At 46.3% G+C, this 72,089-nt stretch overlaps 1 protein-coding gene and 1 long non-coding RNA gene across 2 annotated transcripts in view; both read left to right on the top strand.

Moving 5' to 3' along the window:
* The window catches only part of fbxl17 (F-box and leucine-rich repeat protein 17), a 212,708-nt gene extending 199,721 nt beyond the window's left edge, over positions 1-12,987 (top strand). The window contains exon 10 of the mRNA XM_048982228.1: positions 10,732-12,987. Within this exon, the coding sequence (XP_048838185.1) occupies positions 10,732-10,869 (138 nt within the window). The 3' untranslated portion in view covers positions 10,870-12,987. The remainder of the gene's footprint in view (positions 1-10,731) is intronic.
* Positions 12,988-27,404: 14,417 nt separating this feature from the next.
* Positions 27,405-49,123, top strand: LOC125728325 (uncharacterized). The gene is made up of 5 exons (XR_007389029.1): positions 27,405-27,509; positions 31,786-32,245; positions 47,541-47,670; positions 48,811-48,872; positions 48,965-49,123. It is a non-coding gene; the product is annotated as an uncharacterized LOC125728325 (long non-coding RNA).
* Positions 49,124-72,089: the final 22,966 nt, after the last annotated feature.

Here is a 72,089-nt window from a genome sequence, read left to right as displayed (position 1 = left end):
ATGGGTCTTGCAGATTCTGCGTCAATATTGCTGTGGAAACTGGCCCCCGCCCCCCAAAATAGGTGTAACTCTGGTGGGAGTGGCTTTCCCACAAAGCCCATGTTAGGGGATCCTTTGTCGACCCCTCTGAATGCCTCAGGGGCAAGCCGCCCGACAGCATCTGGGCATGGTGACTGACCCCTCACAGAACTGCAGCGTGTGCGTGCTTTTGGGGGAGGGCTCAGGTATGCAGCATCTTATGGGATTTCCCCCTCTCCCCACTGTGGCCACAGTGTTAACTTTGATGGTGATATGGTAAATTTTAATTTAATTTTATGTTGACAAAACCTTGCAATGTCTTATATACACCTCATAAGCGACCATGCGTGTGTGTAGTTGTGTCCGACTTCGCCTGTGATGCCGAGACCAAGCGTCTGCTCCGTAAGTAACGCTCTTTGTCATGAGCCCCGCAGCACTTCTGCATGACGTTCTCCAGGCCGTCGCTCCGAATCCTGGCTTCATCCCGGGCCCCAGTGCCCGCTGTCTCTCTTGACCCCGTCTGTCCTAGCACTGTCATTTTCCCCCTGGAGGGCGGGTGGTTTGTAAGAAGTTTAACTTCCCTTGTGAGGAGAGGCCTGACCCTCTGTGAGGCAGAAACCCTCCTTTGCCGTACAGGGTCAGCTGTACTTACACAGTGACAGGCCCAGACGAATGATATTAGATTTCGAATCTCCTTACTCGTGGGGATTTCTCGCCCGAATTAAAATTCTCCTCCGAAGCCGAAGTGTCTTAGGTTCCGCTAGCTGATGTGGATTAGCTAAAGTCCTCGTTCTCAGGGTCTTCTGCACCATGTACCTCAGAGAGTAATTTTCTGATATCGGAAGTTGTTTTCTAAATGGTCATACCCCCAGACCCACCTTTTAACGTGTGTTTTGCTGAGTAAGTTGTATTATTAGTATTATTTTTGCGCATTACCCTGATTCTTAGGAGCAGTGTATAGCGCACAGCATAAGCTTTAGAGCTCATAATCCCTCTCTCGTCCAGAAATGTCTCCGTCCGCGGTTTAGTCTCACTTGGCTTCATTGTTGGTTTATTTTCAGGCTGAATAACATTGGAAATCACATCGCGGTGCCAAAGTTCATTGCAGTGAGCAGGACTGACTTAAAACATTTAACATCACCCCTCCTTGCATTTAGTTAACAAACAAACCTCTGTTTTCCAAGCAGGCCTGAACGGCGGGGTGAAAATGTAACGCGATTTTCCAACAGGATCAAGATGTTTAAGTTGAGCAGTGCTCTTTGTGCAAATGTCAGTCATTTCCACGTTTCAGAAAAGCGCTTTATTTGCCTCCTTTCTTGGTGTCGATGAAAAGTGAAGTGCGAATCAGGGGGAATAATTACTTGTTTAGTTTATTCGGCCCTCCTTTTTCTGCAGGCCCACTGCCACTTAATCAGAGTCAGATTTACGTGTCAAGGTTTTTTTTTTTTTTTTTTTTTTTTTGAAGTTTCTGACACGTTGAGAATTTACGATCAGTCACTCACCTTGACGTGCCGTGAGTAATTCCTGGGGCATGTTGCTCTGGCAGGCCTCCCTTTGAGCGCTGGTGTGCTCATGTCAAAAAGCGCAGGATTTAACGCAACGGCCTCAGAATGCGACGCCTCTAACTTGTTCCATATGGACGGCATGTGTGACGGCTGGACTTCCTCCCTCGCCGCATTCTCTCCTCAGGCCGCTTTCTTGAATTGTCAGCCTGAAGTTTAAGCCTTTATTTTTTTTTGTTAAATTCCACACTGAATAGGTGAAAATAAACCCACCAGTGTGTAAATGGCTTCCATTTCTGGGCTCCCTCTGATATCGCTTAGCTCTGATGTAAACACGCGGCTCATCCATAGACGCTTCTTTTCGCCGCGTTTATCTCAGAAGACAACGATGTCGGCTGACCTTTGTCTGCCCCTGAAGCTGACGCTAGGCACCGACAAACTTAATGTATTGCCTGTCATGGCTAAAAGCCTGTAACGTATCGCTAAATTCTTGTCAGCTTTACCTGATACAATTACATTTGTGGCTTGGTCCTGTTGTTACAGAGTATAGTAATAAGAATTCAATTAGTGGAATAAATGACTTTTTGTGTCCGTGTAGGTATTTGGGTGGTGTGGTGGTTTTTTCATCAGTTGAGTTGAAGTGTGCTTGATGTAATTACCTTAAAAAGAGCTTAGCCTGCGCCATCTTGCTGGTGTGTGGGTTTGTGTGTACACGTGTGCACCATGTTTGGGGGTTTCGTGATAATAAAGGGCGGGGGGATTCGTTTACGAGCATTTCTGTGAAGCACGAGTAATTTGGTGTAAAAGCCTCGCGCAAAACAGTTTAGTGACATCACACAATGAAGGCAGGAGATGAGAGAGAGACCCCAACAGAGCATCGCCGCTGTCTGTTGATCACATGGTCTGACACAGCTGAGCCCTGCAGCTCTTCGGATGCCTTAAATCGTCAGACCGGTCGCTTAAATGAGGAATATTACTCAGCATTGTTGTCAGGTTCATTCTGTTAATCAGCAGAAGATGTCATGTGCCTCCAAGTGGTGGTTTTGTTTGCCGCGGATGTCTGATGTCACCAGGCAAGCTTTGTGACTCTGCACTGAAAGCCCGCTATGTGTCAGGATCGGTGTGATGTCAGCTTTAGCTCCGGCTGCATGCATTTCCTGGTTCTCCCCATAGCGTGGCTCATAATGCTTCGAAGCATCACTTCTTTTCCGTTTCTAATCTTCAGGCTAGCCCTGGAGTCTCACTATTCTGAAACAGCATGGAGTATCCCAGGAACAGGAGCAGGCATTCCTGTGAAGCTGGAGGCTGCCACCTGTGGTCTGCAAGCCAGGCAGCAAAACCGGGAGGCGCTAAATATGTCTCCATCGGAATGACAGGAGTGTCAGTGGGCACGCGCTTGCGTTAGAGTGTGTGTAGAATGATCCGGGCTTGGTCATGACCCTCTTGAGGGTCTGCCGCTTAGCTTGGATGGCCGTCCTGACATTAGTGGGTCACAGAGACGGCCTTTTGCGGTGGGAGGGGCTCAGTGTATCAGCCAGTGGACTTACAACGCAGAGGTCGTGGGTTCAAATCCCCAGGTGCACTCAAAAATTGTAATTGTTCCCTCTGCTGTAAGTTGCTTTGGATGAAAGTATCAGATAAATGAGTTAAAAACAAACAGTACTAAGTATTTGGTGTAGCTGCAAAGACAGACCCACACGACTGGCGTGGGCTTTTGCTTCGCTTTTCCACTTGCCGTGGTTCCTCTCTCGCCGTGGTACCTCCCTCGCCGTGGTACCTCCCTCACCGTGGTGCCTGCCTCACCGTGGTCCCTCTCTCGCCGTGGTCCCTCCCTCGCCGTGGTCCCTCTCTCGCCGTGGTCCCTCTCTCGCCGTGGTCCCTCCCTCGCCGTGGTCCCTCCCTCGCCGTGGTGCCTCCCTCGCCATGGTACCTTCCTCACCATATTGCTGTTTGTTATTGCTGTCTGCGCAGCAACAGAACGCATTTAATTCTGACCCCAGATGTTTCTTATTGGGATGTTCTGCTAGTATCGGAGGCGTCTCCGCATCTCAGACCAACCTACATGTAATCGCTAGATGGAGGGGATGTAGGAGTGGTAGTGACCCAGGAACCGGCACACAGTGGATTGGCGCATATGAGTGGGCAGGGAGGGACATTACGATGTCAGCAGAGCCCGTGTACGGAGCAGAACACGGTGTTCCCGAGGGATACCGGTCTGCCGTAAGTAAGGCCCAGACGAGCCTTTGTAAAACAGAGTATACTGCAATTCAGCTGTACTATGCATTGGCGCTAGGTGCCCTGACAGTACCAGAATGTTCCGTGCTTGAATCACGGAGGTGTGCAGGACTCACAAAGCGGCATGTCGGAACGTCGCTAATCTGCAAATGATACGTTGCGATACATCACTCAGCTTTATTTTCAGTGAACATTGTATGGAGCGTTAAATCAGACATTAGTCATGTCGTATTAATGAGTGCTGAGATCCCCTCAACCACTCGATCAGCACAATTCATGTTGTTGACATCTGAAATTGTTTAATAGGAAATGTGTGGGTTGAATTAGGAAATAAAGCTATAAATTGAGAAACTATATAATGTGTATGTGTGTATTGTGAATATTGTGATTGTTTTGTGTTTTCATATATATATATATATATATATATATATATATATGTATGTGTGTGGATTATGTTTATATTATCATTTTTCTGGTCCCCACAAAGATCTGTGAATGTAATCAAAAAACTAAAAATGTTAAAAGTCTTGAATTTTGTTTGCTTGCTTATGGTTAAGGTTAGGGCTGGGTGGGGGTTAAGGTCATCATGTTGGGATTAGAGTTTTCCCCATAGAAATGAATGGAGAGTCTCCACAAAGATTTAATGACAAACCTGTGTGTGTGTGTGTGTGTGTTACGCCACCCACGTGCGTTAACACCCGGGTAAGTGTTGAGAGGGTGGAGGCCCGCATGGTTGTCTTTGGCATGTTGTGGCCCCTTGGCCATGGGCTGCCCCAGCAGTGCCTCACAGGCTTGTGCTCCATTTCATCAGACCCGTGGTGCCGCCCACTGATTTTTGCCTCCATTGTTTTCCTTCTCGCACGCAGGTCTGCCGGTGGCGCTGAGGGAGGCCGCCCACCCGCTCCTTTCCCTTTCTCACATGTATTGTCTTTAGCAGATCTTAGTGACTTTTCTCCCCCCAACCCCTCTCAAAACTCGCCGCTGCCGACCTCAGAGCCCCCCCCAGCATCGGTCTTAACACCGACATGATGACTGTGCATCTGTGCCTGTTTTCCTGTTTACATCAGCTTGGATCGCCCCCGTCCCCCTCCCCCCCAACCTCGGGAACACCATGACGGATGATGGAGCAATCTTGCAGAGTGCTGCTCCCTCTTAATTTTCATCCGGAGTTTGGAGATGGCACATCGATCCACGTTTTCAGAAGTGCCGTAATTGCTTCTTGATCACTCCCCCAGCAGGATTTTACGATTTTAAAAGTTGTTCTGACACCCTGCCCCCCCCCCCCATCCCACAGCACTATGAAAAGCATGGCAGTGCAGGACTGTGATTCCCGTGTGTTCAGACAGGATGGTGCCCTCCGAGGTCATGCGTGGTACCCGCTAACGCACTGGGTGTTTCAGCTCTGAGGGAGGTGCCCACTCTTCCCAGAGGAAGAGTGCCGCACGGTGGCTTGGGCACGTTGAGGAAACATGGCTGAGCCCTGGCTTTGCTCCTTTAATGTGGGGTACCGAGGGAGCGTCCATTCCTTTTGTACTTTTATATCCCAGAAGGGATGCTGTTGATTATGTCACACATCAAAAAACTGACTCGCAGTGCAAATTTGACCTGCAGGCTAAACGATTTGCGCAGATTACGAGAAACGTCAGTTCTGCTCGCCGTGCGGGCCGCAGTCGAGGCCTGTCATAGCTCTCATTCCCCGTCCCTAATGAAGTTAAACCCAGTCTGGGCATGGGGGGGTGTGTTTCCCGCACCCATCATCCCCCGGGAGAACAGGAATCCAGCCCCACGAAGAACTGCTTATTCTGGATTTCCACTTTCAGCAGACGGCGGCTGTATCCTTATTTAAATTGTCGCCCCCCCCCTGGGAAATGGGGGCACCCTGGATATTAAGCTTTGATGCTGGGAAGTTAAAAGAGAGTGAGAGAGGAAGGAGAATGGTGTTTCCCGACCAGACGCAAATTGCATGTTACCGCAGACCTAACCTGCTGTTGAGATTAGTGATATTCTGGTTTTGTAGCGAGAGAGCAGTTCACAGCAAAACCGCCTTTAATTCTTGCCCTTTTCTGATTTGGCTAATTATGCGGAATGTAAGTGGAGGAATTGGATATAAAGACGCAGCCTGCCGCTGGGAGGTGTCGCCTGGGCTGATGTCATCGCCGTTGTACGTGTTTTTCCGACAGCGGTAAACAGTGATAGTAAATGATTTTCGCCTGCAGTCCAGGCTGGAGTCGGCTCCCTCCGTCTGGTTGGACGTCTGCGATCCGGCTGGGCCTGAACCCTCCCAGTCATGCGGCCGCTGGCCTGAGCCTTCTTCCAAGAACGTGATTAGGAGGAGCTGCACTGCTCTGCTCAGTAGCACGGCCCACCCATCCCGTCGACCCCACCCTTGCTGATTATTTATCACACTTCAATTTGAATTCTTTTTGTTTTTTTTTTTCCTTTCCTGACTTTATCAAACTTAAGTCAAATTTTTCACGTTTTTTTTTTTTTTTTGGTTTTATTAATAAAGGTTGCCCTCTTCTCAGCTGGCCACGTTCTCTCTATCAAAGGCAGCTCCTGCTGCATGATTACATCGCCTGTCAGGTGACGTGTGAGCTGTGAAAAGTGTCCTTTCAGGTGCCTTTTCTCGTACCGCTGGTGAGGAGAACATTTGTCTCCTTGCTCCGACTCCCCGGGCCCCTACCCTCCCTCCCCCCGCCTGACAGGGCCGGCTTTGACAGGACGAGTGACGAATGAGAGCCGTCCAGCAAATCTCAGTTTGACTTTGCCGAGGTGGTGATGTAGCACAGACTCGGCAGACGGGCCCCACGTTGGCCGTGTCGAGTCGTGCTTAGGGAACCGGCACAATAAATCCGCCCGCAGTGGGACCACGCTCAGAATCGTCGGTCTAGGACCATGTATCTGTGCCTGAGGTGTGTGCTGGGGGCTCCTGCTGGGGGCTGCTTATCATGCTGGAGGAAATACTCGCGGTTATCAGCGTGGAACCTTTAAAGACGCTTTTTACGCTGTTTGCAGGGGGTCATAAATTTCCATTGTTTAACCCCAGGTTCTTTGATGCTTAATCCGACGTGTACTTTGTCCCAGCATTCCGATCCTCTCCAGGCTGGAGAGGGATACTGGGAAGGAAGCCTGGAGGTCTGCTCGGCCTTAGAGAGATCGCGGGGTTCATGTTCCTTGCGTGTTCCTGACGACGGGCCCTGCGCGATAAGCAGGCGCGGTGTTCTTCATTATGCTCTGGGGCTGTCTGTTTAGTTTAGGCTTTCCCGCAAACGCTGGCTTGACGCTTGACTTCGCAGAGCGTGCCGTGTTTCTCTAACCCCCCCTGGCAGACAGGCGGCTCTGTTGGAGGGCAGATCCGTTGAGGGCCGTGTTGTGAACTTCTGAACTGCCAGCCAGATGAAGCTCCTCTTGTGCGCCGTCTTGCACTAACGTCTCCGCTGTAATGTGTCAGATCACATTTTTGTTTATTTATTTTTCTGGTTCCCTGTGGATTCTTTATCCCACTTCTCTCTGCAGTGCTAGTACACAGGCGCACGCTGTAGACCACGTTTGTCTTTTTTTCATCCCGCGTCGCGTTCTGTGCGTTACGTCGTTGGGGCGCTAGTCTACGCTCGAAAGTCAGTCAGTCATCATGGCCCTGCGGATTTGCACACTCCAGGACCATACCCGGCTGCCATCTTGGTGTTAAGACCGACACCCCATTTTTGATATCACTCTTCTGTGTTCGCGGGGTGAGAGTCGGGGACGCGGCATTTCCTGCTGGAAACCGCGCAGCAGAACAGAGAGTCAGCGTGTAGCTGAAGCTGTGAGCAAAGCGAGTGTAGTCGCTCTGTTTTCTGTGACCCCTTGTATGGTACAGCTTGTATTTTCTCATGCTTTTACACGCTCCCTTTATCTCGATATGGCCCCCTCACTGCCAGCCGCCACCCCTTTGCTAAGCACAGCGTTTAGTTGTCAGGTGGTATTAAGGGGCCGTTGTGATCAGAAAAGCACATTTCTGCAAGATGAAAAGGGTGTGGATGGCACTGAAATCCTGCAAGATATCAGGAGAAGATTCATGTGGTTGGGAGATATATATTTAAAAGCTTTGCTGTTTCTGTTTTTGAGGCCTTACCCACTTGTCCGCCCTCTGCCGTGCTGCCACCGCTGTCTACGGTACCACTGAACGGCTGTATGGTTTCTCATGCTTTCCATGTAGGCTGTTTGCTTGAAGCACAGGCTGTCTTGGAGGCAGCGGTGTGGTCATACATGCAGGTATGGAGCCAGATTCCCAGCATGCACTCTGCTATTGTATGTCTGGGATATCTAATCCAGAACATCCATGTCTAATCGTTTAAAATGTTAGGTAAGTAATAAGAATAGTAATAGTCATTAGGGGTGTGAATTTTTGGTGCCACGGCAATTCAGTTCGATTACATTTACTGAAGGTATGATTCAATGCATTGGAAATTGCCATCATAATTTGATTATTTTGATAACCTAAATTAAACCCTTTTTTGAATTCACTGGGGAAAATAACCACAAAGATTACCATAAATACTTAATTGAACACTACTCACAGAATACAAAAACAGTCGAATTTTCTAACATTAATTTTTATTATTATTACACAGGGAGAACTTGCCAGTGTAAAAGTGTTAAAAGGTCAAATACTGATCTGTACAGAAAAAAATCTAACACAAGGTGGGGGGCGGGTGGACTAGATTAGCAGAATGACTTTGCATAGTTTTTAATTCTGTGGAAAATTTAAGATCAAACTGTGGACCAGATTAACTAATGAAATTTAAACTTGTTGTGGCCCAGTACTTGAGACCTCCTACAAGTGGTAAATATGCCGACACAATCGCTCAGTCTCCACTACGGATCATGGCTGATCGTCCAATGCAATCCTCTCCATTATTTTGGTAGTTGCATCTATAGCTACGGTGCTTCTGATTGAATACTGGTAAAGTTTAAATGTTGGTCTGCAATATTGGCAAAGAGTGACGCATGCAGATCTCCTGAGTGCTTTACAAAGATCAGCCGATATGTTCACCAGTAAACCTTGCAGCTCTAAGGCTAACATTACTTGACCATTACTGCTACTTTTTTTTGCGCTGCGAAACATGTATGTTTTCCAAAAGCACAAAGATTTTCTGTGAGAAAGCTGTGTGCTATGAAACAGGGGTGTTGTGGCTCAAAGATCACCAAGTAACTCTGTAGCGTTCACATGCCATGTCTACCTGCAGCACGTGAACGTCTGGCCGTGCAAACCTGGAAGTAGCACTATCTGTAAAAATCAATTCTGGCATTACAGATGGATGCATTGAGTCAACACCTTAATAATGTATTCATCACAATGAGCTGTTGCATCTTTACACCCCTAATAGTCATTATTTATTCAGACAGTGTTGGGTGAGGGGGTTTGTACCCATGTCCGGAAGGTCATGGGTTCGAATCCCACGACCAGCGGTGTAATCATGTCACCACTGGGCCCTTGAGCCATGCCATTAACCTCAGCCGCAGAGGTGTGCCGTATGCTGGCTGACCCTGCACTGTGACCCCTGGCCATTTCTCTCTTCGGACAGAAGTGTTTTCTAAATAAATCTATGTAAATGTATTCAGCTTTTGTGAACACTTGGACAATTTGAAATATGAACAGAGGGGAATTTCCTTGTGGGCACATATCAAGTGTTTAAAAAAAACAAAACAAAATATAGAGTCTTCCCGGCTGGATCCAGACAAATTTTCCATAAGCTGATGAGATCTATTTTATTTTTTTTAAAACTCGTTTTGCTTTTTGGAAGCCAATAACAGATTTAAACCAAATACATCAAGCCGTGTTTTATGAACTCCCTGTCAAATCATTTATTGTTCCTTCAACATGCAATTAGTGAGTGATTTAGAGCTTTGATTAAGGCCTGTTTTTATTGGACGTGTTTACTTGCTGCTCGAATAGCTAATGATCAAAGTAATGGTCTCTCAGCAGAACGACATCTTTCTTTAAACTTGATGTTAATTTGAAAATCGTTTTTAAATTTAGGCCTAATATCTGTTTTCAGGCCACTGTCAGGAGTAAGCGGAATATAATAGCCAGTTATTAATGCGAAATGCTGCTAGTTGGATTTACTCTCGTATTTATTCATATTTAAGTCAGCAACATGGCCTTTTTCCTGTGGGAAAATAGTGTAAATACCTTTAATGGTGGCCTTAATTATACTTGTTTTCTCACAGAGTTATCGTTCTGCTAATATGGTAGCGGCGGTAATGTTTGGGTCTCACGTTGTGGGGCTCCCAGGGCAGATAGTGGACTCGGGTGGCCATAGGCACAGAGTGAAGGTGAGGGTGCAGGTTCAGGAAACGGGGTGGGGGAAGGAGAGAGTCCTTACAGGAGTCAGACAGGAGCAGATCCAGTGGGATATACTGCGTCCTGTTGCCGATGGAGACGAGGGAAACTGTCAGCAGGCCTCCTATTGGACAGGCGTGGTTGTCTATCGCTGTTTGTGTTTCTCGCTGATTCCACAACGGGAGAAAGAGTGGGTCATGGTGTTCAGCATTCTACTGCACCTTAAATGCCACCCCAGGGAAAATGCTTGGTTGGCCACTTCATACCTTCACGTATTGGACTTATTTCTAAAGGCCGTTTGTGGGATTTAGGGAGGATTTTTGAAAAATGCAGTTAATTTCACGTTTGCTGTGCTCAGCCGTGAATCAGTTTAGATTATCCTGCCTCTCTCTGCCGAGCGCCGTTCATCCTGAAGGCTGATTGTTGTGTGAAAGTATCGACAGGAGGAATTTCAATCACGTCCCCCTCCGATGGGCTAATTATCCCTGAGAACGTCGCAGGCTCCAGTCCTCTCTCCCCCGGCAGTGCTGTCACGTCTCCCAGGCCGCAGACAACGGGGGCCGCTCGACACTTGACGTGCGACCATCTTGGGGTTAAGTCGCCCGCTGGTGAGACTAATTGGCCCCGTGTTGTTGGTCTTTGTCTCGGCAGGTGAACGAAGAGACAGTGGAGCGCTTGGTCCAGCAGTATCCACACATCGTCTTCAGCACGGTGATGCAGGACTGCAAGCGCACGTTGGAGAGGGCCTACCAGATGGGCTGGAACCCGAGCAGCTCCACTGCATCATAGCCACTGCCGCTGCTGCCCACACACACACAACACACACATCACACGCACAACACACATATGACATACACATCAGACACACATCACATACACATCAGACACACATCACACACACAACGCACACATCAGATAGACAGATACAAATACACACAGAAACACAGATATACAAAGAGACACAGATGCACACAAACACACACCCACACAGAGAGACACTGGTACAAAGACCCACACACAGGTACAAGCAAATACACGCAGACACACACAAATGCATATACACCAAATGGATGCACCTATCAACTGAGCATGCCTATAGATGTACTGAAGTGTGTATGTGGGTATACACACACACACACAGTAAGGTAAAGTGTAGACGTTAGCATAAAGACACACACACACACACGCAGGTGTCCCTTTGGACACACTGAGATGTAGGTGCTCTGAGACTCCTGCACACGCCCCGCCCCCCCCTTCCCAAGGCATCTATTCATCCTCAGCATCACTCACGCTTACTCTAGCCCTCCACAGACCACACAGGCATGCCATCAATCTTCCTTCTTATACACCCCAGGTTGCTCTTCATCTTTTGGTTTCCATTTTTATGTCCCCGCTTTAAATTCTACATCAGTTCCCACAAACGCACGCGGCACGGCGAGGGAATGCCGTGCCGTCCACCAGCAGAGGGGGCGCTGTCCGCCATCAGGGACGTGCCCTGGGCTGCAGTGCGCCTTCAGCTCCTCTGCGATACGGAACCCCGGATCCTCACGGACGGCCCCACTGCATGGCGAAGAAGCCCTGCGACAAGTCGTCACTGTGGCGACAGCAGCGGCAGCTAAACGGGGACGTTCTCAACAGAAACCTTCGTTAAATGAACACTTTGTGGAGCTACCTGACTAACTCAGGAGTTGCTGTTCTAGGATCAGTGAGGTCTACTGCTGTTTTTTCAATAGAGAAAATTGTCCACTATTAATTTTTACTATGATGACATATATGCATTTTCCCAGCCTGTTGTAGATATTTGTACTGTATTCAGTTTTAAATGACGCACCAGATATACACAACCTCACACACACGGATATGCACACATGCACAGTACAGGTTCACAGAGAAGCATTTATTTCTTTGTGGGCATATTTGGGGAGCATGCATTAAACACATTCTAGCAGTAAACATGGGGACACTGTTCAGGTGTTTGTTCAGGCGTTCCCCTGCTTCCCCCGTGCATTTGGCTGCCAGTCAGTGACACTCTTATGCAAATCACCAGGGTATTTTTCTATGGGGTGTGACTGCAAGGTGTCGTGCTGCTGTCCTGCAGAGGGGGCCAGTCGTCGCCATGCTTAGACCGCAGTCAGGTCAGGGCGCAGCTCTACCTGCCTCTTCCAGCTGCAGTACCTTTTTGTATTGTTACTTTAAAGATCTTGACATGCTTTGTCTTCTGTCTTTATATCCACACCACTGATCCCCAGTCTGCTCAGGCCCGCGGATGAGCCTGACTTTTTCATAAAGACGTGTTGAAATACCAAGACATACCGTCACAGCACAGTAGTTTGATATTAACTATTTGCGGTAGCTTGGTTAGATGATATATATATTTTTTTGTTTAGGAATCACTGCTCTGTGCTTCACCTGCTCATCAACCCCCCACCCTCGCGAAACTGACTCCCCCCCTCTACATAATTGTCCTCCTGCTGAACTCTGATGATATGTAGTATCGTGTGTAATTATGGAAATAAGAGTTCGATCAGCAGGCCGAACACTGAAGTCCTTATGTCAGTGACCCACACAGAAGAACACTAAGCAAAACAGTCTTTTTTTTTTTTTGCTTGTTTGTTTGTTTAACAGATAATTATGACTTTAAGGGCTATGGAAAAATCTATCAAATCTAAATATTATGTGGGGGTCATCCTTACATGGGCAGAGGTATTAAACCCAGTATGACCCTCCTTTGCTCAAATGTTAGACCCCAGGCACTTACCAGCCAAACAGCAGAATTTATTTTTACTGTATGTGTCTTCGCACGCACGCGTGCATGCTTGTGCGTGCTGCGTGCTGAGAGTAGCCATGCTGTCTTTGTTAAATTACATGTAAGATTAGCCTTCAATAAAAAAATCTGTGCTGATCTGTGCCACTGGTTTGCTGAGCATCACTGAGAGACTGACTACATGACCACCAGGGGAAAACACCCGGGAATGCACGGGGGTGTCATCTTTTAATCAAATGTTCCTCCGAGTTTGTGTGTCTGTCCCATTTGTCTGTCCTCACCCCCTGTATTCTGCATTGTTTTCTTTTTTCATGACAGTAGGTTTAGCAGATATAGAACTGACCCACAGTTATGTGCTTTGTACTGTTAAGGATCTATATAGATATACAGAGTAAGGGACTTTGCATTAAGCTCCCTGTCTGGGTATAGGCACACTGTGATGTCTGTGTGAATATACCAGCTTTATTTCTATAGATATACCCAGGGTAAGAGCCTTTGTATTAAGTTCTCTGTCTGTATATAGGCACACTGTCCTATATGTGTGTGTGAATATACCAGCTGTATTTATATAGATATACTCAGGGTAAGAGCCTTTGTCTTAGGCTCCCTGTCATAAATGTGTGTGTGAATATACCAGCTGTATTTATATAGATATACCCAGGGTAAGAGCCTTTGTATTAAGTTCCCTGTCTGGGTATAGGCACACTGTGATGTCTGTGTGAATATACCAGCTTTATTTCTATAGATATACCCAGGGTAAGAGCCTTTTTATTAAGTTCCCTGTCTGGGTATAGGCACACTGTGATGTCTGTGTGAATATACCAGCTTTATTTCTATAGATATACCCAGGGTAAGAGCCTTTGCATTAAGCTCCCTGTCTGGATATAGACACATTGTCATTTATGTGTGTAAATATACCAGCTATATTTATATAGATGTACACTGGGTAAGCGCCTTTGTATTAAGTTCCCTGTCTGGGTATAGGCACATTGTGATGTCTGTGTGAATATACCAGCTGTATTTCTATAGATACACCCAGGGTAAGAGCCTTTGTATTCAGCTCCCTGTCTGGGTATAGACACACTGTCATATATGTGTGTGTGAATATACCAGCTGTATTTTAATCACCTGAAAGGAAATGTTTCTGATGACTCACCACAATATCAAAACATTCCTCTTAGGAGTATCTGTAGAGAAATTGCATAGGGAATGTATGAGCATCAGCAGATATGCCTGACAGAAGGGTTTCGGGGTATTTCTATATGCTCTGGGTCTTCTCATTCGTTCTTTTCTTAACTGTTAGGGCCAGATTTGGAATAGTTGTCTGACACCCCTTCACAAACCCCTTTGATATATTCATGCTATAAAACAGCAGCTCTTCAGATCTGCTCTTAAAGGAAACAGTATGCTTTTCTTGATATTACTTTTTATTTGCATTGCTGTTATATTCGTTCTTTTAATTGTGTGATCATAATCACTAGGAAACTCATTTGGGGGGGGTGGGGGGTGGTCTGTTTCAAAATCCCTTTTAGATCTTTCGCTTAGTGGAAAACCGGTGTTGTGAAAACATGTGGTGGCTCTTCGATGTCTGAATAAAACCACAACTTGAATCGGAAGGAAGTTCTGGCTCTCAGATCGATATTTTTGAAGAGCACAGAGGAAGCTAATTTAAGAGAAATGTCAGCCTGCGTCCACGTGACCAGCCTTTCACAAAGCAGCAAAGGCTGTGATTTGATACAGTTGTGCAGTTAATGGTCGGAAGGTTGGCACGCTCACTTTTCTTTGTTGTTTACTCTTTTTGTCACATTGATCATGAAGTCTACAATTAAAACACTAAAAAGGAATTTTTATACAGAAATTTACAAGGGGGACTAACACTAGCCCTTATGCATATGAATGTGAATTCAGGTGCATAAAACAGCAGTTATGTATAAATACATAAAATGGCAGTATTTTACATATTATATAAATTCAGAAAAGTAAAATCAGGAATGTATGCAAACACGGCTCTCCAAAATTTGTGTGTGCGTGCGTGGGTGCCTGTGTGTGTGTGTGTGTGTGTGTGTGTGTGTGTGTGTGTGTGTGTGTGTGCGCGTGCGTGCGCACGTCCGCAGCCTGTGATTGGCTGGCATCTTTCGGTGCATCCTGGAATAGGCTCCAGGCTCACCAAGAGCGTCTGTTGGAAGCGGGCCGTGGTTAAGGAAAATGGATGGATGAAGCAGACGCAGACTGGAAGGTGCTGAAGGCAGTGCTGATCAATCATCAGCAGAACTGTGTTCAGGTCCAGTTTAATAACCTCCTCAAGAACATTATGAGCTGTGGTGGACATGCCTGGGATCAAATTCTCTGAAACTTTTACATTTGACCTATAAAAATATGTATGACCATATGAAACAAAGTGTGCAAATATATAATGTATGTATTATTTTATAGATGTATATTATATTTTACACATTTTACAACTTCTCTGACTTTCTTGGATGGTGAACCCAGCTGCAGTGTCCCAGATACGGCTGCAAGGAGCTGCTATACGGAGATGAAGCAGTACTGGCTTCGTACAGTAATTAATGGGGATAAGAATAGAAATGGGGTGTAATGAGTGGACTGCATTTATTACATTTGTTAATGTGATCCATTAGGAGGTGGCCTAAGTTCGCTCATTTTCTCAGCCATGGGCCCGCGGAGCTGCTGCAAGCCATCTCAGCCTCCCTGAGACGGCCGGGACAGATCCTGACAGCGGAGTGACACGTCCCAGCGCGGGCAAACAGCCCGTCTCTGTGCCAAACGGCCGACCCTCTCGTGGTAACATCCGGCTCCGCGTGCTGGAAGGATGCTGACAGCTGATGTTGTTCGTGGTGCTGATGCAGACCCACCTGCACCTGACAACTTTGCAAGGTAATAAAAAAAACATGGCAGATAAAATGGTTGTGGTAACAGTCAGGGTTGACAGTCAGCGGCCTCGTCAGGCATTCCTGGAGGATTCCTCACATAAATGTCAGCACAAATGCTAAACAGAGAAACAAAGCCACACGGTATCTTTGTCATGCGATAAAAAATTTTGATCATGAGTTTCTGCTGCCATCAAAAAAAAAAATAAACAAACGATCCAGTTTCCAGACCGTATTCCTTTTAAAGTTTCTGAATGGATGGTCAAATTGTCAATTATTATCTCAATAATAACGACAGTATATAAATGGAAGAAGCAGTTTCTCTTACATGGGTTTGTGCACCCCCCCCCCCCCCCCAAACTGCCAGGCTAAGATTGGTGATTCTAAACAGATAGCTCTGACATTCACTTGGAGGGTTAAGAGTGCGACGTCCAAACCATCATCCATCTTCCAGACTCATTCGGCATGGGGTTTCTGGGCTGTAGGAGGAAGCCCACACAACACGAGAGACACGCAAACTCCACACACACACACACACACACACACACACACACACACGGAATGGGGGCCAGCCCCCAGCCCTGGCAGTGCGAGCCCGTTGAGCTGCAGAGCATTCAGAACCAGCTTTCCCTCTGTAACTGCCGGCCTTATGTTTGCCTATGTCTACGTCCGGCCCACAGTGTTTTAATTTATATAGAATATATGGTGGGGACAGAAAGGAGATTTCTCCCAGAGATTTTACCGATGAGGTTTGTGCTGGGATTCCTGGTTTGGGGACTGCAGTAGCCTGTTGGCCACTGACTTACTATAGAGGAACTTTGCTTACAGGTGGGGGGGCACTCCTTGCGGCTATGGCGCACTCCTGACCCAGTTACCTGGTTACTCAGTGAACGCTCCCACACTGAGCTGTGCTGTGACTGCATCCAGCATGGCCCACACTGCATCGAGTACAGCCCATACTGCATTCAGCACGGCCCACACTGCATCTACCACAGCTCACATTCCATCCAGCACAGCTCACTCTGCATCCAGCACGGCCCACACTGCATCTACCACGGCCCACACTGCATCTACCACGGCCCACACTGCATCTACCACGGCCCACACTGCATCTACCACGGCCCACACTGCATCCAGCACGGCCCACTCTGCATCCAGCACGGCCCAAACTGTATCCAGCACGGCCCACTCTGCATCCAGCACAGCCCAAACTGTATCCAGCACGGCCCACTCTGGTCCCCCTCCACATGTAGGGCAGCACTCCTGCCTCGTGACGCCCGCGAAGGGCTCCAGCTGACACGCTGGGCCGCCCCGAGTGCTGCCCTTCTCCACGTCTTCGCCAACACCCATGGAGCCGCTCTCGGCACGGCCCACTCATTGCTTTTCCTGTCGGGGGAACGGTCTCACCCCATTATTCTGGTTTTAAAAAAGCTAATGGGTCCATTATGGAGCAGTAAGACCTCTACAAGCTGGGCCTGTAATTATCTCCAGCCTTCAGCGACCGTACACAGCACAGATGCACACACACACACACACACACTCTCACACTCTCATGCGAGGGCCATCTGTCTCTTTGTCCCGCCACTGTCCTATGCCAGGCCGCATCCATTTCACAAGCTTTAACCACACAGTCCCTGCTTTCCTGCAGTGCTGTCTGCCAGCCCCCCCCGCGTGTCACGCCCAGGGCTTGTCCTCCTTGCTGGGGGAGCACAGAGCTCGCACCTCAGTCAAAAAAAAACCCTCTTTCTCTAGTAAAACGCTTTATTTTTTTTTCTTACCATTTGGCTTCACTGATTATGATCACTGCCATTGTGTTTTCCCGCAGTCAGTGATGCTGGCTTTAGTGTAAAAATCCCACTGCAGGGTCACCCTGGGCCCTCTAGCAGTTCACGTCACTGCTGGTGTGTCCTGACCTTCCCTGCTCCATGGCCTCGGGACGTCAGGTGTGGCTCTACATGTGCGACTCCACGTGTGCAAATCTGAGGATGCAGCTCTGACTCGGCCCTGCCCTGACTCCCCTCCTGGCCACCCCCACTGTCCCCCTCGCAGCCCCATCTCCAAGCACTGTTAGTTTTAGTGATTAAGCCCGACAGCACTATGGCCAAAATCGCAAAGGTTAATTAATAATAGAACCAAATGGATATCAGATGTGTTGACATTTAATTTTTTTCTATAAAGTTTGAAATCTGATAGGACTGGAAAAAAGCCTACAAAAATCTCATTTTTATGCAAGATTTGATGTTAATATGTAGATTTGGAGGTGGGTGACATTTAAAAGTAGTTAATTGTGCAAATCTTTGTTTTAGATTGAAAAGGTCACCAGCTAGGAACTACTTTCATCATGTGACTCTAAATTAACTTAAAATGGTGGTGTGGATGTTGTGATTTAACATACCACAAAGCCTGAAGTGTCCCGTTAAGACAGATGATGAGTATTTACAGATAAACCAAACCCTAACCCTACACCGTGCAGAAAATTAGCCCTATTCTGCGTATTGACCTTTTTCCTTTCACCTGGCAGGATAAATCTGATAATCTTACAAAATAAAATGTCCCGTAGGTGTTAAACTTACATCGCGCTCAGAAATAAGAGTCATCCATTTTATTCTGTACTCTTTTAATAACCTTAAGCACTAAAAAGATCCAGTGAGACATTTTTAGTTTTTTTCGCCTTTTCTGTTTGGCTGGTATTCATTCTAATTTTGTTATGTGGAATAAACAAAGAGGGGACATTATTTTATTTGCATGTTATGGAGCAAGAGAAATAAATCTGAATTTTTTGGGGGGTTTATATTTATTCCCAAAAGATCTTATTTGCATATTCGACAAAAAACGCTTCCTGTTAAATTTCATTTTTTTTATATACTTATTGTAGTCCTGCAAATGTGTGATTTACTTGCTTAACCGGGTCAGCCTGCCCAAATTACATTTTTACACATTAAACCCATTTATGCATTTTCATGCTTACACAACAATTCAAAAGGGGGTGTATTACTCAGGGGTGCAAATGTAATATCTCACACCCAAACTCTAAATGTAGATTAACAAATAAGCAAGACTCTAACCTCAATTAGAGACTTATTAACTCCTGTGTGTAGGTGAACAATGTCTGTCTTCCCACTCAATAAGTTGCCGTAATGAAGTAATTATGAATGTCCCCCCACTCCCCCCATAACCATGATGTTCCGGAGCTCTCTGCCTTGTGAGGGGAGGGGTCGCAGGACACTCACATTTGGGACGGTTCTTCTTGGGGTCAGGGTGTTCCCGCATTCACGTTCTCATTTTCTTTGCTGTAAAGGCACAGTGGTGGCCTGCCAGCCTGCCAGTAGAGAATGGGTTCGAGTCTCCACCTGGGTTACATGTGTGGAGTTTGCATGTTCTCCCCATGTCGTCGTGGGGTTTCCTCCGGGTACTCCGGTTTCCCCCCACAGTCCAAAAACATGCTGAGGCTAATTGGAGTTACTAAATTGCCCGTAGGTGTGCATGTGTGAGTGAATGGTGTGTGAGTGTGCCCTGCGATGGGCTGGCCCCCCATCCTGGGTTGTTCCCTGCCTCGTGCCTATTGCTTCCGGGATAGGCTCCGGACCCCCCATGACCCAGTAGGATAAGAGGTTTGGAAGATGGATGAATGGATGGATGGATGGATATATATATATTAACTTCATAAAGCATTGATAATGCATAATACATGTAAATGTGTTATGCCTTTTGATAAATATATATAGCCATGTTTATAATTCTTTATAGATGCATTATTATATGTTATGAATGTGTTTATAAATTACTTAAGTGTTACCAGAGAATCTAACCGAACCTAAATACACTTCCTCAGCAGCATTGGTTAAGATTGACCCATTTCCCAATCACTCACTTAGTTGTGGGGTAGCATGAGGCCCAGGGTAGGGCTACACCGTAATACATCCCCCTTCCATTATTATGGAGACTGTAGATCCCATCCCAGGAAAGATAGGGCAGGAGACAACCAGGACAGCATGCCAGTCCAATGCAGAGCACACACCCTTATAGACATGGCCAGAACATGCAAACTTAACACCGTGAGGCCCTGTGCCACCCGCAATGCGGCGTAGAGCACATGCTCAGTATGACTAGCTGGGCAGTCAAGGGCAAACAGCAGCCATGTCTGTAAAACTCACTTGCGCCTATCGCCACAGAGGGCCTGTTCTCTCACCGCTTCCTGCCCTGCAGTCAGAGAGCCATGAGCACCACACGTCTGAAGGGGCCACTGGCACCTCCAGCTCAGGAAATTGATTCCTGTGGTGAAAGAAATAATCGTGATCCACCACTGGGGCGATGGCTGTTCTCCAGTGTCCCTCGCTGTTCTCCGGGGTGTTCTGTGGACCGGCTACTGGAGTGGACCCTCGCCTCCATCTCCCGGGCCTCTGTCTGGGATTCTTTGGCCCGTTGCAGACCAGAGAAGGCGGCTGACTCCCCCATGTCTGAAGTCACTGGTGGAGGAAAGCTGCCAGAAGTGGAGTGGAGGTTGGGGTCGAGGGTACGTGAAAGATGAGCCTGAAAGTAAAGGGGAAAAAAAGCAATTATGATGTTGGACAGGTTAGCCAAATAGCAAGCCAAGATAATTTATTCCTTAAATGTTTCCTTTATACCTTGTTGAAGGATGATAACAAATCGTTTTCATAAAGGGGACTTAATGCCTTTTGCCGATTCCAGCCCTTTCACTTACCTCCAAGAATTCCTGGGTGTAATTCCCCTATCTGTTGGCCACCCTGTTGCCTCTTTTTGGAAGTTGGAAGTCGCTTGACGGGCCTGTGTTTTCATTTGGTCTCCGGAGGACAGGCAGAGCTGAACACCAGGTGCGATGTGTTATGTTTTATCACTCAGATCATTTTATTTGCGTTGTTTGGCAAAAGCGTGCAGTTTGTTCCTGCCCCAGAATGTACTCGTCTAATGGTAAAATGATTTGCAGCGCGTGAGAGAATATGAACTCCTCTGAAGTCACTGTTTTTCTTTTCAAGAGATTAAAACTCTACACCTACAAATCAGTTTCTTTTATTATTCAGAGTTGGCCAGATATGTCTGTGCAAATTTTCATCCACGTGCAGAATGTAGAAACTGATGCTATCAGACGTAATGTTTCAGACCATTAAACCTCTACCATTACATCTGCAGATTAAGATCAATTTCTTACACAGCATGACATAAAGGAATCAAAAGAAGTGCTTATTATTTGTTGTAGTTGTAACTGTAATTATTAATAGCACGGCTAAAGAGGGAAGAAACAGGTCTGGGATCAGTTAAGCGTTAACCTGAGTCCTTTTGAAATGCATGTGCTGCGATTGCATTGATTGCAGGTTTCCCAGCAGTGAGAGGGATGTGATCTCTGAGATAGGAATAATGCAGAGTTTTTGGCGCATGGGTGATGGGGAGCGAGAGACGGACCTCTCCGTAAGGCCATCATTTTGGACAAAAGCGATGCGTCAACGCCTCTTCTGCTTATATGGAAGCTTGTCATCATAATAATATCAATTAGCAGACTCTTATCTGTGCCGATTTACACAATGCGTTACCGGGGACTTTCATCACGGTGAATAACTCCACTCAGAGCTGTTTATACGCTGATTTAATTTAAGCACTGTCTTGTAACTCGATCACAGCTGCCTTGAACAAAGTCCTTTAGTGCAGTATGGCCAGCAATCCCAGCCCTGTGAAAATAAGAGAAAATACATTTTGAAACCTAATAGTTAGTGATAAAAGCCGAATGATCTTTCTACACCTAGTCAAACTCTGCAAAGGTAAATGGTTCAAGTCGACGTGAGGACTTTTTGAGGAATTTGGTTACAGCGATTTACGTGTAAATAGGCATCAGAAAATAACTGATTGTAATCATAATGCCTGTTCCTGACTTATTAAATGGTTTTAGTATTCATCCAAATCCGTAGTGAACAAAAAAAAATAAATTTGCAAAATATGATCTTCAATAAGAGCAGAAAAGATGAGCTGAGATTATATTTCAGTGAAATATTTCCTTTTCTCTTTCTTTGTGGTTTCAGTGTCATTTTTTTGACTCTCCGTCAAGCGGGTCAGTTTTGCTCAACCGTAGTCCTTCCCAGCTAAAGTAAATGTTAAACATAATACTCAAACTGCCATTTATTCTTTTGGGAAGGGCAGAACAGGACTGGCTACATGTAAAGCAGAGATAAGTAAGACATCAGCCTGTACTTCATTATTTCTGACATTTCGGTCATTGCTGCAGGTTCGGATGATATCAGCTTATGTGTTATACAGGTCTACTGTGATACTCCTGGAAATGTCACACCATACAGATGAAACTATTAGGTATAGTTTAGCAGTTCAAGTATTTGGCCAATTATTTGTAAATTTCTTAATTATACATTTTTCCCAAGTGCCATTTTGTTGTGTTTACATCAAAGCATAATATCATTATAAGCTATATAACCGGCCTTCACAGGAAAAAATATGTAGTTATTCAGCAGACTGTACCAATGGGAAACACCGGACTTGTGGCCTGAGTCATTCAGAGGCATCACACAGTGATGGTTGGTAACGTTCTTCTTACAGAGCAAAAAGAGGACAAGCGGCTGTTCTGAAGAGCGGTAAGAGCTCAGTGTCCAAAACACCAAGTCACCGCCCCCCCCTCGACATGTGACCTCTGACCTTTAACTCTCAGCTTGTCACCTCAGGTGTTCAGAGTCGAGATGAACAGAAGAACTTTGACATCCTGAGGAACTGATAAAGGGGTCTTATTATCAGTTTGGTCCATTTTGAACAACCCCAAGATTCTGATGTGAATCAAGGATTTTACGCCAATAAGGAACGGGAAGCTTAACACACTTAGTCAGCTTATCACAGTCTGCATGAATCCTAAAATCATGCAATGTCGAGCGTTCATGTTCATGACGTCTGATGTAGGCTACAGGGGGCCTTGCAGTCGTCTATATTTAAGCAAGCTCACATCTCTTTCCCTTGTGTTTTTAATTGAAACACCTTTCCATGGATCTATATGGTCTTTGATCTCACACTTCCTTCTCTGTTCTTTTGTTGACTGCTTTTGTCTCCGTCTGGCTGTTTGCCCACTGTACTATAACCGTGATAAGATCAGGAGACGGGCAGGTGTCATCCATCAAACTGTGTGTGAGGACTCACTTGATTATCACTTTGTCAGACTAAAACCTTACAGCCTGCAAACAACACATCAAAGTGCTGCTGGGTCGAGATATCTTTGCACTGTGGTCTCTGCTCTTGTAGCGCACAGTGAATGATATGGCGTGGAAAGAATTGAGGAATCCCTTTGTTCCAAAAAGAGCTTTATTTGTTAGTAGTAAAGTTAAGTGCATTACGAGTATCTTGTCTTTACTGCATGTTAAATAAATTTACATCAGGCATTGACTGCAACATAGCAATCTTTTAAAATGGGGTTTTACTCTGATGTGAGGGCTGTTTGGCTCAGAAAGTTCTGGAATCCCCCCCCCCCCCCACACACACACACACACACACACATACAATCCTTCCTCACACTGGTGGCTTTCATCCATCCTAGTAATGCTGTCATTAACAAAGTCTTTGTTCCTGTGACAGGTGACAATAGTAACAATTATGGAAATGTGCAGTGATGCTTTATGTAGGTGAATGTATAAAATACTATAAGGCTTGTGGGACTTGAAAGAGAATTTCGAAAACTGTAAATTCATTTATATTTACATAAATTCATTGTGGATTTTAGCTGAAATCCTCCACTAAAATAAAAGTGGATTATTTTATACTGTCTGAATATTTCCTCCATGTTGTGGGCTTTTAAGGGGTTTAAATGCAAGCTACAGGTTAACAATGCATTATTTGCCCTGTCCTGCAATGTGTTAAACTGCTGGAGGTAAGAGGAGATCAATGCTCTTCATATTTTACAGAAGAGAGCTATTGATCGGGGCGCCCAGCTTTGCGTGGAGCGGAGTTTCATTGGCCCACAATAAAATCCACATTAGTTTAATCAGTAAGTTGCATCACCTGTCATATTGTTCATTTCCAACCTGATAACTCAAAAGCAAAATTCCCCTGGGGATTGTACTGTGCTCTGGGCCAGGCTGTCAGAGCAACTGTAGCTGCAAGAAGGCGCCGTCAGAAAAAAAAATGCAGCTGGAAGATGTATGGATGTAAGGAAGGCTTTCTAATATGACCACAAGATGTGGTACATGGCTGGTTGGCTCTGCCTCCTATAAGGGGTGTGGCCTGTTATTACCCTATTGCATTTGTCATTGTGGGCATTTACATAACTATTCAGGAAATACCTTACAGGAAATGGTGCTTCATGAAACACAACTCTGTGAAGAGTGCAGTTTGGACTCTCATTATATGATGTGGCTTCTTGTGCAGAATTAAATGAAAACATTTAAAAACATTTTATAAATGTAAAAACTAATAACTTTCTTTTACTCTGGATACAAAGTGCTGAAGAATAGATTATATAAATTACATAGTGACAGCAAAACCAAAATCTGAGGGAATGAAACCTACCACAAACTCTCATACTGTACAGTGTCTGTAGACCCATTATCAGATAAAACTCATTGTGTGTTATAAGGCCAATCATAAGTGCATTTTTATAATACTAGTGTGTGTGCGCTTTTTGTACACTTTGTGTACACATTGTGTACTATGGAGCCTCTTTACTAAAGAGGTTATGTGCACTATTACGTCTATGTTCATGTTCAAGTGATTAAACAATCACACAAACCCGTTGCCGAGCAACCATAAAATAATCCCGACGTGAAAACCTTTCCAGTAGTTTCTTTTTCTGTTTGCTTTCGCTTTCTCGCTCTTGGGCCTTTTCTTTCAACAGCATGGCCTCTGTTTTTATACTCTGGGAACCGTGTTAGCCAGGTCACCATCAGCCCTGTACATCTTCCAACATTCTCACCCCGATAGACTCGATCTGATTTCTGTCTGTAGATTCAGATTTTTCTAGTTCATCATTGGCTGGAAATTGATTTTTATCTTAGCAGTGCAATTAGAGGGCTGCAGGCCTGGCCATGCGTGGCTTGCAGTCACGTCTGCAGTATCGCTGATATTTCTTGGAAATGTGTTAGGTAATACAAGGCAGATGAGCAAGAAAATAGTCATTTCACTTGACTGCTTGAGTGGTTAAATTGCAGAATCAATGTCAATGGAGCTGTGTGGTTCTCTTTATAGTGTAAAATAGGTTAATTTTGGGGAAAAAAACTTTCTTTTTTATAATTCCTATTCTGTTTCCCTGTGAAATATATTCTGCTTTCAGGAACAGTGCTACACTTTTTGTCTTCCTTCCTGTACATCTGTGTGTTATTACTGCCTGCAATTTTCTCTGTTCCTGAGTCGGATGCTTGTCACGGTGCTGTAAAGGTTTATATTATTTCACAGACGAAGTCATCAAGAGCTGCATTCTTATTTTCTGTTTATTGATTAGCCTTTCCTGTTGTTCTGGCCCTACACCGTAGTGATGCTGATTGTAATACCCAGCCATCTCCCAAAAAAAAAAAATGGTCTTAGCAGTCTGGAGCTACTACCAGTTCATCAAACAAACACTATGGACAATTTTGAGGCGCCAGTTCACCAAACTGCGCATCCTTGTACTGTGGAGAGCAACCTGTACAATAGGGAGAACAGAGCAGAGAGTGGGAATGGGGTTCAAACACTCAACCTTGGAAAAGTGAGCCCCCCCCCCCCCCCCCCGACTGTCCCATAGTGCGTGGTGTATTCGCTCATTGCCTTTTTGGGGGAATGTCCTTCAGGGTTCCTTTATATATTTCTATTTGTAACATAAGTGGAACTGAAATGTTTCCTTAGTCCCACGTATGCTAACATAACGAGTTTGCTCTTTGCCCTGTGCGGTGCTGTAACTTCCTCACTGCAACACCGCAGTTATAAATCACCTTGGAAGCAGTTGCCAGCTAAATACAGACATAATAATAAAACCACTTAAAAATACTCGTAATAAGCGGCTATTGTGTTAATAAGAGAGAGGGGCCATTCAGCCTGCCCCGTAAAGTGGTGTCCCATTTTAAAAACACTTTAAGGATGTGGTTTTTATACTTGCCTAAAAGTGGTCCACATTAGTACACTTCGGTGAGTCTCAATATACTCAAAGAGTCCTATTAATAAGTGACCTTTTTAAATACCGTTTCATCCTGAATTGGGGAACAGTACAGAGCACAGAGGATCGTCATGCAGACTGCTTTTATTCTTAAGCGCTTAGAAGAAGGGCGGAATGATTATGAGAGTATAATCATTTGAGACCAGTCTTTTTTAAATTTAGTAGCAGAAATGATACAAATGGACCCTCTTGTAGGCTGTTCTCTGCTTTGTACAGGAGTAGAGTGGCTCAATCAGTAGTTGGAAACTGGATGGATGGATGGATGACATAAATAATATAAATTAAATTGTAACATTGGTTCCACAAATAAATGGTCTCAATTTTGTTTCTATTTTGTAAGGGGTGTGTCTTAGCAGTTTGCTAACCTATTGGAATGAAGTTTACAAGATTATTGACTTTCTTGAGTGGGCAAAATTTGAAAAAGGTAAGCTAGCAAAATGGTAGTACAGTTGTGTGCTGAGGTGGATCTGTCACAACAGGTGACTGTTTTTTTTTGCTGATCTGATCTATCAATATTCATTCATTCATCCGTTTTCTGTCGCTTATCCCGGGTCGGGTCACAGGGGCAGCAGTCTAAGCCGGGATGCCCAGACCTCCCGCTTCACCTCCTCCACCTCCTCCGGGGGAATACCTAGGCACTCCCAGGCTAGTCAAGAGATATAATCTCTTCAGTGTGTCCTGGGTCTGCACGGGCTCTCCTCCCAGCTGGATATGCCCAAAAAATGACTTTGGAAAATATTCATCTGTCTCTGCCTAATACTTTTTTTTTTGTAAAGTTCTCTGCATCGTTTCAATGGATTCTAGTCCGTTGGAGTCATCAACACCTGTCCTCCCCCCACCCTCCATGTTTTATCGACTTAGATGTTATCCATTGGCCACCATTGTTCTGGAGGAGATAATGTTTAACTCTGGAAAGGGTTAGCCATTTTTGTCTCTGTTAGACTAGCAATGCTTTGTTTTGCTGTTATCTGAACTCCCTGTAGTGGACCAAAACCATTTTTGAGTCATGTGACCAAAGATCTGCAGAGACCAAATAAGGTCTGTTAACACATGGTCCACACACTTTTGTAGTTGCATTCATTCATTTAGCTACGGTGGCCTAGAAAGCCCAACGCAATTCCAAATGAAAAAACGTACGTCTAATACAAACACCCTGCAAAGCGAAAAAGGATATTAAAGTTTATAAAGCACATGCTACGCAAATTCAGAAAACACATTCATCAAAATGACAGCACATGCGCCACATTTTACAAGCGTGCTGCAAATACCGAAAACACCTGTAACTACGGACAATGCAAATAGCCACAACAAAACTGAAGTGTTTCCAGAGGACACGTTTCTTGTACTTCTCAATGGAGCCAATGGCGATAAATTACAGGTGAAAAGTAAGTTTGCTAGATTGCTAGAAGAACTTTCTTATATTAGGAAATAGGCTGTGCGATATGAAGATATGTATCGGATGACGAAATAAAAATGTCTCGTTTCATATTATACCCTGTCGCTTATTTTGTGATGTCGCAAAATACATTGTTTACGGCAAGATTTTTTCATCATTCGAAAGACAAGGTTACGTGCCTAGTGAGATGTGGCACTTGTATGGAATTTTTTATTGGACTTTATTATTTGTAAGCCACAGAAGACAATCCACAAATACCAGGTACCATGATCTACAAATATTTAACTATCTACAAATATTTATTTAAAAATTTGTGTTGTGTAAAATCATCCACAAAAATACAGAGCGATTTTTAAATCGTAAATTGAAACGTGTTTTGCACATTTGTGGATCATTTCCGGTTTATTTGTGCGCCAGGTTACATTTGTACTTCCCTCCTATTTATTTACGGATTTTTGTCCAGTTCATTTCAGTACGGAGCCCCTAACAAGTTTGGGTGGGAAAAGAGTCTTTTGAAATAGTTTTATATTCACTCGCAGTAGTGTTGTGATCCCACTACACTTGCCCACTTTGCTATTTGCTGCAACGTGACGGCATGGATAAACCTAATAATACAGACATGTCCTGTAAAATGGGCTTTAAGCAATAAACTATGAGGAACAATGTATACAGCTGGTTAAACCATAACTAAGACTCACGGTAAAGTTACCTTTACATTCCTTTTTCCGGCTGTAATATCTTTCTACGAAAGCAAGCAACACCCCTTGGTTTTCCAGATTTCTTTACAGGCGAATTTGAATAAATATTTCAACATTGTGTGTGCACTTCACCTCCAGTAGTCTAGCTGTTTTGTTTACAGTCAGTGTCGGTGAATGGACATAGTGGAATTATTAATAAATATGATTAAAAACACATATATGAAAGTTGTATAGTGTGCGTTGTCCCCCATAGTTTAATGCTTAAAGTACATTTAACTGGACATGTCTGTATCGTTTAGGTTTATACTTATTAGTCAATTATATCTTTTGTACTTTAAACGGACACACTACAGTTTATTTATAGTATTGAAAATATTGCGAGGGAATTCAAAACTATTGCGAGAGAACTGAAAACTATTTAAGAAATATATTCTCACTCAGACCTCTTAGGGCTCCATATACCGCAGCTAATTTGTAGAAAAAAATCACAAATACATCACTATCTACAAATATGTATTTTTAAATTTGTGTTCTATAAAATCATATCAACAAAAATAGACTGATTTATACACGCAAAAGGGGCTTTGCACATTTCTGGATCACATCTCATCTATTTGTGGATCATGTTAGGTTTGTGACCTTTGTGGATTTTTGTCTAATTTCTTTCTTAGTCTGATCTGATCTGTAGAAAAAGTGCAGCCATGATATATATCATTATCGGAATATGAGATGACATATCGTGATATGCGATTTTGGACATATGGCACCAGCCCTATTACAAAATAATCAAGAAGCTGTGTGGTAAATGGTAGATGTGATGTGACTGATAACTCCTGTACTATAGCCTGTAACTGCTGAGAGAGCTATACAGGTTAATCATAAAAACAGCTGCCACTGATTATTTACTGTAACCCATCCATCCATTTTCCAAACCGCTTATCCTACTGGGTCGCGGGGGGTCCGGAGCCTATCCCGGAAGCAATGGGCACGAGGCAGGGAACAACCCAGGATGGGGGGCCAGCCCATCACAGGGCACACTCACACACCATTCACTCTCACATGCACACCTGTGGGCAATTTAGCATTTAGCCTCAGCATGTTTTTGGACTGTGGGGGGAAACCGGAGTACCTGGAGGAAAACCCACGACGACATGGGGAGAACATGCAAACTCCACACACATGTGACCCAGGTGGAGACTCGAACCCGGGTCCCAGAGGTGTGAGGCAACAGTGCAAACCACTGCACCACCATGCCGCCCCCATTTACTGTAACTTTTGCCAGATTAATAGCAAGGTTTTAACATTTACGTTAAAAACATTATTACCAGCATGTGACTGCCAGAAAAAAAGTGTCCTCCAAGTTGTGCCGTGGCTGTTTGCCGCGCGTTTCTGAAGTTGCAGGTGTTTTTCTGTATTTGCAGCGTGGCTGGGAATGTTCAGCGTGTTTGTAAAATGTGGCGTGTGTGTTGTCATTTTGATGAAAATGTTTTCTGAATTTGTGTAGCGTTTACGAATTTGCTGTGTGTTTGCATGTGCCTTATGAACTTGAATAATAAACTTTGTTGCTTTGCAGCTCTTTTTTCTGTTAGACGTGCATTTCTTTATATCGAATTGCATTGAACTTTCTCGGCCTCCGTATTTAGCAGTCCGAAGTGTCGAACATCCCTCCCTAACGGCTTTATTCAAGGGCTTTTGCCTGAAAGCACAGGGCATGAGGCAGCGGACAGCCTGATTGAACCACATGGTACTGGCAATTTGGAGACATGAATTAATCTAACTACATGTTCTTGGACTGGATCGGAAACCTGCGTAAACCTGTGCAGAACATCGGGGCTCTTCAACTCTCTCCCTTGATTCCAAATCCAGGCCTTGTTTTCAGTTCTCCCAAGCAGTTAGTTTAATAATTATTGATTCTGATTGGCTGGAGGCTTCACACCTGGCTCACAGTTAAACGAAAGCTGTAAAATCAGCCAGGGGTGGGACTCCAACCACTAAGGCCACCATTCCTTCTTGTGTTATTCTCAGCAGGTTAGCATGCTTTGCTTGTGATCAGAAGGTTATGGGTTCAAATTCCTGGGTCGGAAGTTCGACCTCTAGAGTAAGACCCTTAACCCCTTATAGCTTGAGGGACTGGCTGACTCTGAATTCTCAAAAAATGTTATATTATTTTGGATAAAAGCATTTGCCACATAAGTAAAATGTATGTATATGCTCTGTAACTGTACATCCTTTGATCTCCTGACAAGGCAACCTGTCACTATATTTAGCAGCATTTAAAAAGACTCTGAAACTGAATCCAATGTCCCATGTAATGGAATTTCTTTTCTTGGTCACTGCGAGCCACCCTCTGCATTTCTCCATCGAACACCATTGTCACACTTTCATACATACATTTTCAAATATGGCTGCCCACATCAAAGACTGTGTATGTCAGCGGTCATTCCATTTTTTTTTTCCTGCGTCAGTCTCCCTTGTTTCGTGGTGAGTCACCTCGGCCGTTTGCGGTAACTTTGAAAATGGGCAGAGGGGCGCTAGCCCCTGGCAGCCCTCGTTTGCTGTTATGGTTAGAACTGCGCACTTTACATGCAACATCCGCTTCAGAAAATGCAGTCTCTTCACAAAGGCCCCCCCATCAGCGGCTCTGTGGGGCACATTTTAACAAGCAGCAGGTATTTGACACGCGAAAAAGGACATGTTGTTACTCAGCGCGGTTGTGTGAGACGATTCGCACCCAGCCAAAGAAGTTTAGGATGAGTACTGCAGTTGATATTCTCAGTTCTTATCCTGGTTAACCTTGCTGGAGCTGCTTTTCGTCAAGCTCTTAAATAATATACCCTGACTGAGCTGTTGATTGGACTCTGCTGATGATTTTCTGTAACTTTTAACATATGGTTTTCTGAGAAGCAGTGCTACAGAGGAGGTTGTCAGCTACAATCTCCTGCTCTGTCAAAAAAACCTTGCTCTCCCGGGCGAGGAGACGTGCTGGCAGGATTGTCATAGACTCCCCCCCACCCCTCACCCAGTGTCCCAGTGACTCACTCCAGAAAAATGCTAAAGTTCCACCAAAACCAGATCCAATTGGCATTCGAATGTCATCTTTCCCAGAGCTGTCGTCCTGTTCAACAGGCAACCGTAGAATAATTACACCCCTCTGATGCTCATTCACTTCTCTCCTCTTGCCTGGACTGTCCTCATTCCTACATATATACAGATCATAGTCAATGTTTTTGGATTAATCTGCTGTTTTGTTACATGTCTATACTGTACTTGCATCTACTAATCTTTTAGAGGACGTTTCATGGGGGTTTAAACTATAAAATGTGCCAGGCTTTGATGTTAAGCAGCACCAAATGTATCACAGCGAATTCAGTGTTTATGGTAATGTACCGGTCCTTAAAATAATAATGCAGTTTCAAATGTAATTACAATATATTTGCATAATTAAGTAAGTAACCCATTCATCCATCTTCCATGACTACTTGTCCAGTAGAGAGTTGCAGTGATATAAATAATGTAATCATGATAAATTAATGGGAGGTACAGTGGCTCGATGGTTTGTGCTGCTGCCTCACACATCCTGTGTGGGGGTTGAATCCCACTTCCTGTGTGTGTGTGTTTGTAGAGATTACATGTACATGTACCTCAATTTCCTCCTATGGGCCAAACACTCGCATTCAGAGTGATTAGCATCTGTAAATGAATCTTGTACGAACCCTTTGATTGACTGGCATCCTGTTCAGGGTGTGTACCTGCCTTGGCTGTTTAGGGCAGGCTACTGGCTCCCAATTAAATAATTAGAGCCTGAGGATCTCTGCTGCGACCTGCCATCCTGTGTCCAGGGAACCTGAGGATCTCTGCTGCGGCCTGCCGCCCTGAGTCCAGGGAGCCTGAGGATCTCTGCTGCGGCCTGCCGCCCTGAGTCCAGGGAGCCTGAGGATCTCTGCTGCGGCCTGCCGCCCTGAGTCCAGGGAGCCTGAGGATCTCTGCTGCGTCCTGCCGCCCTGAGTCCAGGGAGCCTGAGGATCTCTGCTGCGGCCTGCGGCCCTGAGTCCAGGGAGCCTGAGGATCTCTGCTGCGGCCTGCCGCCCTGAGTCCAGGGAGCCTGAGGATCTCTGCTGCGGCCTGCCGCCCTGAGTCCAGGGAGCCTGAGGATCTCTGCTGCGGCCTGCCGCCCTGAGTCCAGGGAGCCTGAGGATCTCTGCTGCGGCCTGCCGCCCTGAGTCCAGGGAGCCTGAGGATCTCTGCTGCGGCCTGCCGCCCTGAGTCCAGGGAGCCTGAGGATCTCTGCTGCTGCCCTGGGTGAGCCATCGCTTTGCACCCCTTACACACATGGCTGTGTGATGGAGGGACCCGTTGGGTTTTCATGCTCCAGTGCTTGGGCGGAGTCCCTAGCAAGCGGCCGAGCCCGGCTGCAGCCACTGGCTGGCGCACTGGAGCGTTTCCTGTGCGGATATGAAAATGTCATTCGCTCTTACGATGTCATCGCGTTCCTCACAGCTTGATTTAGGGTGCTTCAGCGGACAAGTGGAGTGCCATGCTCGGGGACAGGGAGAAATGTTGTACCTTTGACAGCCTCAGGATGCCGACTCCTCTTACAGCTGCCTTTAAGGGCTCTCCTGTTTCCTCCAACCACATGAGGCAAATCCCGTATTTTAAGGAAACGTGAATCTAATGCATCTGCATTCATTAGACTTTTCCAGTGAGTTGCAAAGGTGATATTTTCACCAGAGGAAAACTTTCATGTCAGTGCTGTGCTGTTAGGAAATGGAACAACATTTTCAATTGCATTGTTTCAGATTTTTCTGTCAGTAGTCTCAGACATTATTCTTTTGTCCATCCATCCATCCATTCATCCATCCATCCATCCATCCACTTACCCTGGACAAGATCAAGGGGCCTGGAGCCCTTCCCAAACAGGACTGGGCACACATGACTGGAACATACCCTGAATGGGATGCCAGTCCCTGTATTCATGAAGTCAAGTAAATGGCATTTATTAAAGAACATACTTTCTAAGGACAAAAACAGAAAATTTCACTGCAGATCCAGCAGGGGCAGCTAGTGAGGAGACATGGGCAGGTACCAAATTCGATGAAAGTCCAGATATATCTAGCTAACGGAAAAAAAAAATCAGTGATGGTGTTTCAGGGCTGCAGCTGATTATCAGTGATAACTGTGAAAGTGTGTGAATCACTGTGGAGCAGAGATAGTGCTCTGGGGGAAACTGGCAGGGTTGGGCAGAGCAGAGGCCTCCTAGCCTGGATGTCCGACTTCTACACGAGGAAAGCAAACTGATGTATAGCTTCACGGAGCTCCTGTAAACCGTGGCTAATCCATGCATGCTTCTGGAAACACTTTCTGGGTGCTGCAGGACGTAGTAAGAGATATATTTGATGGAACCGCAATATAACGCCACAGATATGATGTAAAATGTGGAACTCAACATTTTCTGTGCCGCTGCACAAATTTCGATTGATGTTCACCCTAAATGTGTTCTGACCGTAGTCGTGTTACACATCCCCTATCCATTCACGATGTACATATGCATAATTGATGCGGTTTCTCCCTCAGGTTAATAATCTGGCAAACCTCGCTTCTCAGGGTGTGTTCAGGAGGAGTAGTGGGATGCCGCTGGCCGGTGACTCGGGAGGGGATGTGTGCTCAGGCTCGGGGCAGAAGGTTCTGGCAAGAAGCCGGGAGGAATGTCTCGCGAATGTCCTTGGGGCCTTGCTCTTTGACTCTGACAGCTGTATGTTTAACCAATGAGGGGCCTGCTTTTTCCTGCTCTGCTCATCTTTGCTGGATTCCGTGTGGTTTCGTGTTTGGCTGAGTAAAGGCCAAGAGATGTAACAGAGGAGTACAGTGGGGCATCGGAGATGTAATAGATGATCAAGGGCAAGCGCTTGTGCACTTATGGCCATCCATCCATCCATCCATTTTCTAACTACTAATCTTGGTCAGAATCATCTGGGCGGGCAGTAGCATCACTAGAGATTTATAAAAAAGGAGGGCCAAACCATTACTGGGGGACTGATTTTAAAAATGAATGAGAATTCACAATTTAGACTAATTAATGTGCATCTATTGAGCGGGGGGGCTGGAGCTGTTCCAGGCAGCATAATCCACAAGGCGGGGGTACACCCTGCACAGGTTATACAAGCAAATTTGAAAGAAATTTTGATCATCCACTTCATGGAGTGCTACAGGGGCCTTTGATTTTTGTCCTTTTAGTGAATTTAACCCCCTCCCCCCCCCGCAGTCAAACATGCAAAGGATTGTCCTATGCCACAGTGCCAGCAGAACAAACAGACTGTAAAACAAAGTGTGATCAGACTGTGTTTTGTCTTCCTGAAGCTTGATATGCTATCAATCTTGTCTTACCCATCTGAGGACTTTCTGCTGATTGACCTTTGCTTTGTCTTCTGCTCCTGCTCTGTGAAAATAAAAATGCTTGCCCTGTAGAAATGTATCCCACCGTACACCTTGGCTCCTGCCCAGCCATTAATTCAGGTCCGCAGCAGGGAGATGTCTGAGGTAGAATGACGATCGGTCTCCCTCACGCGTCCCGTTCAGCATTGTATCGTGGCAACATTCTTCCATGTCCATCTTTGTGTGTCAGTATGTCATTCAGGTTTGGTAAATGTTCAGCTTCTTGAGTCATGATTTGCCAAAGGCCGGCCCTTCAGAAACGCAGATGGCTGCATTTGCTGTCCATCTGCAGATCGGATGGAGCAATAAGCCCTAAGATCATTTGGTGACGGGCTGGGATCCAAGACAATCCAGAAAGCAGGAAGTTAATGGACTACAGAGTGTAATTTGATTTCTCTATGAATGTATCTGAAAGAGGGATTCACCCTTTATCTGTCACGATATGAGGGGGTGTCTTAATTAAAAACATGCAGTGTTCGTTTGAATGCGTAATTATAATATATTTATATATTTTTATTACCTATTCAGCCATCCTGTCATTTCAACATTTTTTTTTCAAATGAAATACCTGCCCTTGATAAGAATTCATTCATATAGATTTGCATACAAATATTTTATGGTTTTTGTATCATCCCGTGTAGTGCCGAGCCCTGACATCGAGCACTGGTTTAAACTAGAATATATGACCATATAAACACCTTTCCATTACCGCCATTATGTCTGCCTCAGTGTGTCTGGCCATCTCAGAGACCAGTATAAACATTTTTATATCTGTACATTGTAAAAGATTTTCTGGAATGCTTCGGGTAGACTGGCACTGGATAAAACAAGTTAGACCAGAGGTCCTGAGCCTCCAGCCCCGCTGATAAAGATCGTCAACACAGATCTGCCCTATTGTTTTTCACTTATGCTGGTGCAAATGCCAATCCTGTAACTGACCAGGATCTAGCCGAAAATGGGAACATTTCACTTTCAGTAGAAGTGTCTGCTTAGTGAGTAGACTATGGGTAGAAGTGAGTGTTTAGTGAATAGACTATGAGAAGTATCCTTAGTAAGTAGATTTTCAGTAGTAGTGTCTGCTTAGTGAGTAGACCTTGCACAGAAGTATCTGCTTAGTGAGTGGACTTTGAGTAGTAGTGTCTGCTTAGTAAGTAGACTTTGAGTAGAAGTGTCTCCTTAGTGAGTAAATTTTGAGTAGTAATGTCTGCTTAGTGAGTTGACTTGCAGTAGTACTGTCTGCTTAGTGATTAGCTCTTGAGTAGAAGTGTCTGCTTAGTTGACAATTGCAAGGATGCAGCTTGAGATTCCTGCTGCAGTAAAAATGGCCTAAATGGTCAGATTCTGAGGATGTTTCTGTTGTAGATTCTCCCTGCAGCCCTGCAGCCCTGCAGCGGTCGCATACACCGGTGTTTGTCATTCGATCCAGAGACTGTTACAGCCTCCGCCATCAACCACAGAAGCCCATCCTGCTTACTGCCACGCAGATCCCTCTGGCCTAGCTGGGGGTCGTCACCTGCGATTCGGTGTTTATCATGCACTGTGCTTTGTGTACTTTACCATGGCAAGTAGAGCATTTTTTCAATCCTGACAACATGACAATAATATAATTGCTCACGTGCTAATTAAATTTAAGATTAAGAAAAATGCTCAGTCTGTGTTAAGCCCTAAATATATTTATATTCTGAAGAAACAGCTCTGAGTTTCTGCTTCACAAAGAGATCATTGAGATCGCAGGCACAATTTTCACGTGAACCGTTTCCGAAGGGACAGTGAGACATTTGATATTATTACCGTTTTTTATTGGAACCGCAGGTAGTAAAACACAGCCAGGATATCATTTTATGGCAATTCCTTCCTCCGCTAATTTAAGGGCCAAACGCTCGGCGCTTAAGCAAACAACAGCTCATGTTTTCCTTTTTTTTTTTTTGCTTTGCAAATGAATAGACAAATGCTGTCCCACCTGCCTGCCTCAGTTACGCATTCCTGCGCGCTGATTTTTACTGCATTTTTCCAGCTCTAAAGTCACCGCCACTGGACCGACATGCCAGGGCTGACCGATCAGAATAACGCAAACTGACAAAGGTCTTGCAGAAATGCATAGCTTCTTTCCATAATACATTATTCAAGATATTCAAATGGAAATGGGGAGGAAGAGGTAGTTAGTTTACACACGTTACCCCACTTTGCCTGCTCGCCCAACACTCACACACTGTTCCATGGAAATGTGTAGCAGATAGACAGTCTGGAATGTGCTTACAAACCACACGCGGTGCTGGCTGCTCACGGACGCTCATGTGCTCTCTGCGAGAATGTATGCTAGCATGGAAAATCAATATCAAGCCTGAGGCTACATTGCTTAACACTGCTCCTGAGACAGGGGGCAAATCGGTCACTTAGGCAAAACTAACGTTATATCAGGGACTGATCTGCAAATACAGCTTATATATACGGGCCGTGTGTGCTGTCTGGTTACCACGGTAATTCACTACTGACAACCGGGATGATTGCAGTCAAGCAGGGACAGAAGGTCACATGACAAGTTTAGTTTACATTTAGCTACCCGACATGGTTTTACCCAAAGGATTGTCTGTTCTTTCGGTGTATAGCGGGATATTTTGCTTGATCATTTCATGTTAAGCACCTTGTTCAAGGGTAATGCAGAGGAGCTGGACCAGCAATATTCAAGGTAAAAGCTCGAGTGGTTAATAGCATACGCCTGCACGGCCCTTCATCTCGCTTCGGCATCCACCCCTGCACCTTTAAAGGCTCTCGGACTTAAAGGTATTTAAGAGATACACCTGACCTTCACTACCATGTGAGGACCCTTGAAGGAGACCAGTGAAGTGGGCGTTTGACAGCACCTGTCCTACTTGGACTTGACATTTTCAGTTTCCCCGACCTGATTAAAATAAGTCTGCTTTGGACTCATAGAGGGCAAAGTGAGGGACATGGGAAGGCCTGGCGCTGATTAGGTGACTGGGCCCGCGTTAGAATAAACACACAAAGGAGGGAGACGGGAAGCTTCAAATCCCAGAAAGTTTTTGCCGTAAATTCAGAAAGTCAAGCACGGGGACCACATCTTGGGCTGGTTTAATTGGTTGGGATAGGAGATCACCAGCCTATCGGTGCTTTTATTGATTATTTAAAAGACTCAAGAGTGGGTAGTTCACTCCGCCTCTCACACACTGACTCCAGGCATAGCAACAGTAAAGGGAATCGCCAGAAGACTCCTTCTGCTTCGCAGTCATGTAGACACCCCCAAGGATCCGCGGATTGACCAGGGGACTGTGTTTATGTTGCAGACCGTGGGGGCCCCAGGCTCTCCGCGTGTCTGTTTATCATCCGAAGTCGGACAGGGGCCGGTGGAGCGCTTCAGCCAGATGCTCAAACAGATGCTGGAGAAGACCGAGGAGGCAAACTGGGACAGTAAACCCAGGATGGGCTGCTCCTCTCTCTCCGTTTGGGACGTACTACATTACTCTGCCGGATTCTTCTTCTCAGTTCAGCAGACCCTTCCCCCCAACCCCTGCTGATGCCACAAATTAAGACCCTTTGTAATGCCATTGGGCTCAAAGCAAAGATGTGGACGCAATAACCGGCCTGTCTTTTAGTGAGATCATGAGCCAGGGAGCGAGGCAAAATGTGCGGAATGAACCACACGAGAAAATATGGGAAGAAAAAAATAGTCAGTCTCAGGAATATCAGGTGCTGGAGTTTTCAAAAAATTCTCAGAGAATAAGTTTCTTTCTCCACAGTGTGACTGTTCTGGAAGGGAAGGAGGGTCTCGCTCATTATAGACTTAAACCCACTGAGCTGCAAAACTAAGCAGTTGAATCAGTCGAATTTCTTTATTTTTTTTAAAACAACCTCCCTGGGAGAAACAATGGAAACAGTAAATGATTTTTAACTGCTAGACTCACTGCTAGACTAATTCACCCATTTCATTACCACCACAGAAAAGCATCATATCCTAAAAAGAAGCTGATGCCCCAGCGAACAGTGAGGGAGGAAACGGAGTCCTCGGGGCCCGAAGCCTGAGGCCCCTGATGCTGAGAGCCCATCACTGTGCTCATACGGCCGACCCAGAAACCGCAGTGCTGCCCGTTAGCATCGGCAGGGCCGGTCGGCACGCCTTTCTAGCGAGTGTCACAGATTATGCTTCCGGTGTTCCGAGTGCAAAGCTGTACTGTCACCTGGATGCTGCTTTGGTGATATGCTGAGGCCCTGAGACCCCTTCCGGTCCCGGCTGAGGTTTTGGGTGGTGGGGGGGGATGGGCTGGGCAGGTTCGGTACTGGGAACAGAGATAACAGTCAGGAAATGATGAAAAGGTAAGTGGAAGTCTGCTGCACTCACCTCCTGATGTGGGTTTAGGCTGCCAATGTGGGCAGCTGATAACCAGCCTGGTTGATGTATACAGATGCCTCAAGACTCTCAGGACGACAATGTAAAACAGAGACAAAGGCGGGGAGGTGCAGGAGGGAGCCTGTCCGGTGGGGCCTCAGCCTGTCATGTGACCTGGGGCCAACCAACCACAGCTCAGCTTCAGTATTTCTGTAGTCTAACCTGTAGTCTGCCATTTCATTTCATTCACTGAGTTCATAATGTCCCCAGCCTTGTGCCCTTTGCTTCCAGGTAGGATCCAGGCTCACTGTGATCCTGTACTGCAGTGTTTCCTAATCCGTTCCTCAGGGATCCGCAGCCGGTCCATGTTTTTGCTCCCTGCCAGACACGAGAGAGCTTCGATGGAGCAAAAATGTGGAACGTCTGTGGATCCCAGTGGACCAGATTGGGAATCACTGCTGTACTGGATAAGTGGGAATGGATGGATGGATGTGAGTTCTAGTAACGAGTATAACTGAAACTTATTTGCAAATCTGTCCGTGCCTGCTTGTTGACCCCCAACACACTAAAAGACTTGAAATACATGCAGAACATCTCAATGTCTGCTGAACTGCACACATACACACTCTCTGCCATCATACCCAAAGCCAGAGAACATATTACACAGATTTCAAGCAGAACATCCGCAATGTACCTGGGTCCCTTTAAAGAATATCTGCCTGTGTATCTCATTGTGTGTGACTCAATGAATGGACAACAGTGTTCCATTTGGGACCTGTGCTTTATTGAGCGTCTAGGATAAGACCAGGAGAACAATCTATCGCAGAAGAAAAAAAAACTCACCTGGATGTTTCCAGATGGGAGACAATGGCAGAGATGAGCACGTTATATCTCTGTCGCTTAAGCCAGCAGGCATCTAAGCTGACGAGAGCCTGATTGAGAGGACTTAGGAAGGGATGAAGGTCATCCAGGTGAGGAGTATCTGTGTGTCTGAAGGAGAGCATAGTGACTGAGATCATTGGACAGAGCGGTGGGATAAGATTGGTTTCTAGCACATTTTCACCAATGGGAATAGGCAGAGTGGAAGCAGAGGGACAGAGCATGTTGGTGATTGGCTCACACTTGACTGCGGGTGTGTGTGTGTGTGATATCGCGGTGCACAAGGACGTTCTTAGAAAACGGGCACGGTGTGAGGATGAAAGAAGAATGTATATCGGGAAAAGCAGGCAGAAAACAGGTGGGGGTGGAAAAAGCACAGGCATGTATAGGGGTGTAGGCAGCCTGCTTGTGGATGGGGTGGGTGTGTGGGGAGCATGTGCAGGGGGGGCACCAGGACTGTGGGCAGCTTGTAAGGTCACAAGTGAAAATTACAGAAGAATTAGAAGATGCAGACTAGTGGGTCATGTGTGGCAGGGAGAGTGGTAGCCTGGATAGAGGGGTCATGTTGGCAGGTGACGAGGAAGATCAGATGGGAAGGGAAGGAGAGATACACTATATGGACAAAAGTATTGGGACACGCCTCTTAATCACTGAATTCAGGTGTTTCATTCAGACCCATTGGCACAGGTGTATAAAATCAAGCACCTAACCATGCAGTCAGGTTTATGGATATTTGTGAAAGAAGGGGTCATTCTGAAAAGCTCAGGGAATTCAAACACGGTGCTGTCATAGGATGCCTCCTTTGCAATAAGGCAGTAAGAAATTTCTTCCCTGCTAGATATTCCAGGGTGAACTGTAAATGATATTATTGCAAAATAGAAGTTAGTAAGGACAGAAATTCAGCCACAAAGTGTCAGACCATGTAAAGTAACCGAGTCACCAAGTGCTGAGGCGCGTAGTGTGTAAAAGTCACCAACGCTCTGTCAGCCCAGTAACTGCAGAGTCCCAAACCTCCTCTGGCATTAACTCCAGCAAAAACTGAGCACAGGGAGCTTCATGGAACAGGCTTCCATGGCCGAGCAGCTGCATGCAAGCCTCACATCAGCGAGCGCAACGGCAAGCATCAGATGGGAATGGTGTAAAGCACGGTGCCACTAGACTCTGGAGCAGTGGAAATGTGTTCTGTGGAGTGATTTTTCATACTTCTCTGTCTGGCAGTTTGATGGACGACTCTGGGTTTGGCGGATGCCAGGAGAACAGTACCTGCCCGACTGTATCGTGCCAAATCTGGTAGAGGAGGGATAATGGTATGGGGCTGTTTTTCATGGGTTGCGCTGGGATTTTGCCCCTTGAATTTTGGACAATTCTATGTTTCCAACTTTGTGGGAACAGTCTGGGGGAGATCCATTTACTTTTCCAGCATGACTGTGTCCCATTGCACAAAACAAGGTCCATAAAGACATGGTTGGGTGAGTTTAGTGTGGAAGAACTTGCTTGGCCCACGCAGCCCTGATCACTGCCCCATCAAACACCCTTGAACTAGAACGGAGATTGTGGGCCAGGCTTTACATCCAACATCAGTGCCCGACCTCACAAATGCTCTTCTGGACGAATGGGCAAAAATTCCCACAGACACACTCCATGAACTTGTGGAAAGCCTTCTCAGAAGAGTGGCAGCTGTCATAAGTGCAATGGGGGTACCGACTCCATATTGACGCCTATGGATGTAGATGGGATGTCATAAAGGTTCCTGTTGGTGTAATAGCCAGGTGTCCCAATACTTTTGTCCACATAGTGTAGAAAAGGATCGAGTGAATGAAAGAGGGGAGGAAGGACGATCACTGGGTTTGACACTGCAGGCAGATCGACCCTGCTGCATCTGGCCGGTGCCCGCACTGGAACAGCCGAATGGGGTGCAGCCCTGCCTGGGGATGGGAGACTCCTGAGGTGTGCAGAGCCAATGCAAGTTATGCCTAAGAAATATCGGGAAGGCTGCCTGCTTATTATTACCAAGCCTTTAGTGTGCTAAATTAATCTCACAGCTTTCGGTACTGAATTCATCACTGTTCATTCTATTTGTGAAGGAAGTGCCACTGAATCGTTCGCCACACGGTAATGCGTGTCATTCATTTTCTGTATTTTATTAGTCACCTATATTTCTTTTGCAATTCCGCCAAGCAAACATTTGCTTTGCATATTCCCTTTCTCGAGCACATGGACCGAAGATGACTGTTATTTTTCACTTGTTTACTTCGGTCTTTTGGGGTCATGTCTTAAACATTGCTAATCCTTGTCCTTAGAGGACTCTCGAGTCACAGGCTTCTGTGTTTGCTTAGCGACTGCTGTTGATTGTCCCTGAGAGGTGCCAGTTGTTTAGCTTACTTACTGACGGCAGCTAAATTCCTGCCAAGACTTTGATCCTTAAGGTAAAGGCATCGCTTTCAGTCTCATGCCAAGGGGAGTAGCAGTGTGTACATAAAAGCATCTCTTATTCCCTATACTGAAAGGGGAATGTAGCATCATCACAAAAAAGATAATTAACATCATCACTCTCAACAAGTCCATTAAAGCCCTGTCACCCAGAATGCGGCATTTCAGCTCAGTTCCTGTCCTCAAATTGCTAGGTATTCTTTATTCATCTTTTGACGCAAGTGGATGACAGCCAAGAAATACCTACTGTTGAAATTAGTTTTTTCTTAAACTATAGATGCTGTCAAGAATGCAGAGCTTGTTACGAGGGTATAAAAAAAATATCACCCTTTTTTTGAAACTTTGCTGTGACACTGGTTGATCATACTTCATCCAGAGCAAAATGAATAATTCAATGCCATCTAAGTTCACCGCTGGAAAACGGGTCCGACCACGAATACTGGTGCAGGGAGAGTCCGAACCGGCTGCTCGCTTATACCTCATCGGCTCCCCGCCACCCAGAGGTGAAAGCGTGACATCAAGACTGCGATTACCCATTATCTCCACATAGCGAGGTACGGCCCCCAACAAAACTAAATCAATATCTTTTAATGGGATGATAATGGGGAGGAGACTGCCCCGCTGAGAGGCTGGGTGGGGGCTTTTTACCATCCCAGCCAATGTAGTGGCTGTAAAGGCAACCCCTGAGGCGGGGACTGAAAAGTATTTGGTTACAACGAGGCTCATTAATTGCTTACACAACCGTGGTTAACGGCCGCCGTCCCACTGGGACCAAGACTACATCCAACAGCAGCCTTTTCCTACCAGCAAACGCTTCCTTTGGCTGCTGATGCCAGAGGCTGGTGGGCTCTTCTGCCTGTTATTTATGTTTGTCATTTTCCAGTCGGGCCACCTTGAAAACTGTGTGCCGCCCCCGTTTCTTCATTCTGAACGCCGGCATGCTGAAGCGCCTCCTGGCCTTGTGTGCGTCTCTGGGTGGCAGCGGGCTTTGTCAGGACAGCTGAGCATAATGAAGTACGCGCGTGCTGGAGAGTGTCTCTCGTCAGCCCCGGCCTACCTCTCCCTCTCTCTCTCTCTCCCTCTCTCTCTCTCTCTCTCCCTCTCGCTCTATTGTCGACCACAAGAGCGATACTCAGAGGCCGCTCTGCCGGTCCTCTCCTGGGCTGGGCATGTCACACTCGCTGATTGGAAACTCCCTGCAGCTCCATGCCCTGAAATCGATTCCCCCAGGAGAGACAGAGAGGTGGAGACTGAGACCCAGAGACCTTTGACCTTTCGCTATGTGAGCCGCTCTTGGTGCTTATTCCCACAAGCCGCCCCCCCCAATCCGCCTGAGACTATCAGTGCCAGTCACTGTGGATATATAGGTGTGTGTCTGCATGCCTGTGTGTGTGGCTTGCCTTGAGCTCTAGTATAAAATACAGAGTGCATTGCTGATGCTAGCTTAGCCTTAAGTGCTCCGTGTCTCTGTGTTATGTATGTTCGGCATTAGGCTGCCCATTAAAACTCCTCACAAAGTGTCATTTGCTGCTTATTATCTAAACTGGACCAGTCCTGAGCGGGAGATTATGGGCCGCGAGTGGATTTACATGCTGTGAATTATGTTTCAGCTGCCCTTACTGCCTTAAATGTATTTAATAAATCATGTGTTCGGCAAAAGAAAATGCCCGTCACAATGAAACGAACGACAAGTCTGTGATGAATGAATAATGATGTGATGAATAGTCATCTGGTGGAACCGGAATCAGACAGATTGATTCGTTTCATTATTCATATGCGAGTGTCTCTGTGGCAAGTGACGCTTGCGTTTTTGGAGAACAAACTATCATTTAATCTTTCTCAAAGTGGTTCATTATTATTTATTATTATGCGGCCTTTCGGCAATCACTTGTAGGCCTGCGGACATGCAAGACAAGCCAGTGGGGCAGTGTCCAGGTGCTGCGATGTCTGATTGTAACACTGTTCAGTTGGTGCAGTGTGCAGTGAGTGTGTTGTTCAGTGGACGACTGTAGCACTGCTCTGTTGGTGCAGCGTGCAGTGGTGCACGGCCCAGAGTTGCGATGGACTGGCGAGAACATTTTATAATTTATACTCTATGACTTTTCATCTCTCATTAATAATTCTTTTTTTAACTAATACAGTATTCTGGAAATGGTCTCTGATGTTCTTTCCTGTACAGTGTTCCTTGCACCTTGTTGTTGGTACCTGCTATGTGTGGAGGGTTCCAGTGGACTGGCCACGTGTTCAGCGGGCACTGATCACCACTGCTTTGCGGCACCATGGAAACCAATGAGAGAAAGCCAGTCGGGTCAGCTGACTCTGTAACCTCACGTCAAACAGTATCAGAGGCACATCCATAATCTCCTTTAAGAATTAATTATGTTTAATTAGGAGGTCAGGTCCCGGGAGACACCAAGGCTGGGAGTCGATGCAGCCAGGCCGTGTGTTTTGTGCGGCTAGCGGCCTTCCGGCGGGTTGTATTTGGGCCTGACGTTCCCATAGGTGTGGGGGCCGCTCCCCCCCCCCCCCCCCCCATGCTGAGGGAGGTCAGCGCTCACGCCGTCCGACAGCATTTTTGTGGCCCATGCCAGAAGAAGCCCAAGCAAGGCAGATTTATTTCTGAAAAAGTAATGAAAACATTCAGGGAACCGTCTGCGTTCTAGTCAAATAGAACATTCTCCAGGGCCATGCCGGCGTTCTCTCCCGGGCCTCTCTGGTTTGGATCCTGACTGTGCGTAATCTCTCTGAAGCCTCTCTGTAAGGACAGCGGCTCAGCGAGGTTTTAACCCACTGATGGCTCCTCGCATGCCGATCGCGCTGGCACTGACAGGGGGGCGCTGGCACAGACAGGGGGGCGCTGGCACTGACAGGGGGGCGCTGGCACAGACAGGGGGGCGCTGGCACAGACAGGGGGGCGCTGGCACTGACAGGGGGGCGCTGGCACAGACAGGGGGGCGCTGGCACAGACAGGGGGGCGCTGGCACTTCCTCGACGCTCTTTGTACACGTGGGGGGGAGAGGCGGAATCGTTCTCCTGTATAATCCACCATCCCCCCCCCCAAACCCTGCCGGTACCTGGTGTTTCTGCTGTTTCTATTCTTACCCACCTGCTCCCCCCCCCCCAGATGCCTAGCCGAGTGCTGTCAAAGGGAACAAGCACTTGCGAAGAGGCTTCCTTCTGCCTCTGCATAGAAGGTTAATTCTGTTGTTGTAGCTGTAGATCTGCCTTGGATGCTGGATCCTGCACCCCCCGCTCCAGCCCCCCCCCCCCCCCCCCACATAGTTTTATAAGTTGCTGGAGTGTGAGGTCGATGCGTCCCGCTGTGAACGCCCCACCACCCCATGTTTATGGCTTGCTTTGTTTTTATTTTCCCCACCGTTGCCGTTTCTGCATGATTAAAATATCATAAAGGCTGCTATACGACGCAACTGAGGCCGGCGCTGTAATGCGCGGGGAATGCGGCGGGCTCTCCCGGAGCCCCTTTACGGGCTGCATGGATCGATAACGCCGCACGTGGGGAGGGATTTACGAGGCCGGGCCAACAGAACCCTCCCCGGTGACTGGATTCGCCCGGATGTGCGGCGATACCGGCAAGCGCGGTTTTAAGAGCAGCGGCAACCTTCACCTGACTTCCCATGAGGCTTTCCTGTGTGATATCCCGGCCTTCCTCGCCGTTCACCTCATGATTGTCCCTCCTCCTCCTCCTCCTACTTGTCCTTCTCTGTAATCACCCCTCTCATCCATGTGGCTGCTCTAGACGTGCCCAGGAAATAAACAAACTGGCACACAATGCAGAATGAGTGACATAACCTGGGTATTTGTATAATGGCACTATGAGAGGAATGGGCACTGGAAGTGTGTATAATACAATAATAGCAGGATGCTGTGTCCTGGTGTGTATGATCACAATAGATTCATTACAGCCTGTATCTCCTCCCTTTGACAACCTGGGTCCCCCACCCCCCAACCCCACTCTCTCCGGCACCTTCCCGAGCCTGTCGGCTTCCCCCGGCTCCACTTTGTAAATGAGCCCATGCTGGGGTGCATCACCGGAGAGTGTGTCACCCCTGACCGCGTGCACTGAACTCCTGCCGCCCCCCCGACCTCGTCCCTGGGCTTAAGCCACAACTCACTGGCCAGAATTTGTAAACACTCCTGGGTTTGGCGCAGCCTCTGCACAGCGTAGCGACCCGGAGGGTGGAGGGCGGCGATGACAGCCAGAGGGGCTGATGAGGCCCAGCCGCCGGGCCGGAGCACTGCAAGGGCCGAATTCCTGGGGTGGGGGGGGGGTATTGGGAGCCTTCCATGGTGTAGAAATATGCATGTACAACTCCGCAAGTTTTGCTTAGCTTTCGAGAGCGGTTCTGCGGCTTCATTCGTACATGAAAAAATGCACCAGTTATGGAGCATTAAAGGTCGTTGATTTGATAATAAAATGGTGGCTCATGTACTTCAGCATCCAGGCAGTAAACAGTGGAATTCATGGCTGTGAGGTTCGTCCTGCCCCCGCCACGCAGTTTGACAAATCTCCTTAATACCTGTGCAGCCTTCCTGGCGTCACTGCGTCCCCTGCACCCCCGTTGTAATTAAGCCGCTTGCCTCGTCTGTGCTTCTGCTAACCGCTCCCCCCCCCCCCCGCTGATTCCCAAGCCCCCCTCCCTTGCTCGCAGCTACTGCAAACTGTTTTCCTCTCGCTGGTTTTTAATTCGATGTTTCCCACCAGGATCATTTTGTACGTCTTGATAAGACGGTGCACTGAATGAATACAGCGAGATGGGCTACCTGCTCCATCCTTTATCTGTAATCTTAATTAAGCCCCTTTCCAAGTGTTTTTAAAGGAAAACTGCCAAATAGCATGAATAATTCAAAACTCCTGATATTTCCTTCCAAAGGTTTAAAACATAACAAGGAAGAGCATGCAAACTTCACGCACACATACACACACAGGTTTGTAATAATAACTTTGTGGGGACTCTCCATTCATTTGTATGGTGAAAAACTCTAATCACAACATATCGACCTTAACCCCTACCCAGCCCTAACCCTGACCTTAAGTAACCAAACTAAATTTTACTTTTACTTTTGTGATTGCATTCATAGATCTTTATGGGGACCCGAAAAATAGTGCCAGAATAACAGACTTTTATTACATTGTGGGGTATATTTGGTCCCCACAAAGTTATATAAACCTAATGCACACACACACACACACACACACACACGCACACACATTTCTGTTGCACCACAATCAATTAATATAGAGCCTTTCTATGCAAATTTGTAGTCTATCTTTGGGGGAAGCTTTTGAATATAGTTTGGAATGTTATTGTTGTCACTGACATTAAGGGCACGTTTCATATATCTCATTATATAGAAGAAGACTGCCATCCACATATGGTCACGTCACCGGGCCTCGGTATGTGTGGCGCAGGCCGGGAAGCTGTCAGGCCTGCATTTAGCGCGCTGAGCTGCTCTTTAGCCTGAATATCTTACAGCGGCCTTCTAACCCATCAGGCTTTTGTAAAGCTCGTTACGCTGAACTCCACCGATATGAAGACCCAGGGGAGCTGCCGAAATCGCCCCGATCGCCCGACACGTCCTCCTGTCCCGTGGGATCTGTTGTCACGCCCCGGCACTGCAGCAGGTGAGAGCGTGTATGTGAGGGGCTGTAAGGCTCGGCGAGACCCCTCGCCGTGATGGACGTCCTGTCCCATGGAGACCCTCGGCGCCAATAGCCAGGCCTTGCACTTCACAGACGAGTAGCACTTTCTGAAGTGCCGGGGTCAATTAGTACCGGGGCACCACAGCGGCATAGATGCTAATGAGCAGGGAAAGCTACCCAGCTTGCCCCCCCCCGCGCGCCTCCATCACCTTTAATAAGGCCTGGGCTAATCGGGGTGCCTGCTCCCTGTTTGTAGCCTCCCCATTCACTCGGTACTTTTCCCATGCTGCTCTGCTCTCTGTTGCACATTCTCTCCCCCAACCCCAAAATAGCTGAGCAGGAAAAACTGGAGCCAGAGGCAGCTGATGGTCACCCCCCCCCCCCCCCACCCCTTTTGATCTAGCCTGCTTCACGTGAAACCAGCCGTTGCTGGCACCATGAACACATACTTTCATCTTTTTTCCTCCTCATATTCAAAAACACATATTTTTTCATAATGTTTATCTTTCTGTACTTTTTCCAAGTACAAGTTCAAAAACGAGCATATGCACTTGCTGAAGACACCTCAGTGAGTAGCCTTGTTACCTCACATCCCTGGAGCGTGATTCCTACCTGCACGCTACGTGAAAAGATGTGTCACTACATTTCCCATAGTGTACGGTCATGTATGTGAAGGAGTGTGTGCCCTCTGATGGACTGGCGCCCTACCCAGTTTGTACCACCGCCTTGTGCCCTGTGCTGCTTGGAGACCATGACTATGATAAGCAGATAGAATGGATGGATGAATGCAGTGCAGGCTTTACAAAGCTGGCTTTTTTTTTTTTACATTACTGTCACTCTACTTTCAGAGTCAAGTAAATATTTACATTTCTGCTATAAGACTGAATGCATGAAATGTTGCGTGAGATTGCAGTCCTGTTCCGGTACTCATGGACGGCGTGATTATCGGTTGTCAGATTTCGCTGCTGTCGGCATTTGGCTTTCTCCAGAATGTCAGTCTGATGATGCCGTCAGTACACTCAAAATATTATCTGTACCAGCTGCAAGCCATGCCTTGTTCATAAATGCTTCATTGTCGAGTTGCTGTGATTCTGTTTTGTTTTTTTTTTCTGTGATGGAGAGGAAGGAGAGGTTTCTCTGCCAGAGTGACCCGGCAGGGGACACGAACACATGAGGATCACACGGTAAGAAGCTTCATAATCACGTAACGATGCCTCACAGATCATGGCAGGACGGCATCCATTCTCAACACATCTATCGCCGCTTGATCCTTCAGGGAAATACGTCTTCTGCTCCGCAGCTGGTAAATGCAGCGCGGTGTCTGCGTACCTCCACTCTGCGACCTGTCGGAGGTGTAGATGCTTCCCGTCACGCCCACCAGCTTCTCTCTGCTCTTCAGCCTGAGAGACGCACGTTGAGTGAGTGACGTTCCTCCTTTCATGTCCTGCCAAACATCTTACAGCTTTCGATTGTTGTGCACCAGGGAGGCCTCGTTACTGGGGATTATTAATTTGCAGGGAGAAAATGTTGACTAATTCCTGCTAATCATCGGAGCAAGCGCACATGTCAAACGCATGCACTATACTTAACTCTACTTAACATTTTCATGGCGCACCGACACGTCAATCTCGTTACCTTTGCCAAGTCAGAGGATTTGTGAAGAAAGCGGCGTGATTATGACCGTTTCATTTATTTGAGTTACATCAGAATGTGCTCATCGTCTCATATCCCGTTCTTACAACTTTCTCAGGACCATACTGACTCTTTGTCCTTGTTCCAGTGACAGTGTTCTTAATGCCTATAATATATAATATATATATATATATTTCTGTTTTGCTCCCATAAGATCATTTCATAAGATCATTGCATGTGTGTTAGGGCAACCGCGTAATGCCGCACCATGGCCATATGTCATCCGGGTCCCTCTTACTCAAGCTTTGATGACAAGGATCACAGCAAATTACCTGAATGACTTCAGCTGGTTGAAACGGTTTGGCATACAGCCCCCCCCCCCCCCCCTCAGTTTCTCCAGTGTTCACCGGGCTGGATTCCTATAAGTACGACTCATTTAACTGCACCCCAAAGCTCGGCGCTCCATCCAAGTCGAATGTTTTATCCTTTCCAAGTTCTTTAGATGATTCGAAACACTTGTAAACGAGCTGAACTTTAAGATCGGGAGATCCAGGTTGTAATTCATAGCTGCTCATTCTAATGAGGTATTAGAACAACCTACATAATGCGTCATTAAAATAATATATAAAGCTCTATTCAACCATAAATATATTACATTATGACCTAACAGGGCTTCCTAACAAGTGGATTTCGTACTTTAAAAGTCCTTACATCTTATCGTGTCTTTTAATAGCTTACAAAAATAGCCATAATGAACACAAACCGTTTAATGACAGCACTGATTGCACCAATTGTAACCACGTCAAATTCTTCTGGCTGTCATTGTGCTTGTAATTGTGTCGGCCTGTTCGTTTAACACATTCACCGGCCTCAGCGTCCACAACCTAAATGTAGACGCCGAATAGGTCGGCCATGGAGGGAGTGAGACAGTTTAGGCAGAGGAAATTATCACTCTCAACGTGTCAGATTACATTGGTTAACAAGAAAGCGGAGCCAAACTATCGTTTCATTTCTCGGTTCCTGTCCTTTAAGCATTGATTGAATTTTCTTGCTCTTGTGAGCAAAGGGAGAACCCTGAGGAATGACTGCTAATCCACTACGGATGAGCATGTGATGAGATTTATCGTGTTCTTTGGGCTCACTGGCCGCTCCCAGATGAAAAAATCCATGTAAACAAAAAGGGTTGCTTGAACTGTGAGAAATGAAGTTCATCGGCTCTGATAAATTGAACACCGCGAGTCTATGATCTGACGTGGTGGGACAGTTTGGTTCCTAATCGTTCCGTCTGGAAGCCCCCTGAGATGTAACCACTGAGGACTGCGAGAAGAAGGTATCTCGAGTTTCACATTTAAATGATCTTTTCAGCAAGTTATGATTTATTCAAAATGCCGCAGTGATAATACGAAGCAGCCAAGCTGGTCAGTTAACCTTAATACTTGGAAGCAGATATATGTTTTGATTACTCAAAATCTCATGAAGACTGTGGCTTTTCCTGTTCAGATCTTCCTGTTTCTCTCTGCAGCTCAAAGACATGCAGTTAGGCTAATCAGCATGTCATAATTTCCCCCTTAGCATGTTAGAGCGTGTGTGTGTGTGTGTGTGTGTGTGTGTGTGTGTGTGTGCCTGTGCCCAAGCATCCTACCTTGCTCACTTTGCCGCCTCGGATGGGCTGAAGGCTCCCCAACCCTATTCCAGATATGCGGCTGGGAGATGGATGGAAAATCTCATGAAGAAGCAGGCGAGGAGAAAATCTGACCTCCTAATTGCATTGAAGTAACTCAGCCAACGTGACGTGAATTTGTGAGGAACCCGGTGGCCATTAGCTCCCAGCCGTGGTTTATGGTGAGCTCGCCTTTAACTAGGCTCGCTATTACAGTATACATTTCACTGGGCCCCTGGAACAGCCTGATCCACTTGACTTGCATATAAAACTCAGACTTTCCTCAACATTATTGACTGTTTTTTTTTTTTTTTGTTAGAAAAGTCCGGTATTTACGTGTAACAGGTCACATGCATAATACAACAGAGCGAGTTATACCTGCTTGGTAATATCTTTCCATAGGTAACAAGATCATGCTGTTCGGTAAGCGGGCCTGTGTTTGTCTATACACTCATGCCTTAAAAGACAAATAAATCACTCTTCAAAGGTAAATGATCTTAAGCTCAGCTTTTGCGGGTGAGTGATGTCTGAAAAGATAGAGGATGAAAAGGGGAAGCATCGAACGACGGCGGATTCGGAACCGCGCCCCACTCATCACAGGGTTATTTTTGAAATGCCATTAGCAGAAGGAAAGATTCCACTCCAACTTAATTAAATGGAATGCTGGATTTAATTAACGAACCACCCAGCTCAGCCCCGTCTGCCTTGAAATCCCTCTGACTCACAAGTTCCCATTCAGCGTGGAGCATCTTTGTCCCCGCAGACACTCACCATCCTTCCAGGAATTGGGGTCTCACTCAAACCTTCTTTATTTTTTGGGAAACAATGTCCCCGGTGAAGATTTCTGCCGCCTACCAGAGAGCTTCTTAAGTGTCCGTCACGTGTCTTTGTGCCGGTCGCCCACTCAGGTGCCCTGAGTCATTAGCCCTTCACTCTTTTTCTCTGATCCTTCACCTATGACCTTGTGATGGTTGCCCGTAGTGACGAGTCGCTCTGTGAGCTCCTACGACGAGCCCCCAGCCCAATTTGCAACACAGCAGGTGTGTGAATGACTGACGTTTCTGAGTACTGCTCATGTCAGTGTAGATGTGCTGAAGCAATAGTACGCTAAAAATACAACAAAACATAACTATAAGTGTGATGTGTTACTGTAGGATCTATCTGTGTGTATGTATGTGCGTGTGTGACGTTTGTATTTACCACATTGCGGGGACCAAATGTCCCCTCAATCTGGTAAAATCTGTTACTTTTTAGTTTTGTTTGGTTACTGATGGTTAGGGCTGGGTAGGGATTAAGGTTGTCGTTGCTGAGATTTTGGTTTCGCCCATAGAAATGAATGGATGGTCCACACAAAAACATGAATATAAACGTGAGTGTGTGCAGCTCTACAGCACAGGTAGTTCCATTGGCAAAATGTCATGCATTTAGTGACGGGTGCGACTCATCCATCCCTCCATCCATCCATCCATCTTCCAAACTGCTTATCCTACTGGGTCGCGGGGGTGCTTAGCCTATCCCGGAAGCAATGGGCATGAGGCAGGGAACAACCCAGGATGGGGGGCCAGCCCATCACAGGGCACACTCACACACCATTCACTCACACATGCACACCTATGAGCAATTTAGCAAGTCCAATTAGCCTCAGCATGTTTTTGGACTGTGGGGGGAAACCAGAGTACCCAGAGGAAACCCCACGACGACATGGGGAGAACATGCAAACTCCACACACATGTGACCCAGGCGGAGACTCGAACCTGGGTCCCAGAGGTGTGAGGCAACAGTGCTAACCACTGCACCACCATGCCGCCCCGGTGCGACTCCTGATGCAGTATAATTTGATGGCTGGGATGTAACAGCACTGAACTATTGGTATTTCAAGCAAAGCAACCCAGTTCTTTTTAAACTGTAGCCAGATTCCGTTGGAATTCCATTACCGCAGAACTAGCCATATATGTCCATATGTAAACATGCTTTTATTGTGTGTCATATTTCATATGATGCCTTTGTGAATAGTGATCTGAAGCTGTATGAGGGCCTGAGGCTGCGAGGAAACACCTTCATGTACCGCAGGCTGTACAAAATGGTCTCAGTCACTGGTTCTGCAGGCGTGTTACTCTGCTCCGTGCTCCATCCTGCACGTGTCCCCTGGGAGTCGATTCAGGTAGAAATTCACACTCTATCCGTGGCACCTTCCAGGAGCATCCACATCCAAATGATTGTACACTATTTACGGCAACGGTCAGCATCTAACACGCTCCACTTCATAGAGCGCCACCTACGTTTAAACATGTGGTGCTGCGCCGAATATATACTGAAGCTCTTCTCTTGGAGAGCTTAAATGCATCCGTTCAGTTTAAGAAGCATTTATCGTGCTTCTCCAATTAATGGACAACTAAGATATATTTACTGCAAGTGGCATGAAATTGATTTAATCTGCAGTTTATTGGTGCAGATTTCTGCTGCTGTATATGCTGGTCATCGTGCAAATATTTTTTGAGTTATGGATATTTTATTAATTAGGCTATGTTTTTAAAGTTCACCGGATTCTGCTCGCAGCATCAATAGCCCCTTTAAAAGCAACCGGTGCTTTTCTCCTCTGTTCAAAACCTCCAGGCCGGAACAAAGGTCCCATGATACTGAAGCAGTCAGCAAAACCATCCTGTGCAGCAACGGCGACCATGTGACCCCAGCCTTCCACGTCAGGGTGCTGTCACCGGCTAGCGGGGACAAGCTGTGCCACAGGCAGAGTGCCAGCTCGCAGTGCCGGCCCCTGAGGACCCGCGAGAGGGGGCCACAGACCCAGCCTCGGCCTTGCCTGTCACCTGAGTAGCGTACAGCCATGTGGGTATGTCAGCGAGCTGTAGGGTCTGCGGCCTTAATGTGTCAATGAGCTGTGCATGTATGCAGTCTGGGGAGAGTGCTGGGCAGCGTGCTGGGGAGCATGCTGGGGAGCGTGCTGGGCATTGTGCTGGGCAGCGTGCTGGGGAGCATGCTGGGGTGCGTGCTGGGCATCGTGCTGGGGAGCGTGCTGGGCAGCGTGCTGGGGAGCATGCTGGGCATTATGCTGGGGAGCGTGCTGGAGAGCATGCTGGGCATTGTGCTGGGGAGCGTGCTGGGCAGCGTGTTGGGGAGCATGCTGGGGAACGTGCTGGGGAGCATGCTGGAAACAGGGCAGCGGCCACTCACCTGCATCGCATCACCACGGAAAGAAAATATCCAGAGCTATATAAAAAAGAAAAAATAATGGAAAAATGTAAATGCTGCACACAGTCATTGAAGATAGATGGATTATATTAAAAAACTATTAATAATAATGAATCAAAAAGAATGCACTATTATAATAACTGTTGTGTATATAAAAAAGTACAGTGATGTCATTATATTAATAAAGCTATTCACCATAATGTCAAATACAGCTTTATGCCTAAGTTCAACATTTCAGGGAACTGGGAACATTTATACATACATTTCATTTTAATTATGCTAAAATATTCATGTTTTATGTAAAATATTTGGTGATTTAAAGAAACCTTGATTTCAGATTACATTTTCAGATTTAAGTGCCACTACATTCAATTTATGAAGCTGGAAGCTTTATGTGGCTTCTAACGAGATGCATGTTTTTTCATATACATTTGGAGGGAGCTGTTGTGTGGTGACTAATAGGTGCATAATGACCGATAGACCCAGCTGCTTGTTAGCGCGGCGTGTGACAGGCTGCCCTTTGCTCTCTTCGTTTGGGCGGCGGGCGGTGGACGGCGGGCGGCCCCTGCCTGGGAGGTTCCTTGTCATCTGAAGGCATTAGAAGCCTTAGCCATCTCGCCCTGTCATAATTAGGACAACCTATCTTCACAGTTACCAGGGTGATAACGGCTGGCGAAATAAAAAACGGAAGTCTGAAGACAAAAAAATTAATGACATCTCACATTTGGCGGCCAAAGCAAGACATATCCGCGATCAAAGTGCTGTATTCGCATAAATGGTTGAAATTAGATCAGTATTATCTACCCAAGACTTCACAGTGAATACAAACCATTGCCTTAATTAGCGCTGAATATACACACGCAGAATCATATCAGGCTAATTCACCTCCTTCCCTGTGTCAACTGGAAGCAGTGGGCGCGCCGCCGCGAGGTCAGCACTCTACGGGCGCGGCAAAGCGCGGTCACACTCTCCAAGACGTAATTAATGACTCGGGGCCTACGGTGCATAGCATTGTAATAAGCCCCCCTCTCTCCCCGCAGCCCTGTCATGGGAGAGGAGGTGCAGGACTGCGTGGAGTGCCCTACTCCCCAGCCTGCGGAGCCATACTAATCCAGGATTACTTGGCTCCCTGCTACATTTATGATGACTTAGGGTTGCCAGATGTTGCCTCCATTTCATGACTCTTCCCCCCAACACAATTTGGCTGCCCCTTTACGTCCTGACCTCTGTGTCCCATCTCGGTACGCATGGCGCAGGAGTTGGGAACGGCCAAAGCTAGTGCCATTCTTGGGAATTCCTGGGCGGTTCCCTGGAAATCGGTGTTTACAGAGATATGACTCGGCTCTGAGCTACCGGCACAGCTACGGGATTCCAGAGCGCCTGATGCGATCTTCATGCTATGAGGTATGGGGGCTGTGCTTAGCTGACACAGGCCTGGCATGCCAGATGGCCCCTTGTAGTGTGGGTGAAATGCTCTCTTTTCCCACCATTCCCTCCCCTTCCTCTTTCTGCGGAGAATAAATAAAAGGAGTTTTTTTGTTTTTTTTTAAATCAACCGGAAATAAAAACAAGATAACGGACTCACACTATCTAGTTTATAAAATCTTCACATTCCTCTTCACTCCCCTTGATGTAGTTGGTTTCTGGTTGGCCAGCGCCTTTGTGCGTCCTGTTATGTGTGGACAGGCCACAGAGGTCAGCAGTAACATCCATAAGGCTAATTGAAGTAAAGGTCTTAAAGGTTTTATGTTCTGTAAAGCGAGGCTCGTCATAAACATAATGGATAGCGACACGCAGCCACATCTGAGGCGCAGAGCCACGCAGCTCAGCCAAGGCTTTTACGAGAACAAGTTCCCCAAGTTGGTCCCGTAAGGGCGATATGAGCGACTGACGTGTCAGATGCGTGTCACCGTAACAAGCGGCGCAGTCGGAGGGTGCCTGGCGATGTGGCGTGCCGTGTCTTGTTAAATTTAATAATCCTCTTCCAGCTAAGATGCTGTGCGGTAAGCACTCTGACATGGAGGCACCCCCATCACCGATTCAGGGCATGCATTCGGGGGGGGGGGGGGGAGGCTGTTTGCATTTGAGATTCATGGGCTTGTGCAACTTGGGGTTAATGTGGCATTTCTCTGCATATCTGTGTGTGATACTCCTCCCTAAAACCCTCCAAGATGGGCAGCTCCACAAAAACGACGCGATTTGCAAAGTAGGGATTTGTGTCTCCCTGCTCCAATGGTACCACCGAGGGGAATAATTACAAAGACGCGAGGCAATGATGCACTCTAATAGATTCTGGGCTGCCTGAATTTGCCTCTTTCTCCTGTTTTGTGGCTGATTTACAAAGATTAAATATGTAAATTAAGCATGCTACCTTTTCCAATTTGTATAGCTGAAACATATTGCTTACACCTGATGGAGGGCTGATGGAGGACATTGGAAAACATACCCAATAGTTGGGTACTTTTAGTCTGTTTTTTTCTTAATTTATTATCTTGGACCATGGGATTTTTGCCTATTCTGCTTGAGTGTGAGCTGAAATAGTTTCTCCTTTCCCCTAAAAAGACCCTTTTCGCTTCATTTCTTTCACTGTTAGGCGGCAGTTTTATAACACTGGATAGCACCATACAGGCAAAACCAGGAAGGTCCTTTTGGATCATGACAGAGGCCTGGAAAAGGGGAACATGGCTTGATGTGCCTTTTCAGTGAAGAGGATCATGGTTGGATACACAATTTCAGTGATCCTGTTTGCCTTGGTCATGACTATCCTGGTCAAGTCAGCATAAGTGGAGTATAGGGGGCCTCTGACTGAGTCTGGTGTCGGACACCCTCCCCCCTGCATCATGGATGTTCTGACAGAGACAATATCACCAGTGCTTGGATGCTGATTGATCCACCAACGGCTAGATGGGCTCATCAAACTGGGTTGGTATGTGCATTAAGCCGGCAAAGTCTGGGCCCTTGGTTTTAAAGGGGGCAAAGGTGACATAGTTTCTAGTTCTCTGTAGGAGGGGTATCACTGAGAAGCCAGTCAAGAGCTTTGGCAAGTTCTTTGATAGCACCTTGAAAGATGCGGCAACACTCCAGGCAACCAGCAGGAACCTGGAGTCATGGCTGAGGGCGGAGGATAAATCAGGGCAAGCCTGGTCCTCCCAGCACACCTCCCGGGCCTCTGGCCCTTGCTAGTCTAAGAGGCTCCACTCACCACTGCTGAAAGCTTTGAGAGGAAGATCAGCCACTTCCCTCACTGGCGGCTGGGCTTAACAAAAAGCCTGAACATCATTGCTTTAAATGGGAACGACATGCTATGACTCCCCTTCAGCAGTCAGACTGAGGAGTTCAGGGGAACCCATGCAAGACAGTTGCTACAGAGACTATTATGACATCAAAGGCTTTCTTACTAACCCGGGGAAAGTGGGGGGTGGGGGAGTGGGTGCAGGATGCAGTGAACCAGGCGGCGTGGCGACTGCAGTATGTGATGCTGGTGGGATCATAGGCGCCTAGGCAGCCTGGGCTTGGTAGCATGCCCAGAGTTATCATGATGCACGAGGCAAAGAAGACACCAACTAGGCCAGGAGGAGGAGGAGAGTGGGGATGTGACAGGACTGTGCATAAAGTAGATGTGGAACGTAAAGTAGAATAGACCAAACGATCCCTTTGTCAGAACTCGGGAAATCTGAGCTATGTCTCCAACATCCTCCCCTACCCAGTTAACATCTTTCATAAAGGTAACACTGAGGCACCAGCAGGCACACAGTCCACAGATCGTCTGGTAGGGAACTCAGAGGGAGCAAAGACATGGACTGACTGTGTATCCCCAAGGTCCGGATTGGAAAACACTGTCATAAGAGAGGGATGCCATCACTGTTGCGCTATACGGGTGCTGGAGGCAATACCGCATACCATCTGCAAGGGGCCCGGTGAGAGCAAGCACCACCACCCAAAGAAGAAGGCAGGGAAGAAACGACGGCTGCAGCCAAGAGTGACAGGTGGGGCTCCTCGGCTTCGCCCAAGCCAGGAGGCTGAAGATTGACCTGGGAAAGCTAATCAAGTCCTTTACAGAAGCCACACTTCGGCCAGACATGGTCCTGATGTCCAAAATGGCAGAACAGGTGGTTCTGTTGGAGCTGTCTATTCCCTGGGAACCCCAGGTGGTCCAGGCTTACGAGAGGAAGAAGGCTAAATATAAGGACCTGATAGGCGAGTGCCGGAGCCGGAGCCTGGGGTGACAGGCACAGTGTTTGCCCAAGGTGGACTGCAGGTATTTTGCAGGCGATCTCTCACTGGGCCTTCGAGTTCCTTGGCATCCCTGCCCTGCACAGCCGGCAAGTCATCACAGAGGGCCTTGCAATAGATCAGGCGATCAGTGGGCCACACCTGCCACAGGACAGAAGCTGGAATCCGATCGGTCCTGGTTGGGTCGCCTAGGTGAGGGTGTCCCCCTGGGGCGTCGGCAGTGACGATGTACCCAAGTGTGTCGTCTCTATCTGCTGAAACACTCTCACTTTTCTGCTTTGGTAGTGTGATGATAAAAATGAATAATGACCCAGTTTTCATAATCTGAAGAATTACCATTGTCTGCGGCATTTAGCCTTTCTGCACGAGCCAGTGTCTAGGCAGAAAATGCCAGTGTCTGCAATACAAACAAGGTAGATCTATCAACCGCTTGGAAATAAGGGACTGGGTTAGTGTTCCATTAACCGAATGTATGATACATTGTATTTCCTATTAAAAAATGTATTAGGTTAATTCAGTTAATCACTTTAATTCCTGAATCCAAAGGATATTGAATTATATCTTCCAACAAAGAACTTGACATTGAGAAGAAAATGAGACCTCGAGTCATATTGCAAGTAATTTTTTTTTTTTGTAGTTTACTCATTGCCCGTATTTTCTGAGGTCAGTGTCAGCCCATTGCCTGCATTCATGATGGTCTTTTCCTGACTAATTCATTTCTATATTATTATATTTACATTATTAAACAAAGCTTGGCCTGTCCTTGTTCCTCCATTTTAGAGAAATGGACGGCATTTATATAGTGCCATTCTACTCCTCCGAGTACTCAAAGCGCTTTACATTTCATGCCTCATATTCACCCATCTACACACTCATTCATACACCGGTGGCGGAAGCTGCCATGCAAGGCGCCAACCTGCTCACCGGGAGCAATTTGGGGTTCAGTGTCTTGCTCAAGGACGCTTTGATGGGGTCAGGAGGAACCTGAGCTCGAACCTGCAGCCCTCCAGTAGCCGAACGACAGCACTACCTCCTGCGCCACCATCTTCCCCCTTTGCTGTAAAAAGGTAAATAGTAACCTAGTCAGTAATAACATGCTTCCCGAGGACTGTATGAAACTGGCAGCTACCACTGTGATCTACAGTCCGTTTACTCATCCAGCTTCTAACCACTTCTCTAATAGAGGGCTGGGGGGGGGGGGGAGCTGGAGCTTATCCAAGGCAGCACAGGGCATAAGGCCAGTGAATGCCCAGGACAGGATGCCAGGCCGTCGCTGGGCATGCACACTACAGGCAATTAAGGGGCGCCAATTCACCTAATTGCATGTCCTTGGGCAATGGTGGTAAACCTGTACAACACGTGGACAGCACACAGGGGTGAGACATACCCCGGGGGGGGTGTGAGGCAGTGGTGCACCCCATAAATAAAAAAATAGCTAGGTGTAGTACTTCCTAAAATAACTAAAGCATTTTTCTATTTCATTTCTTATTGCTAGTCTCTGATATCATGTGCCACAAGTAGAATGTCATACCCAAAGTCAGAGCAGTCATCTGGAAATAAAAAGCACCAAGACCCTGTAGAACTATCACTGCCATACATGTCACGCTCAAAATTTATATTAGCAATAAGAATGCAAATATGTTGAAATGTTCGTATGACTTTGCAATAAGGAGCAAGTTGTGTACCTACACAGGAGGCCAGGAATTATTCTTAATAGCTGCTAGATTCTGCAAGTCCGTCAAATTTCAAAAGGAAATTTCCCACTGCAGTCTAACAAGTTGAACATTTTTGTTAATTTATTGGGACTAACCAATTAATCTCGTGCGCATCCGGGTGGTAAAGCCGTAAATCTCCGTTAGCCCCGTAACAAATGGCATGAGCGAGAATTCATTCTTCGTCTAAACATCCAACAGGCAGCTAATTAAGGGCCAGGACATGAATGTTTTCTCAGACCACAGCATTAGCAGCATTTATCCCATATAACAGGTTTGGAAGGTGCTATTACAGACATGGAACTGCAAAAAATACAAGCTGCTACTTTAAACACATCCAGAGAGACTGAAGTATTTTTGAATTACAGGACGTGGTCTCCAAGCGTCTTTGCCATCTCACAGGCTTCAGTAGCGACTGATCTGATTAATCAGATAGTGATCACTTAATCAGATACCTGAGCTGCTATATGAAGTTCAGCTGCAGGAATGTGGCCTGTGTGGAGACCACAAGCGGAACGATGACAGCCGATTCATAACTGCCGGTGCGATGCCATCTCTGCCGTTATTAAGACGTTGAAATCTGGGAGGCACGCTGACCAGCCACACCGCTTCGGCCCAAGAGAAAGGCAGGGACAGGCGGAAGAAAAAGGGGATAAAGGGAGAGAAAGGAAGAGCGAAAGAAAGAGAATTGGCCCAGGAATAATTAACAAATAGACTGCAGATGGCCGAAGCAGATGGTTTAATTTCTGATGCTCCATCGATGGCGGCCGAGGGCTCTGCAGTGTTGATGAATATGGTGATGCTTAGATGGCCTGCCTTCTTTGGGACCGTGTGCTCGGCTGACACGAGATTCCAGGGTGAAAACATGATAACATGAAAATGGGGGGGGGGGGTATCGAGCCACGGAGAAGGCCGTCGTAAAGAGGATTAGGAGTCACGCAACAAAAGGGGGAAACCATTTGGACAGATGTTAGACACACCACAGTAATTAAAAGCGGACTGGAGTCCTGTTGTGATGTAATGAGAAAATGAGGAGTCAGGGAGGCGGGCTCTGTGTGGGGGGTGGGGGTGCGTCATGCCGCTACAAAGGAGGCGACGGGTAAACGAGGCCTGTGGGGTACTGGCAGTGTGTGGGAGGGGGGACCTGGCATGCGGCACGTGAAGCCCCCCCCCCCACCAAAGCCTAGGAGTGCCCCTGCCATGTCGCTTGGTCGTTTAATCAGTCCGCCGGCAATATCTGTGATGCTATCACTCTGCCTTAATGGCATGTATGTGTGGGAGGGGTCTGGAGGATGCTTTTATTTGGGGGTGGGGGTAAGATATCTTGTGTAAAACAAACTGTGTGTCAAACCAATGGAACCCCCCCCCCCACTCCCCACCCCCCAGCCTTGGGGTGCTTCTTCAAATGTCAAGATAATGTAAAACAGAGCTGTGAGCTGCAGTGCATAAGGTATCGCGTTCATATAAAATCTGCAGTGGCGACGCAGCTGTGTCGAAAAAGGGCCTTTATCCTCAATTAGAGCTCGCCGATCGCCGCAGCAGAACGCACCTTTACACTGCACTGTCTCTACCCTTCTGCTATGCCAGCACTTCCCCGGCTGCTTCCAGAAACAGGCCAGCAATTTAACTTAATCCACATCGACCAGCCCTCACTGACCTCATCTCCTACGTCTGACCAGAGGATTTTCTCCAAGACAACCAAATGAAACAAAATAATTCCACCTTTTTTTGTGGTAAAAGCATCAGTGTGTTGCTCACCCCTTAAATGTGGTGGACTTTATGGTGGTTATGATGAGAGAGAATGGCACGAGAGAATACATGAGGTATTGTACACGTGAGGCCGCTGTGCATGCATTATGATTATGGATGAACTGCCTGGGAAAAAAGCTTTTTTGAGTTGATGTCGGGAGAGTGAATCCCCAATGTTTCTCACTCCCTGCTTTTCCCCCACAGACAGATCATTTCAGCACCAGCTGGGTCCAATTTGTCTCCCTTAGCGTAATTAATGGGCTGACCCTCTGAGCTGTGTACAAACCTGCCTGTCACCCCCACCGCCCCCAACTCCGCACGGTGCATGTGCCGTCCTGGTCCAGTTCACCCCCTTCAGCACCTCTACACCTGCACGGTGCGGGAAATGCCCCGTGATCCCACACAGTGAAATTAAGACATTTTATAAATGAAGGTGTTTATTAGAAGCCTTTTGGAAATAGTTTTCCCCCCTAAAGAAAACCAGATACTGGCAGCATAAAATATGACAAAATGCTAATGAATTCAATGACATTTTAAAGGCAACACACCCCCTCCCACCTCAAGCACAGATACAATGTACCTTAATTAGACATCACTTGGCATTTAACCTTTTAGTATTGTTTGTAAACCTTCCACAGTTGTGACCTTTTTTAAAGTGAACCTCCCCCCCCCCCCCCCCCCCACCATGCTGAAAACTTTTCTGGGGCAGGTCCTCAATCTGTCGTGGGCCACACCACTACACGGAACTTAAACGGAAGCAGAATTTCTGGGCCCCGGTCTGGGACAATGGTAGCCATGACTTAATGTGAATGCCACTGAAAGACATGCATCCATGTTCCGTTTCACTGCATTGTTCCAGTGCCCATCTTGCACTTATTTTTTGCTCTATTCTGAGGTTTTGGTTTCCCTGTAAACTTGCAGTGCCGTTCCTTATTGCATATGTCTACCGTCTGTTTCCTTTGTTTATTCTGCTCATTCTGTAATGTCACGCCGGCCTTAAACCGCCTCCATCCCACCTTACTGTGTTTAATTCAGCAGGGGACATTTAAAATTTTTTATTTTTTTTTTGCTCAGACAAAATAGACTAATATTTTGCTATTTTCCAGGCAAATTCTTTCAAATGGAGTCAACTTTATGAAAGAGCAGAATTAGTTTCCTCGGGGATTAGCAGTAATCTAGTTGTGATATTTTCAGTGTGAAGCATGCGATATAGTTTAATGATTTCAATAGCATTTTGCCAGACAATTCATAGAGATGTAAAATTAGATGAAAAGTGACTTTTGTTGTTGTTGGAAACGATTTGGGCAAGACTGTAACAAGGTTCTGTTTATCCACATTAATTTAATCAAACTGAAAAGAATTTTCCCTGTTTTAATATTGGTTAGACTGGCCCAAGGACAGAATGACAGGGGATCTTTAAGATCTGTGAACAGAAGTATTACAGACTGAGTAAGTAACCTGAATATCTCTCTTAATATGATTTCTTGTAGCTGGGTTAGCTTTTAGGTGTTTGTGCACTGGGCACTTTGATATGTCACTTTGACTTGAAACCAGCTGAGTAGGAGGAAGTCAAATGTTACACACTGGTCTTTCTGTGCCTCTGGGGATGGTGGTCGTGCCTTTTATGCAGAGAAAAACTGTCATTGCTTGCAGTGTCTTTATATCACAGTGGACTGAAGTCTAGGCCCCAGGCAAGCACTGGGCAAACTTGTGGTGTGCATTTCTTAAATACAGCTGCATGCTAAAAGCCACCAACAGCTTAGCAACGTCCCCGCATGTCTACCCGCATGTCTACGCGCATGTCTACTCGCATGTCTATTAGTACTGTATACAATAGTTAGGCTGCATCAGAAACATAGGCATGCTCTCGTGAGATCAAAAACACATTGTTATCAGTTAGCATTTGTAAATGCCCCCCCCCCCCTTTAGCTCAGACCTCACGCTGTCCGCTGAGGAGCAGAAGACTTCGTTTTGTCTGCCTTTTTTGGGGTCTCCTCCTGTGAAATCCATCCCAATCATATCAGAGAACCAATCAACCCTCTGCAGCAACAATCGCTCACCCCAGACTCCAGAAAGTACAGAGGGGGCTCTTTTGAAAGCACGGTTCGTAAGCGCTTTTCCTGTAGAGCTGTCGCTCTTTGATCCAGATGAGAAGATGTTAGGGGCTTGATGCGAACAAGGAGCCAAGCTATGCTCAGATGGGGGGCCTCACAGGGAGTATGATTAGCAATGGCCGCTTCTGAGCTATGGCTTGGGTCCCGACTGTAGCTACTTTGTGAAGCGGAGCATATCTTTCCAGCTGCTATTAAAAGAGTCACAGCAATGTTAAAAATATATAAGTAATTGAGAAATAAAAAACACTAGATCACGGCAACTTGGCCCGTGCACAAAGGGGCTTGTTTGTTGTCCCTGGGAAGGAGGGAGTGTGTCGCTACAAGAATCATGAGAAAAAATTTGGGATAATTGCAGGAATGCATGGCCCCGGGTTCTAGGCTTTCAGCCCCTGAATAGTACCACTGTGTGTTCCGAAAACAGCGAATTAATTTGAGACTCGTTTGAGCGGAACTGTTGATGATGTCATGTGTTGACTCGTGTGACACATCGAAAAAGCACAGCGGACTCGGAGTGGAGCGAGTCGGCATCTGTCCCGCTCGCCCTCTCTGAAAATGCGTTTTGTGGTTTCCTCTTGAAAAGTCTCCCAGCTAACCCAAAGCTTTCACCATTCGGTTGTGTAACCTCATTTCTAAAATAAGTTGCTTGCAAGCGTTCAGATCTCCATTTGGTTTACACTTGACGAATGACACCATCCTCTAACAAGTCCTTTGACTACCAATCAGTCTTTTGTTTCTGGACTTGTGTTTTGTTTCTCCATATCTCAGGCAGTTGCCGTGGTGACAATCACAAATTCATGCCTTGTGCTTTACAGTCAGCACCCGCTTATAACCTTGATTGAGATTCTCTGCAAAAACCTATAGTCACTTATTTGTCCTGTGGAGTCAATCTCAGCTTTTGGCAAATATTTCAGATATTTCTATATGTCCAACCAAAACATCGAGATACGTACATACAGAACTCACATCTGTATAAATTAACTATTGGTGTGCTGACCAATTTGGAGATTTTAAACACATTTTATTAGCAGCTGCATTCATTTGCCATATTTAAGGTGACCTTAACTGAATATTTTCTTTGAAAAAAGCTTACAGCTCTGGAAAAAATTAAGACACCACCCTATATTCTTCAAAAATTTGCATTTTTAAATCCAAAAAGAACAAGGTGAAGCAGGAGGCACTGGTAATAACCAAAAACCAGCCAGGTAGAGGGCAGCAACTCTCTAATGCCAGAGATGACCGTCAACTTATCCAGCAGTGCCTCATAAATCAGAGGATGACCTCAAGTGACCTTCAAACAGAATGGGAAACAGTAAGTGAGGTGCACTGCTAGGACAGTTCATAACAGGCTTCTAGAAGCAGGACTGAAGACCCATAAAACAAGGAAGAAGCCCTTCATCACTGAGAAGCAGAGAAGAGCCAGGCTGCAGTTTGCAAAAAATGTATATTTTACACAGATACATGACCATAAATTGAGAAATTAGTAAAACTGAACATTTTGCTGTGGTCTTCATTTTTTCCAGAACTGTATATTACTTGATTTAACAGTGAAGATACGGACAATAATTGTGTAAGTGATTCAGACAGAGTTGGCACTTTGTGCCTCAGGGCTGTTCTCTGAATTATTTTATGCTTTTGGATGCTGCCAGTGTGAATGTTGTGGTATTAAGGTTTTGTTGGACTGTTTGCTTGGGCCTCACACTTAATTTTGACTGACCTTGAGCAGACTGACGGGGCACTGAGGATGGGAATGCAGTGGCGCCATCAATCTGCCCATTTATCTTATGGCGTGTGCGGCATGCTATATATCAGTCCGGGAGGTTAGTGAGGCCTTAGCATTAGCGATTGCTGGGGAAAGATGTTAAGCATGGTCCCATACAGTGAGAATGCAGCTTTGTGTTAGCATAGACCTTTAAATGCTTTTGAGGGGGAAAGCCCAACCTGAGGCCCCTATTCGCTTGCCTTCAGTTTCATCTGTGTTCTTGTTTAGTAAAATCCCACTGCTTTTTTCCTCTCTGCGTGCATCTTGGGGCAGGAGGAACCAAAGGCAGCAAGAGGTCATGACGCTGGTATGGTGTAGGCCCTCACAGCAGGCCCTCACAGCAGGCCCTCACAGCAAGCGGGAATATATACGCTGCAGGCTGTATCTGAAGCGCGTTAATGGGGAACGGAGGCGTCTGTGAGGGAGTGCCGGCGCTCCTGTCCCTGTATCCGTACTCCTTCCACACACTTGCCGCATTTGCGCCGAACCACATGTGCCGAAGGAGGACCCCCCCGAGAAGATGGACGTTTTTGACAGCGTGGTCGCCGGATTGGCTCGAGCTGTCGTTTCGACCCGCCCCGCCCACTCAGAGAGGTGAAGCCGGAGGGGGGTTAGTCAGAACTGTTTTTGGCGCCACTGGGGGAGGGGGGCGGCTTTGTGGGAGTACTGACTATGAGAAACGTGGTAAGTTACAATCACTGTTCATTCAGTGTTTGTTTCTGCGGTTACACCAGCATTCATGTTGCATGTGATCATTCATTAATAATTCATGCTGTTACCATTTTCAGCATGACTAGTAAAACTGTATATCTTTATGATTGTGTAACTATATATATATGAATTTGTTTAATTAGGCAATTACCTACACTGTTTATTAAAATGAGTTATTTTCATGTAGAAAGTAATGGACTGTAAGAAAAAGTCCTTGCAGTTATTTTCAGACATGTGCAGAGAGGGATGAATTTGGCAGGCGGGTGAGGGTTTATTAAACACGCGTGCTGATTTTACAGCAGTCTGTACGCCATGAGGGCATGTTACACGTCTGCTATGTCCTTTACATCCTACATGGACCAAAATAGTCTGGTGGCATAAATCCAAGGAGGTCCGTGTGTTCTGCTGTTTCACCTGCGGTGACCAATCATGTCTCTCCTTCTCCAGCTCCATAATCAGGGAGCGTTGGTGGCCTGGAAGTACAGCACCCTGTCAGTCATGAACACAGGTTCCCGTTCAATCCACTGCTCTCTTCCTTGGGATATTTCACAGCAGATAAGTTCTGCTTCTGAATAAAAGTCTTCAGAAAAGTTTTCATTATCTGGAACAACTTCCTGTTTTATCCAGTATTGACGTATTGCTTATATTTAATCTGTAAAACATTTATATTTACTCTACATGTGCTTCTGCCTTTATGGCATCAGTTTTCAGATCCCAGCCAGGTAGGTGCAGCTAATGGTAATTTGTTTTCAATTAACTTGTCTGGTAAAATTAAGATAATGAATATTATTTTCTGCAAAATCCATGTAAGCAAACGGATGCCGCTGAACACTGTTGTACCGCTTCACACGGTAATGCATGCTCATTTATTTGCAGAAGCCAATTTTTCTACAGCAGGATTTTTAAAAAGTTATTTCAGCTACCAATCGAATGTCATGCTTTCAATGTTTTTCCGTTCTGATATAAATGCCACAAAGTATACATATACCGTTTTGATGAATGTTGGGTTCAGCCTAGGTGTTGAACCCCAGCTAGGTGACCAGTCTCTGGATGCAAAGCAAGACGCCACATCGGTGATCTCTTTGTCTCGCTGCGAGGGAAACCCGGTCCGGTCACAGACACTTGTCTCTTGACTCGACTCAGCCGACTTCAGGCTTCTTTTATTTTGCACTTCTAGCTACAGAACAGCAGAAGGATCACATGATACAGTTTGATTTCCTTTAATACCATATATAGTTGATAACACATGAGTGTATGTATTAGTAGCTGCTGTTGCTAAGCGAAACAAGACAATTGGACGTATAGGCACATGTGATTTCGCAACATCTATTTCGGAATGGCTTTAACTGAAACTCTGTGGTTAGCATATATCAGCAAGAAAACAAGTTCATGCACTTCAACCTGCACTCTTTCCTGAGCGGCCTGAGTTTCACTCTGCAAGCTTACAGGCGATACATAAATGGCAACAAGCATAATTTCCAACAATCACTGATGTATAGTGTGAAGTCATTGTGCTCTCCATGCAAAGCTTTCTTAATAAATTCTTTCATAAATGTATTTTAAAATGAACAAACTAGTATCAATTGCAGATTAATGGTCTTTGGGCACAGCCAATATAAACTTAATATCCTTTTATTTTCTCTGCTTTGAGCGAAGTAAGTCCCCATTCATTTTGCATTCGGCAGTAGCAGAGTCTTTTCTCTCTCCAGTGTTTTTTTAAATAGAATCTTTGTAAACGGAGGCAAACATCAATTTTATTCTCAAGTTCAAAGCGGGTGGGGGGGTAGGATTGCTGCATAATAGAATGACTTATGTATTGTAGCTAGCTGAAAATTAAAGAATTTGCATTCATTTCTGTGATGAAAGCGCAGTGGACATGAAATAACCCACCACCATTTCTCTCTTCTACCCTTCAAGCCTTTGTTGTTACAGTAGGTTATGCTGGGCAGCGAGCATTCACGCCGAAATGAAAGCACCGTCCGCAAAAGATTTTTCAAAGAAGCGACTGAGATAGGAATGTGGTGAAACCTCAACGCAACGATGCAGCGTGTAATTTTATGAGACTCTACTTCTCTATAATGGCCTATTACTGCTCAAATTGTATTGCTGAAGGATTGTCGGGGTGTCATCTCTGTTAAGCAGTGCTATCTATCATCCATCTCGATGAGTCCACAGTAAAAAGTAGCAAGGTCCCAGGGTGCCTTCCCAAGTCTAGCATCCCTGGGACGGCACAGCCCTACAAGCTGCCTTCAATCAGCCGCAGTCTGGCTTCCTCGCTCATTACATTTAATTACACTTCACCAAAATGTAGGGTGTTACGCATCAATGGGGGGAAATGAAACCGGGCTCGTGCCGAAACGTCACGGACGATTAGGTCCCCCTCGTAGCGACGGCATGCACCGCTCTCATTGGAACCACCTCGTCCTGTTTGGGGCAGTGACCCCAAACCAATTTCAGGCAGCTGAAGTGATTAAGGCTGGGGTTTCGAAAGTGGCTCCTGCACACCGGGAACTTCACTGCCGCGTTAAACGGGATGGCTTAATGTATAACACAGACACTAGCGGAATGATTTTTACTTATATGCTCTGCCGTTTTCCAAATGTGTGGAATTCCTCTGCGAGTCTCTAAGCCCAGGCTCTCACGGGCCGATTCGCTCCAGCCCATCTCTGTTTTAAGCCACTTAAAGCTGGGTGTTTGGTTGTATGTCTATTAATTCCTTCATTTACTTATGTGTTGACGGCATCTATAGAATAAAACCAAAGGGTTTGTGTTTTCTTTACCCAGACTCATAAACCGTACTGGTTATGCTTTTATTCATTCCACAGAGACCAGTTTCGTCCCAGTAGCTATAAATTCTTTGCCGTTCCAATAGCAACAGAACCTGTTCGGCTTCAATAACTGCTGGAACTTCCTGATTCCAATAAGTGTGGAACACAGCACCGGCGGAAATATCGACCTAATGTTTCTGCCAGCGGTGGGTGAGCTATATCACCGAGGGTGCGGATTCTGACGGACCCACTCTGTTTGTTCTGTCGGAGGGGGGCTCTTAACTCTTCCAGAGTCTGATTCAGACTGAGCTTTGGGTCTGTGGGGGTGGTTTTTTATCGATGTCAGGTGGCTTGTTCGCGCTGTATCGTGCCAAAGAAGAGGATATTCTAATAGACGTGCTTTTCTGATAAGAGCAGGCATGGTGATGTCTGACACCCACACAGGCAACGAGGATAAACATGATTGTATTTTGCAGGAGTATCACTGCAGGCGGGGAATGTACTATTATAAAGCCGTGCACTTCTGTGATCTGACCCTCCGCTCCCGATTCATATTTTTTCGGCTCTGAATCTGCCTCACTACCACCGTCTTGTCTGGAGATGACAGGAACAACTCGAAGGACGGCAGTTAATTTTACACCGGGGGACGTCAAGGCAGCGTGCCATATCCTAAAAGCTGCATTCGGCATCTGTGTGTATGAGTGTGAGCAGCGGCTAGAGTTTTCCGGAGAGCATATAGACCACAATTCCTGCCTGATGGAATGTCCCAGAATCCATTGGAGTGCCCTTAAACGGCAGGGGTGAATTACATTAAGGCCAGCAGAGAGAGGCTTTAGCTAAAAGTCCAGGCTATCATGCCAAAGCCATCAGCCTGGTTGAGAGATGCAAAAAGCCTTGGATCAGTTTAACTGGACTTGATTTAGTGGAGTTTGGGGAATACTGGGAGAGTGTTAAGTAGTATATGTAACAGTATTGGGTGGGTCTGGTCTGATACCCATTTAAACCCTTGTCCATGGGTGGTGGGACTGGACCATCTGTTTGGTGATTTATGGCCGCTACCCCAGTTCTATAATTTACACACTTGGCTGTTTCCCCTAATGTGACCGTAACTTTTAAAAACCGTCTCGACTAACAGGCAAGTTTTGGGCCTGGGGATTAAGAGAGGGTAAGGCAGGACAATCTCATCATGCGGAAGCCACAGTGGCCTTTTACAGGTAAATTTCACAGCCTCAAATTCACCAACAACAATAAAATTTAAATTAACGGATTTAAATGAGCCCGAAAAACTTTTCCAGGAGTAATTTGGAAAACATCTCCCAAAACATGAATACTGATTGCCGCAATCAGAGTAACTGATTGCTGTGTCACATTGCACTTTCGGGGAAGATACGCTGGCCAGCAGTCTGTAGCCTCCCAGGCCTGGGGGATAAGCAGTAGTTCTGTACGTTGATTCAACATTTCCCCTGCATTGCGGGGGCTGCATGCTGCCTGGGGGGCCTCTAATGGGGCCCTGTCCTCAGCTCGGTCCCCTGGCGAGGGCAGCCGCTCTCAAGTGAGCACCGACAGCCAGCTGGATAAAGCCGCTTTTGGAGTTACGCAATAATTCCTGCAAACATATTACACACAGACATAAAGAAATAAACAATTTTATTGGCGGTGAAATAAACATTTATGCTAGGGGAAGTTCCGTGGGCTGCAGAGAAAATGAAAGGGATACCAAGGGCTCGTTGATTCCAGGGAATAGGCTTGTAAGTAAAGAGGTTTTGAAATGAAGACGACTGGATCTGGACGCTTGGAGGTGACGCGTGACGTGGATGTCAGACGGCCACGTTTTGAAAAAGAGATGTTTTTGTCGTCTTCGCTCAGTCTTGGCGAAGCCTGACCTGGTCAATCCCTCCAAGATGAGGGAATGAAGCGTATGTGCTGTTAAACAATTACCGCGAAAATGAAGATGAATGAAGTGCATTCCAGATATGAGAGGTTTGCAGAGATCCACCCTGGGATGATTCTGGCACAATCGTGGGTTTAAATGAGCTCGGCCCCCGGTCTGCTCATCACGATATGAAAGCTGGATGTTTATCCCAAAACGGTCACAAGTGGCATGCGGGTGGATGGGGCGCAGAGCCCAGGGGCACGAGCTGGGCTCTGGCACAGAGAGGCAGGAGACCGGAGCAGACTTTTACCAAATGCTGGCCGGAATAGCCCGTCCCAGTAAGGGAAAAAAATGCATGGAAGATAAATTGGCTTTGGCTTTATAGCTCGGTTTTGGGAAGGTACTTTATTAGTCCTTATTGGCCAGGCAGTGCTTTTTTCTCCCTCCCCAGCTCCATGACGCACGGAGAGTGTTTAATATCTGCGCTTGATCGAAAGCGTGTCTCCATAATCAACATTCAGAAGCAGGGGAGGCTGACAAAATGTATCCAATTAGCACCATCCATCGATTTGTGTCTGTGTTCATGACTTTGTCAACTCAAGGTGTCTTATCATGGGTGGCAAAAAAAAAAGCTTTTGAGAGATTTACTTTGCAAAGGCATTGTAGTACATTATGCATGAATATAATACTGCAAATTCAATATCAGAATAAAGTAGACAGAGTAAAAATATTCTAACTGGTATGATAATAGGTTAAAAATTAATGTTTTTTTTTTTTCACTCTGGAATTTTATTCAGCCGTTGGAGCCTTGGAAAATTAGCCTTTGCTTTACTCCTTGAAACATATTGAATTATTTAATGTGTGGACGTGAAGAAAAAAAAATAAATCCTTGTATTCGCAGCTGAGTGTGACCTGGAAAAGCCTGATAGGGTTTTACAGTGTAGTAGTGGCTATAGCTACAAAGCCTGCAATAGCAGACCGAAGGA

Source organism: Brienomyrus brachyistius, chromosome 2 (genome assembly GCF_023856365.1).
Source record: "Brienomyrus brachyistius isolate T26 chromosome 2, BBRACH_0.4, whole genome shotgun sequence".
NCBI classification, from domain to species: Eukaryota; Metazoa; Chordata; class Actinopteri; order Osteoglossiformes; family Mormyridae; genus Brienomyrus; species Brienomyrus brachyistius.
This window is presented reverse-complemented; position numbering and strand designations above follow the sequence as displayed.